Below are 71651 nucleotides of genomic sequence, written 5' to 3'. Positions count from 1 at the left end.
AATGGAAACATCCCAGCTACATGCCCTCAAGATGAGTTGCATTTCAAGTTAACTAGGGAAGGTCAATGATGGAATAAGAAGTCTTCTGTTCTGTCAATTGTGTGTTTCACCATTGAGCTGCAGAGCTTCCTCTTAACACAAAATCTAAATTTGCACATTGTGTTAAGGCATAACTTATCTAAACATGGTTTCCACACTCGGCCAAACCAAATATGGGAAATGCACAGCAGGTCAACTGAATCTAATTCTCTGATTAACATGCCAAATATGACAATTTAGGGTTAGGGTTAGGTGTGTGAACCAAATCTTTCTTTAGACCACTATTTCTCTACCTTGCCAATTTGAAGAGGTGTGAACTTCAACTTCCTAAATTTTAGGAGTTGACATCCACACGTCTTCCAGCTTGACAAGGCCGAGAAACACTGCATTAGACTCTCAATTAATAGGAAACATTTGTTTACCTGTCCACAGCAATGGCAGTAAGTGTGAAAACAGAGACATAGACGGTCATGGGCTGCATCAGGAACACAAAGTAACACAGGAACTTCCCAAAGATCCACCCCTTGGGGTTAAAAGCATATGCAAGGGTAAAGGGGATGCAGGTTGCGCACATCAACATATCTGAGAAGGCCAGGTTCCCAATGAAGAAGTTGGTGACATTGTGCATTTTCTTGGTCTTGCAGATGACGTAAAGAAGAAGATAGTTGCCAAAGATGCCAACAAGCACCACCAAGGTGTAGCAGGGGATGATCAGAGGTTTGAAAGACTGGATCAGCTGCACACTAGTAAACTGGGAGCTGAAATTGGAGTTGTTCCTTAATGCTACCCCAGAGGTGCTGCCATTAAAGAAGCCAGTATTCCAATGGCTGGTGGCTTCCATGAGTCAACCACAACACAAGGATTTAACCATACGTAGAATAGACAATTTTGTTTTTACTTTGAGCTCCACCTCACATTGTCTCAGCAAGTAGTTGACCTTCTTGGGGATCAAAAGCTAAGCAGGATTGGTTCTGCTTCAGATATGAATGGGCTGTAGACCACACTAAGATGCTGAGAAAATAATATTCCAGGAGAAGGTAACAGCAGTCCACTTTTCCACTGTTGCCCAGAATATTATATAGGTGTGTCCTAAAAGCCACCCAAAGTCATGCTCAACGTGGATGGTGGAGTAGCTTTAGCATTGTTTTACACCAGTCAGATAGAATAAACAAGATATACAGTATATTAAATACTGGGTTTAACTTGGTTCAGTTATCTATATTTCAGAAAGTTCCTTCTGTCCTGATGCACTTCCATATTCATGGGCCATCTTTTGAAGGACTTGTGTTTGAAGCCGCCACCGTAGGACTGAGGGGAATTGTTTTCAAAGGCCATGAGTTTGAGTCCTTTCAGCTCATTAGGCTTCTCTGCCTTTTGATGCTTTCCACATTTTCCTCCGAGTTGCTTCTGTAGCTCCTCCGTAACTTTGCTCTTTCATCTCAAGATCACAACCTCCTTGTTTACTTTTTCAAGGGAAGGAGTTTGCTGCAAGGGTATCTGAAAACAGCAATTTAAAAAGAAGAAGAAAAAAGGGAGGGAGAGGCATAGAATGACAGGGAGTTGGTAAACAGCTTTCCCTAAAGACTGACAAACTGAAAAATACGTTAGCAACATGATGGAACCCAAACTGTGCTGATCGGAGCTTACATAACTGTGTGGCAAAATGATGGTGGCGTGAAATATTCAGCAATAAATAACTAAATAAAACGCTTTTCCAAAAATAGGAGAAAGGAAAATAGGTTAGGAAGGTGTGTTGGATATGTTCACAGCCTTGAGTCATTTGTAAAAAAACAATGAAGGCAAGATGCAAATAAATGCAGGCGACATGGTGGCTCGTTTGTTATGATGCTAGGTTTGTTGGCTGGAAAGCCAGCAGCCCAGGTTCAAGACTCAAGTGCCACACAATGGGGTGAGCTCCAGTCCTTGCCACACTCCTGCCAACCTAGCTGTTTGAAAGCATGCAAATGCAAGTAGATAAATAGGCACCAGTTTGGTGGGAAGGTAAGAGTGGTGGACACATGGCCATGAAAATATCTCAAACAGCACAGCCCAATGGCCCTGAAACAGAGATGAGCACTGTCTCCTATAGTCGGCAAAGACTAGTGGAGTCAAATTTGCAGGGATTCTCTCCCCCCCTTCTGTCTCTGTCTCTGTCTCTCTCTGTCTCTCTCTCTCTCTCTCTCTCTGTGTGTGTATGTGTGTCTCTCTCTCTCTGTCTCCGTCTCTCTCTCTCTCTCTCTCTCTCTCTCTGTGTGTGTGTGTGTATGTGTGTGTGTCTCTCTCTCTCTCTGTCTCTCTCTCTCCATGCACACACACATACATACATTTTTTTTTAAATTTAAGATACTATCTCCAACTTTCCCAATATTTGTTGTTAACAAATGAACCATAAAACTAAGAGCTTTTTCCCCCTGCCTGTGTAATATCTGGCACATATGGAAAGAGAGAATGTTGCCAATTTTTAGTTATGAAGTACAAAATGTACTCCACCCTGGGCTGTTATTAACCCTGGTCACAAATCCATCTGGAATTCTGTAGCAGATGGAGATGATTCAGAGAGATTCTGCAGCTCACGGAGCTACTGATCCAGGATCTCCATAGAGGACGGGTGTCAAACTCACGGCATCATGTGTGATGTTTCACAATGTTTTCCCCATTCATGGAGCTGCGGTGGGCGTGGCCTGTGCATGACGCATCTGGTCCGCGGGCCGCCAGTTTGACATCTCTACTTTAGAGTTTCGTGAGCATTTCAGAGCATTAGAAATCCAAACAGTGATCAAATCCCAGGCTGTTGTTTGTTTAATCTTGGCTAGTGGAATCAATTGCTAACTTTACATGGAAGCTAGGTCAAAATCAATCAAGTCCACCTCATTTAGCATTTGGGGCAAATGAGATCAATTTGTTTGCAAAATCCCTATGAGTTAAATTGTGCTCTTCATACATGACAGACACCGGCTGGGGAGGTCAAGAAGGAAAAGGGGATGAATGAATGCAGCTTCTATTCGCATGAACATCCAATTAAAGTGTTTAAAGGGGATGCTAAGTGTTCCTATAATGGTTGGTTCTCAGCTCTGCTTTTGATTTTTGTTAATTTTGTTTCATCCAAGCACAAGTGTTGGAAGAACGTTGGCAGAGCCATCAAGTTCTTTTTTCTAAAATCAGTTTTTTTTGTTCCTGTTCAACTCTTGTTTGTTTCAGTGATAGGAAATCCACATAAAGGAATGCAATTAGACATAAGCGCTGGGTACGGAACAATAAGGTAAAATTATACTGCATGTCTTTCTTTATGAAATTCATGTGTTTCCTCCATCTGCTCAGACTCTAGGAAATGTAGAGATAATGATGACAAACCTATGGACATCTCATTTTGCCTGACAGCAGCTGCTTAAGGCTGGCCAAGTATTTCAGATTGAAGATTGTATTTTTTTTTTCCTTTGAATGATCTGCTGGAGTTTTCTTTCCAAAATGTAGGATTTAGGATATTTAAATTAAACATTATATTTAAAATAGATCAACATGCTACAGTTTTATTATTCCCTCTGCATTCAGAAATGTTCTTATGACTTTCCAATTTTTAAAAAAAGTAGTATTTTTTTCAATCTTGGCAACTTTAAGCTGTGTGGACTTCAACTCCCAGAATTCCAAGTATGGCAACTGGGGAATTCTGGAAGTTAAGATTCAGAATAATTTGTGGGTTAGTCACCATAGGATCTGCAGCCCAAGATCTACACCACAGAATGAATGGGAAGGCTGCTGAACTGAATGATCCCCTTTGTCAATTGTTAATGAAATAAAACACATTGTCATCTTAGTGTCCATTTTAAGTCCACGGAAGTTGACCATCTAAAATTCTCTAACAATACACTGTAGATGTAAACATCTCTTTTCTAGGTTTGTATTGTCATCTTTTGTTTACCTAGGCAAGGGGGACTGATATCACTTAATCATGCAATGTTCAAAACATTGGGGTCATATGAATGTATGAAATGTATGTAAGTTTTGGCTTATTTTATAAAATAGGATTTCAACCTTAGTGGAGAATTCCAGGAAGAAGGTGATTGAAAGAACATACAAAAATGTTAATTACATGTGTGAGCTATCACTAAAAGGTAATATGTTTTTTCCCCTGATAAATGACATGGATTTCTTTCCTGGCTATAAATCCTATAAAATATAAAAGAGTGACTGGGATGGTGCAGCTATTAAGAATTAGCATTTTTGAAGCTTAACCCTTACCAAGAATGCATAGTAGATACACTCCCTGAGCTCAATAAATTAAATTCTAAGTAAATATACTTGCATTAAAGGCTGAAGTTCTTTTACTCAAAAGTAAGCCCTACTGTTTTAATTGAGATTCCCTTTCTGCCCAGGCAAAACTCCTAAAAATGCTCCAATAGCTTTAAAAGCAGCATGCTAGCAAAAATCTTGCTTTTAGCTTATGGTCCTTCTCCCTCTTTCCTTCTCTCTCTCTTTTTGAAATAATGCTGTTTCTGGATCATGTTTCAGAAACAAAATGCTAAAAGAAGAAATATTCTCCTGCAAAAACTGACTCAAAATCTTCACCACCCTTTGAAATAGATTGCCTTTTACTTAGTACTTGGCTAACAAGCTGATCGACATATAAATCAAGGAGATGTTCACTGACCTGTATAATCATTCAGGATGGGAAGCAAACTGATAATGTCACGAGCAAAGGATCGGAGTAACAGAAGATGTGCATATCAGGAAGAGAGAGAGAACGTGCACGTTGCATCCTGAGATACTATTTTCCAACTATGTACATTTCAGCTTAGTAGCTGAAGTTCTACGATAGCTTTCAGCTTGCTACTACCCTCTGGTGGCTACTCTTGTTTTAACTTATTTCCAGCAGAATTGTGTTAACTTGTTGCAACAAAAATAACAGAGACCTGGTTCATATATAACTCATTAGTTATGGCCATGCAACCGCAGCCTATTCATAAATTAATTTTTTGTCTGTGCATGAAAGAATATTTTTTTCTATTTTCGTTTGGCTTGGTTTTGGTCACCATTCTTATATAGGACAACCATATCTGAGGTGCAAACTCTGGATAACCAGGAGAGGACCAGAAAGGCAGAGGGGAAACGTTAAATCTTTGCTGCCATCTATTGGTTGGTAATATTTCTGCAGTCCTAATATTGTAGCTGTGTCCTTGGTGTATTTTAAATCTGGGGATCAATTGAGATCTTAGGAGATCACTCTTAGGTTTGGAGGGAAATGCAATTAGATGGTTTCACCATCTAGGCAGAATGAGGAGTGAACAACAAAACAGATATCTGAAGGACGAAAAAGAAATGAGTTGACACCAAGGTTAAGGAAATTGTGATTATGGGATCCTGGAAAAGAGAGATGAGACATTTTGAAGTACCAAAGTGAATGTATAAAGCAGTGTGTGGATATGACAAAATAAATAATGGTTTGTAAGGAAAGAAAGTGGTAAACAAGGAGAGTGAATGGTGTTGGGGTAAACTTGTTTCATCCATACTTTAATTTTTTTTTTCCTATCTCAGTTCTTTAATTTCTAGGCTTCCTATTTCTTATCCTTTTCTACTCTTGCTTAATGAGTTGGCCCTGAAAGGAATGGCTTAATACATGCATACAGAAGGTATGTAGTATATGGTGCTACATATTATGGACAACCATCTATTCTCTAAAGATATAACACATTAACCTAACCGTCATGTTAAGCCATAATACTATATACTTGAATGCAAAAGTTACACATACTCACACGCTGTGTTTTGTCTGTCAAGGTTTAGCATTTACCTTATTGTCTGAACAGAGCCCAGTTGCAAGAGTGTGATAATTAATCAATTTTTTCAGTTAATGTTTACCCTATTTTGATTTCCAATGCACCCTATCCACTTTTCAGCACAACGTTAAACATTGGATTACAATTTTGGACTGTTCAGTAAGCCAAAATATGCTTGTTTTTCATTGGTTAAGGAAACAAAGCATTTGGGATTTGTAGAGCATGGCTTATTTAGCCATGGCGATTTTCCTCCACAAATTGTGGTAAATGAAACGATGGGAAAGAGCTAGCTTTGTGGCAGCTGAAAGATAAACACATTTAGCGTAAATAAACTCGGATGGATTGGAGCCGACTGTTGCATGGAATTACAAGTGAACATGTCTAATGGCTTTAAATTGGGACTTAGTCATGCTTAGAAGCATGGAACCAATCCTTTCCTTGAAAGGATTGAAAGTCTTTAAAGCAGAGCCCTGATGTGCAAGCAGATGTTGTAAAGAAAGCAGGGAACAAAGACGAGTGAATGGAAACAGCGAAGGGGAGAGGTAGAATTACTGAGTGTGAGTGTTAGGTAAGCTCCCCGTTAGGAGAGCGAGTGCGCAGAGAAGCGTAATGAGAGTGGTGTGGAAGAACACACAAACCAACATACAGAGACACTGCAGTTTAAATAGGTTTTTACTTTCATGGAAAATAGAGGTATTCAGAGTTCAATTTACACACGGTTCAGTCAGTTATCCATCGAACACAGTCCAGTATCATATAATCAGTTCAGCACACAAAGTCGATAACAGTAGCAAAACTCACAGTAACTTACGATACATCTAACAAGCAGTATTCACCGATCAGCATCTAACAAAACAGAGAGCTAACAGTCTTTCTGGCTCCATCTTATGGCTGCTTGAGGTAACAGCAACCAATCACATTATAGCAGTACTTAAAGCTACAATACTACCATCATGGTTTATATATTGCTGACCCAACTGTTAGCTTATATTTCTAACAGTGAGCATCGTTGTGTCTGTGTATCTTTTTTCTAAGGACTTGCGCCCTACATCTGATAAAGCAGGATGTCACAAAAGGTCAAGGAGGACTTGTTCTTTAATGTGCCACAAGATGTTTTGCTACAAAGGTTATGGAAATTGCCCTTTTGGAAATGGCCAAGGGAACTCCACCACTAGAAGATGATTACAGAAAAGCAATTCCAGTATCTCAAGAGTCAAATAATAATTTTACAAACTGCCAAATGCATCCCTCTCAGTTCTAATTCTGAAGGAGCTTTGTGTTCATTAGGTTTAGATTATTCTTCATCTTTTAGTGAGGCTACCATCTGATTTTCAGACAGATTTTTCCAGACAAGTAGTACTTCTTGTTCTAAACAGATGCTCATCGTAAGTGATACATACATACGAAAGTGGTCTGAGGACCATGAATCTCAGCGGAATCACACAGTGATTCAGTGGACTTTGGCTGTAGGAAAGCAAAACAAGACTAGAGGAACACTTGAAATGTGTGTTTATCACTCTAGTTTTTCTTAACCTTGACTTTGTACTCAGTGGACCAAGGCTGAAGACTCTGACTTTCCCATGTGTTAAAATAGCTGTCAAGACTGCTGGTGCATTTAATTATGCAACATGTTTCCCGAGACTTTTCATGTGTGCCAATGCTTGAGAGATGCTGTTTATTTGGAATAATTTAATGAAGTGGCTCATTTTCGTTAAGCCCTCCCGCTTCCTTTTTCCTGTAAAGTTCTTCAGCATGGTATCTGTTATTAAGAATGCATCCTTCCTTCTTCATCCCAATGGACTGTGCTACCGTTTTCAAGTAGCAGTTGCGTATTCATGCTAGCAAAAAGGACTTGCAGCATAATGTGAGAATATCACACGTGTGCTACAAGAAACCACTTCATGTAAGGTAGTGGGTTCAGATACTTCATCAAATCTTAATGTGATGGTTTCGATTTGGGCTTGGTGGGATGTGTGAATGGAACAGTAAAAAAAGATGGCCTGTGCTTAGGACAGTAAACCACCATTTAATTCTGCAATTAAACTGTGGACAGTTATAATTTGATGTCATGTAAAAATGGGGATGCGTGGTTTGTGATTTCCTGATTTACTCCTGATGTGTTCTAGTTCTTATTTAAGTCAATAGCCATTTCTAAGGGAGGAATGAAACAGCAAAGGGACTGATTTCAGGCTAACTGGTAGTGGAAATTGAGCCTGGGTTGCCGAACCGGTAGTGATGACTGGCTGGCCACGTCCCCGAACCAGCCCGCTCGGACGCTTGCCCTGCCTCGCCTTTGCCACGTGGATCCACAGAACTACCTCCTCCTGCCTACATACAGGTAAGCAGCATTCATGCTAGCCCAGCCCCCCCTTCCCACTGGCTGCAGCCTGGGCCTGGGCCTGCAGCCTGGGCCTACCCCCCCTTCCCGCTGGGTGCAGCCTGGGCCCCGCCTGCTTAACTGGGTGGACAGCTGAGAAAGCGGCGAGCGAGTGGGTGGGTGGCTGGGATTGCCTGCATCAAACAAACAAAAGGTTAAATAGTTCTGTAACCCCCATAGCTATTTAGCAGTAGTTATTTTATCTCAGATGCATACAGGTTTTTCTCGTTTAACAACCACTTAGCAAATGTTTGAAGTTATGAGACACTCCCAAAAAAGGTACTTGCATGGCTCAGATTTGAAGTTCCAACTTCAAACTCTCATAGGATTGCATTTTGGGTGCTGAGCAACCACCCTTCATTTATGGCTGTTTTCAGTTCCTGTGTTCACATGACCATAATTTATTTTATTTTTATTTTTATTTTTATTTTTATTTATGTGTGTGTGTGTGTGTGTGTGTGTGTGTGTGTTTGTGTTACAACCCCTGGTATGCCCAAATATGGGAGGGAGCTCACTCCTCCCTCTTTCTGTCCTTTCGGCTCATCACAGAAAACCATCCAGGCAGAAACCCATATTTTTATTTTTAATGTTGCCTTTTTTATATTTGTGTTGTATTTGTGCTGATAAAATAAAGGGAGACTAGTATAGATCCATTTCGAGCTATTTAGCTCTCATCAGCTAGCCATACCCTTACTGGGATTCGAACCTGGGCTGTATGTATGTATGTATGTATGTGTGTGTGTGTGTGTATATATATATATATATATACACACACACATATATACACATACACACACATATCACACATATATACACATACACACACATATACACATACACACACACACATACTGGTTTTGTTGTATTCGGGTGTTTTCCCGATATATATATTATCCCAACATTCATGTTTACCTTTGGTTTTGGGCAAAAAACACCCATTGCTGACAATTGGTTTGCTTAATGACTGTGGTATTAATTAATGACTGCAGCATTTGCTTAAAAACCAACACACACACACAAATGAGAACATTGGATTGGTCATGTGACCACTTGATTTAACAATTGTAAGTCCAGGCTCAATTATGTTTGTAAATCAAGGGCTACCGTGTATGCAATTTGCAAATAAGTAGGGTTTTTTCCCCCCTCCGAACTGTGTTTCTTTTGAACTTGAAGCTGCCTTCAAGCATGTGAGTTCCAGTGCAGAAACATTTATATAATCAGAAAAGGCAGATTCAATATGGCTTGATCCCTTCCCCTTTCATTTGTTTCCTTTCTCAAACGGTACAAAGCTGGATTGTAAAGCTAATTTTAAATGGGAAGCAATCCGAAGAAGCGAATGAGTTACTTCGATGCTCCACCATATCTATAGCCTTGGACTTTGTTTCTTCCTTTTTGTAATAGAAGAAGGACTACCGGAAACCGATGGTTTAAGCTTACGAAATTTGTCAAACTGAATATACTTTCGAGTTTGGATGGAATGCTACGTCCAGGAAGAAAGATTCACAAAATCTTAATGATTTTCTACCCACCTGCTGTTGGGTACAATAATGACTGTCAATTGTGCTCAGTTATTAACATCCCAGATTTCCTGCTGTTGAAACAGTAGAACAAATTTTTACCTCTTAATGGGATTTTATCTGGGAGATGGCTGAGAGCTGCAGGGGGAACCATAAGGAGAACTTGCTGGGGCCAAAGGAGCGCTTCACAGATGGGACTCCTTATATCAGCATTCGTCATCACTTAAAGAATTCATGGCTACATTGGGGGGGGGGGGGGAGCAGATCTGTTCTGGTGCCCTGAGCTTGCATGCAAAAGTCACTCTCTGTGACAAACAGCACAACTGGTGGATCAAAGTGGTGTCTTGTAACAAGGCTAGCAGGTTACATCAGTATGAGGGCAAGGAAGAGTGGGATTTTGTTTAAAAAAAAACCCTCCATGTTATGATCACTAGAGGGCAACAGAGAGCTTATCGTATCTCTGTGCTTCCATCTAGTGGTTGGGCTAGATGTATGCCTAGAAGCTACACTATATGGCCAAAAGTATTCGCTCAGCCATGCAAATAATCAGAATCAGGTGTTCCAGTCACTTCCATGGCCACAGGTGTATAAAATCAAGTACCTAGGCATGCAGACTGTTTGTGCAAACATTTGTGAAAGAATGGGTCGCTCTCAGGAGCTCAGTGAATTCCAGCGTGGAACTGTGATAGGATGCCACCTGTGCAACAAATCCAGTTGTGACATTTCCTCACTCCTAAATATTCCACTGTCAACTGCCAGCTGTATTATAAGAACGCGGAAGTGTTTGGGAACGACAGCAACTCAGCCACGAAGTGGTAGGCCACATAAACTCGTCCAACATCAGGGTGTGACCTCACAAATGCGCTTTTGGAAGAATGGACAAAAATTCCCATCAACACACTCCTGAACCTTGTGGACAGCCTTCCCAGAAGAGTTGAAGCTGTTATAGCTGCAAAGGGTGGACTGATGTCATATTGAACCCTGTGGATTAGGAATGGGATGTCACTTACAGTAAGTTCATATGCAAGTAAAGACAGGTGAGTGAATAATTTTGGCAATATAGTGTATCTTCAACCATCACCTGCAAACAAGTTCTTGGTGTCCTTTTTTTAAAAATGGAAGACCCAGAAGAAGGCCCTCTATATATGTTGTCTTAGAGATAGCTGTCTTAACAAAATGAATACCCCTGGAGAGAATAAGATTGTGGAATAATTGTTTTCAATCAGGAAGGGGCCATTTTTTGAACTTCAGTACTTCAGTCAGGAGTCTTTTACTTTTTATTAATTGCAAAAACAGATTGGCTTTGGGGGATATTCCCATGTACATTCAGTAGAACACTATACTTAGAATACTTATTATAACTGTAGGTAGGAACTGCTTGAAGAGGAAAAGAGAAATGCAACATGTCTATGAAGAGTCTCAGTCAACTAGATCGTGGTTTCCCCAAAGGTGCTTCTCTTTTCCAGGAGGCCACTGGACTTTCTATGTTTTTTTCTTTTGAAGACATTTTGCTTTTCATCTGAGAAGCTTCTTCAGCTCGGACAGGATAATGGGCAATGGAAAGATTTGTACTCCTTGCAGACAGCTGGTCATTTTCAGCTTTTTAGAGGGTGATTGAAGCACTTGGGGGTCTATCTGTCGGTAATTTATTCCTCTGGAAATCCATTCCTACTCCCACACCATTCATTGTTCCAAAGGCTCTTTTTCAAAAGGCAGCTGGGCTTTCGTGGTTTTTCCTTGAAGACATTTCACTTTTTAAAAAAAAAGAATTTTTATTCTTTTTTAAAACAAACATAGGCAAACAAGACACAAAACATAAAACCATCTTTCATTACACATAGCGTGCCGATTGGTTGCAAAGTTTTTGTGCATCCTTTCCATAGTCATCACTTGCAAGTTATATAAAAACACACGTTATCCAAGACGACGTTTCACTTCTAATCCAAGAAGCTTTGTCAGTTCTGAGCTGAAGAAAGTTCTTCAATGAGAAACGAAACGTCTTCAAGGAAAAAAACAAGGTCCGGTTGCCTTTTGAAAGAAGCTTCTTGGAAGAGAAGTGGAAAGGAAAACCAAAGTCCAGTTGCCTTTTGAAAAAGTACCTTTGGGAGAAATTCATGAAATAAATGTAATAAACAGAGAAATAAAGGGGGGTGGAGCAAGATAGAGTGGAAGCTGGTGTAGATGCCGCCTAACTCCAATGAAATTCCATCTTAGTGATCAAGGCATGGAACAGAAATGTACGTGGGCATCAGATGATGAGAAGTAGAAATGTCATCATCAACATCTCTTCTCAATGTCTGCATGCCAAGTTAAATGGGATCTGTGAATAGTATCTTAGAGGCAGAAGAAAAAATAGGGGTTTGTGAGAAGGAGACAAATAGATTTTATTTAATTTCATTCCTCTGGAAAGTAGTTAAAAAGACTGACCCAGAAATTCTGGAGGATCAAAAGAGGGGATATTACTTTCCCAGCATTTGTTGCAGATTTATTTTTTTTAAAGAGATAAGGCAGAAAGATAGTATCAAGAAGAAAGGCCAAAAATACCAGATGTATTCCATTAAGAAATTTAAGCTATGTCTCCTACAAGCTCAATTGTGTGGGACTTAATGTAGTTTTCTTGGCAACAGGAGGAAAATGGTTTGCCAAGTCCTTCATGTAGGGGGTTTTTTTTTTTTACTATTCAGTCTAGCCTACAATCCTTGTATCCTATCATCCAAGAACCCCACTTCTTGGAGTTTGACTAGATGCAACTGTTAGGCTAAAGACACTGTTTATAGGAGATGACCTCATAAGCCATTAGTCCCTGCATGCCTGCAAGAGATCAAAGTCCAACCCAACTTGAATGCCTCTCTTATATCCCGCTCATTTCACTTAACCTCCAGTTGGTCAGATTCTTGTAGGGAGCTTAAGCTTGCAATAATCTTTGTACTCTTTTGAACTGCCTAAATCTCCTGATTTTTCTGGTGCCTGATCTTATTCTGCAATGTTTGTCCACATACAATGGGACAATGTATATCCAAAAGTTTCCAAGTATTAATCAGATCTCTACTTCTGCTAAACTCTTATTTTTGAGATCGGATAAAGTGATGTAGATGCTGCCACCTAGCTGGGCATTAAGGCATTTAACCAAAACCAAATTCCATTTTGTAGGGAAAGTGACTTGGAGGCATGTTCGGAATGATCGGTGTGAAAACACTGGGAAGAGGAACGAGATGCAAATTAATTTGAAAAATAGCAGTCCCATCGGGTGTCACAAGCTTTCCAAATGCACATTTGATTTGCATTTTTGGTGGTGCTAATTTGGATAGTGCTCTCTTGAATACTCTAGAGAGACTTTCTGCATTCCCTTGAATACGTTTGATACATATTCAATATTATTTATGCAGCATAGATAATGCTGTAAGTTGGCTATGATCCATCAGTTACTTGATGTGGATATTTCAATGTTCTGCTCACAGTCTTCATCTTACACTGGCACCACTCTGCCTAGTTCTGGCAGTGTCACAGCATCTGCAAGGACATCTCCAAGTTGCCTACTTATCCTTACGCTTAGGCAATCCTGGGAGATAAAGCCCACTTAGAAGTCATAGAATAATAGAGTTGAAGGGACCTTGTTGATCATCTACTCCAACCCTCTGCTCAAACAGGACATGCTATGCCATTCTGGACAGGTGGCTGTCCAATGTCTTCTTGAAAATGTCCAGTGATGGAGCACCTACACCTTCATATTTGAATACCCCAGGTAAGGGAAGGCTGCTGGCAGCAACACTTCCCTGTCAGCCAAGGTGGGCCATAAATTTCAATTTTAATTTCAATTTCAATTTATTTGTGCTTCTAGACCGCCCCCTCTCCCAGAAGGGACTCGGGGCGGTGTACAGTCCATAGAGAATATCACAAAAATACAATAAAAAATTAAATATGTACAGTTTGGAGGAGGTTAAAATGCAATTAAAAGAACTGTACAAAGCTAAATAAATATAATTTTTTTAAAATCCCTAAAACAGACACAACAGATTAAAAAACCCTAAGATAACCAGATAATAATACATTTGCCAGGAGGGACAGTTGTAATTATGCCAGGCCTGCTAATCGGAACAGGTGAGTCTTCAATTTTTGCCGGAAGGAGCGGAGGTCAGAAGTGGTTCTAATGTCGGGGGGGAGGTCATTCCAGAGGGTTGGGCCCATCACAGAGAAGGCCCTACTCCTTGGTGTCGCCCGTTGGCATTGCCTAGTGGACGGCACCAGGAGAAGTCCCTCCCTGTGTGAGCGAATTGGCCGCAGGGATGTATGTGGGAGGATGCGATCCCGCAAGTAACTAGGTCCCGTGCCATGGAGCGCTTTAAAGATGGTAATCAGCACCTTGAAACGCACCCGAAAAACCACAGGTAGCCAGTGCAGCTCGCGCAGGAGAGGTGTTACGTGGGAGTACCTCGTACTCCCCATCACAGCCCGCGCGGCTGCGTTCTGAACCAACTGCAGTCTCCGGGCGCGTCCCAAGGGCAGCCCCATGTAGAGAGCGTTGCAGTAATCCAGGCGGGACGTCACCAGCGCATGAGTGACCGTGCTTAAGGCATCCCAGTCCAGTAGGGGGCGCAATTGGCGCACCAGGCGAACCTGGTGGAACGCCCCCCTCGCCACGGCTGCCACATGGTCATCCATTGACAGCCGGGCATCAAGGAGGACGCCCAAATTGTGCGCCCGTTCCACAGGGGGCAATTGTTCGCCCCCTATGGCCAGCGATGGCCAGCGATAAAAGTGCTGATCAGACTAAATAAATCAAGACTGCACTAAGGGAAATAAAAGAAAACATCCATTTGTGAATAGCACTTGAAACAATCTATTGCCCCTTGGGGGACAGCAGAATGGAAAGATGTCTTTATTGGATTAGCTGCTGCTCTTCTTACTAGATGAATGGGGAGAATGCCAATCTCTCAGTGAGATTACTGCTTCAGGATTAGAGTATTGGCTTTCCACCAGGGGTGGTTTCCTGCCAGTTCTAACCTCTTCTACAGAAGAGGTTCCACAAATCTACAGTGCCATTTAGAACCGGTTCCAGCTCCCGCCCCCTGCCCATCCGCCCATCATCAAGATGAAGAGCGAGGGGAGTAATTCTGGGAGTTGAAGTCCACAAATCTTAAAGCTGTCAAGTTTGAACAACCCTGGGGGGTTTTTTCTAAAGGGTTAGGGGTGCAAGGGTCTTGTAACTTGACAGCTTTAAGACTTGCATGCTTCAAATGCCGGAGTTTCTGAGCCAACATTTTGGTTGCTAAGCAAGAGCGTTGTTAAGTGAGTTTCACCACATTTTACAAGTTGGCCACGCCCACCCGGTCACATGGCTGTTATTGTTATTGTCCTATTAATTGGGTTTGTTTTTTGGATATGTATCTAATTTCTTTTTAACTTTCGTGATATGTGTTTTTTAATGTTGTACGCCGCCCTGAGTCCTTTGGGAGAAGGGCGGCATATAAAGCCAATAAAACAAACGAACAAACAAACAAGCCACTCCCACCCGGTCACATGGCCAGCAAGCCACTCCCACAAAGCAGGCCACACCTACAGAAGAGGTTCTAAAAAACTTTGAAACCCACCACTGCTTTCCACGCATGCCAACCCATTTCTATATTGCTATCAAGAAAATTTTGACACTAAGGTCGAGCTAGGCTTTAAAAAGCCTTTACCCTTTTTTATAATTTTGAAGAGACAGAACTGAACTAGGTATGCAAATAATAGGACTGGTGATAGGCAGATTTTTGCATTTAGAGTGTGTTTTTGAATACGTTGCCCCAGCTATAGCTTTGCTTAATTAATCTCATTGTGAACACAATGGCCATTACCTAACAAATTTGTTATGGCATTAATGAATCCCTTAATGGACATACAAAGGCTCTTCCCTCTTAGGTTTGCAATTATCCCTATTTTCAGTGGACTGTGATGGATTCTGCAAAATGCACTGTGAGGTTCTCATCTTTCCTACAACGTTTTCTGGAGGAAAGACAGTGTGATCTTGAAGCCATGTTTTTCAGAGTTAATTTCTTTGTTATTTGTGTGGTCTATCTACAGTATTTGCAAAATGATTACTCCTCCCAGAGTCAACATAGCCAAGAGTTGTTCCACATGACATATCAAGATTCCCACTACTGAAACACAATGAGCAACCAGCTAAGATGATAGATGTCACAGGGGAGTAACAGAAGTGTCTTCATTATGGCCATTCCTTTTCTGCTTAGGGACATAGACATGTTCCCTTCAGTCTGTCCATCATCTTCTAGGCTAAAAGTTCCTACTTGGTCAATAGTCTTGAAGCTTCTGGTCCAAGTAAGTTCTGCTCTGTTTCAGTTGAATAGATGTTTCAGTTCAGTTCAGAGGTTTCTCCTTAGTTCTAGGTTGCTTCTCTCATTGAAGAGTTTGCGACAATGGATGAAAACTAGTCAAGTAGAGAAGCAAACTAGAACTAAGGAGAAACGTCCTTTGAACAATTAACCAGTGGAACGGCTTACCTTCAGGAGTTGTGGATGTTCCATCACTGGAGGCTTTTAAGAAGAGACTGGACAGCCACTTGTCTGGTCTCCTTCATGAGCAGGGGGTTGGCCTAAAAGATCTCCAAGGTCACTTCCAATTTCTATTCTTCTCTATTGTGCATTCTATCTACAGTGTTGATTTATGGCTTATCTTTGCAAGTTGGTTTAAGGCTTAACTTTGACCACTGTGGTTTGTTTAAGAAGTCATAACATAATGCATTTAGCCATTGGGAATATACACCTGTGACAACGGTGGGTTTCAAAAAAATTTAGAACCTCTTCTGTAGGTGTTGGCCTGCTTTGTGGGAGTGGTTTGGCGGCCATGTGACTGAGTAGGAGTGGCTTGACAATCATGTGATCAGGCAGGCATGGCCAACTTGTAAAATGTGGTGAAACTCACTTAACAACACTCTTGCTTAGCAACCAAAATGTTGGCTCAGGAACTCTGGCATTTGAAGCACGCAAGTCTTAAAGCTGTCAAGTTACAAGACCTTGCATCCCTAATCCTTTAGAAAAAAAAACCCAGGGGTGTTCGAGCTTGACAGCTTTAAGACTTGTGGACTTCAGCTCCCAGAATTCCCCCTCTCGCTCTTCATCTTGATGATGTGCGGACGGGCGGGGGGGGGGAGCTGGAATCGGTTCTAAATGGCACTGTAGATTTGTGGAACCTCTTCTATAGAAGAGGTTAGAACTGGCAGGAACCCACCCCTGACCTGTGAGCACCACTCTTGCAATAATGTTTGAAACAAGCTATGCATTTTTAAAGGCTGCATTTTTGGAAATTTTTAAGAGGCTGTACTTTCGATCACATCTAGCTGGATATTTTCATCCATGAGTGTTAATGATCTGGGGGTGGGGAGAAGAGAAAATGGAGCCATAATGAGCAAAATCCTGTTTTCTTTTCTTATTTTTGTCTTCTGATACTAAGATCTGCATATGTTTGCCATATTGGATATTATCAAGGGCAATTTTAATAAAGTTTTAGCAGCTGTGTTCCATATAATTTTGCTGTTGAGCTGTGAAGAAACTATATTTTTTGTACTAAGCAAAAAAAAAATCAACTCCAGGCATAATTGCAAATTATGTCTAATTGCATTTCCATTCAATGAAGGATGAATAAAGTATGCAAATTAAATACCTTATCTAATTTGCTGTCATTTTGATACTGCCTATCTTCAGAATGAGGCAAATATTAAAAAATAAAGGTTTCAAAAATAGTGTTTTTTATTGCTACTGAAAAGAGAAGAAGATACGACATTAAGGAAATTAATTGTCAGATACACAACGATGACAACTGTGGAGGCTTGTACTAGGAAAGTATCCAAATCAGGTCTTGAAGATTTCTGGGTTTATTATTTTTAACTTGCTTGCTTTCATATTTACAGCTTGCTTAGAGAGTCAAACCCCCGTTTTTTTCAAAAGGCACCTGGAAGCAAAAGTGGAATGTCATTCCACCAACTGCACAACATAGGATGCCAATGCCTTCAAGTCTCACTCAATTTTTTTACCTATCACAAAATTGTGGAAGTGGTTTGCAACTGCATTCTCCCAAGATGTTTTTTGCGCAACTCTCCAATAGTCCCAAAGGTGCTTTTCCAGAAAGCAACTGGACTTTCTTGGGGTTTTTTTCCTTGAAAACATTTTACTTCTCATCCAAGAAGATCTTCAGTTCTCCAGTAGCAAAAAGTTCATTGCAATGTTTACTGCCAGGATCCCTGTGTGCTAAGTAGTAACTTGTCAAATTGCTAGTTCCCAAATAAGCCATGATGGATGAATTTATACAACTTGCCCAACCAGAAATATGTCTTCTTATAGTGAGAATGAAAGAAGGTATTTCTGAAACAAACAAAACGTTACAAAGTTATGATATTTATGTAGTTGCTTACAAAGCACATATAAAACCCTCTCGTAATGGAAGTTGGGTATGACCTTGGGGGATGAAGGGAAGATATGCAATCTGAGAAGAGAGGCAGGAAGCCTTAATGACTTAACCATCAGAAGAACTTAGGAAGACCACCTTAATGGAAGTTTGTTCTTTCAGACTTGCAACATTCTGTTAATGTAGCCTTACAATAAAGTTGAATTCGTTCATCTAGTTGTGTTTCTTGTCCAGAGGTCTGACAATGTTTTAGATTTATGAAGACAAGTTTTGATGTCTATTTGGTTGCAGAGGGAATAACAGAACTCAGTCTCTTTGCTTTTTGGTTTACTGGTTCCCAGCTCCCGCTTAAAATAAATAAGGAGAAATGTAACAAACTATTTTTCCTTTATTTGGTTGGCAAAATATGCATATTGCTTTACTCTCCTGAGAATGTTCTGTACTCTCTGCGTAGGAAAGGATGTTCCTTAGAACAACACATCTAATTTGTTCCATAAAGGTTTGTCAGTTCTTTTCCTTGAAAAACTAAAAATAAACTATCTAACTAGCTATTAATCCATACGTGATTGTTAAAACATGTATATTTTTCTTTTTTCAGTTGAACCTTTAATACTTCTCATTTATTGCCATCGCTTTCATGAGTGGTTCCTTGGACATCTCATGCTTCCTGCTTTAGTGAATTCCAGTCCTCTGCTGTTTGTTTCTCTTTTGTTGATTAACCTTCTGGGTGTCTGCATCAGAGACAACCCAGTGTAGTTACCATAGAAACCAGTGAGTTAACCCATCCTAGCACACATCACCAACAGATTCAAAGAAGTCCTAAAAACAAGAACAAAAAACACAAACCAAATCACAACACAAACCAATCACAACTCCAAATCAGTCTAAGGGACAAGAAATCCCAGCTGGAAACTGAGGCCTGTTTCAGATATTTTGGGGGATTGCAATCCCCAAATATCTGGAAAGCACCAGATTGGAGAATGCTGCTCTAATCTAAACCCACTCTCTCTCTCGTATACACATATCGTACTATATCTGACAGAAAGCTTATGGGGGCAATCTGAATTCCAATGGAAACTTCTTTCAACCAACCTTTAGAAGAAGGTGGATATATTTTAAGTGACTGTAACCAGATTACTCAATTCCAGATTCTGCCCTTCTTTGTGTTGGAGGTTGTGTATCAGTTGTGGGTTTCAAATTTTTTTAGAACCTCTTATGTAGGTGTGGCCTGCTTTGTAGGAGTGGCTTGCCAGCCATGTGACTGAGTAGGACAATCATGTGACCAGGCAGGCGTGGCAAACTTGTAAAATGTGGTGAAACTCACTTAATAACGCTCTTGCTTAGCAACCAAAATGTTGGCTCAGGAACTCTGACATTTGAAGCATGCAAGGCTTAAAGCTGTCAAGTTACAAGACCCTTGCACCCCTAACCCTTTAGGAAAAAAAAACCCAGGGGTGTTCAAACTTGACAGCTTTAAGATTTGTGGACTTCAACTCCCAGAATTCCTCCTCTCGCTCTTCATCTTGATGATGTGCGGACGGGCGGGGGGAGGGAGCTGGAACCGGTTCTAAACGGCACTGTAGATTTGTGGAACCTCTTCTATAGAACTGGCAGGAACCCACCCCTGTTGTGTATGTATTAGTATTTTTGGGAAAAGGTATCTGTCCTAAGCAGTGATTAGTGCAGTAGGTTTTCTACCTATAACTGAAAGGAGATTGATTTACAGGACACATAGTGTAGAGTGAGACAAAGTCTAGCACCTAGCTAACTCTGTCCTACCAGAAGTACAGTCAGAGAGCATTTACTCCATATATATGAGCCTGAGAAGAAAGCAGTTTCTCAGACAAAGAGTATACAGCAGTTATATGCCAGGAAAAGTAAGTGTTGATGTCTTTCCAAAGGAGCTCTCTACTTCACAAAGATTCATGCCAGAGGTCATTTTAATGATTACTGAATACATAGATTCAACATCTAGAAACTGGAGATCATGATTATGAACAGTTTTGAGAAACAAACATACATTGACCAGATCAAGTATTTCTAAAATACAGTTTTACTAGAGATCACTCTTAATTTAAGGAGAATCTGATAAATCTATAGAACTCTTCTCAGGTTCTTGGTCATCCATTATGCAGAGCTGGTTGGGATTTTGACAGGTGGTGACCAAGATGGCTTCGTGGATGCTTTGGGCTACATACTCCAAATTCCTGGAGTTTATGCTGCAAATGTTCATCTGCCCATTGGAAAGAAGGTAGATATGCTTGTGCTTCTCTAGGAACTCCACTTGGGAGGCTGGCAAAGAAAAAGAAATGCTTTACTTTGATGGATCTTCAGCTAACAAGAACATTTTAGCTTAAATAGGAACAATATGTCCAGCTGGTTTGTATGAATTTCTGTGAATTTTATGCCAGAAGACTGGCAAACATCTAGGAAACCTATCCATGGAGATTCTCAGTCATCCAGCCATGATTGTCCCAAAGGTGCTTTTTTCAAAAGGCAACTCGACTTTCTTGGGTTTTTTTTTTTTTTTGAAGACATTCTGCTTCTCATCCAAGAAGCTTCTTCAGCTCTGGATGGTGGGAAATGGAAGGGTTTATAGTCCTTGCAGACAGCCAGTCATTGAGAGAGAGACATTGAGGCCACTTGGAGATTCATCTATGCCGGAGTGGTACAAATGGATGTGGAACCTTCTTGGAACTGCTGAAAGGACAGTGTTGTAGACTGGAGATAGATAATGCTGTATCCCTCCCCGTCTGTTGAGAGAGGGCTGTTCAATTTTGACATTGATGGCCTCTTTCACCCAACAGCCCTCTCTGTCCAAAATGTGGACTTTGCTGTCTTCAGAAGAATGGCCATTGTCTTTTAAATGCAGATGGACTGCTGAATCCTGTCCCTTATCATAGACTTATCCAAGTGGCCTCAATGACTCTCTAAAAAGAATGCAAATGACCAGCTATCTCCAAGGAATATAAATCCTTCCATTCTCCACCATCCAGTCAGAGCTGACGAAGCCTCTTGGATGAGAAGTGAAATGTCTTCAAAGAAAAACAAGGAAGTCCAATTGCCTTTTGAAAAAAAGCACCTTTGGGACAGCTAGGAAACCTCCCTTTAATGGAGGAGGAAAGGCATTTTGATCTCCGGGGGCAACTCTTCAGCCCACATCCCAAGCCCTCTCCAGACAGCTACCAAAATCAGCCAGACATTTCCAAAATTCAGAGGGGGAAAACACAAGAAAACTAATAAAAACCTACAATGGGTATAACATACTTTATAGAAAGACTTCCATTTGTATTCCAAAATAGCAATGAAAGCAATAAAAGAGGATTGCCTTCAGAACAGAGCTACATTCATAGCTCAGTCTTTTGCATGATTCGTCTGCCCTCTGTGGATTTTGCTTTCTGCATTCAACCCATTCCTGGCTATTCAAAGGTTGCCCATTCCTGGATCAATATCGGCATTGCCAGATTTGGGCAGCAGAAACCTGAAACCTGAAGCAGAAACCATGTCTTCAGACAATAGGTATGGGAACCTCCAATGGTCATTTAATTTTTGTAGCCAAAATGTAATATGAATAAATTAAATGCATACATTTACTTAGAGGGTCCTTGGATTATTTGTCTTTCCCCATCACTCTCTGGATGCAACCAACCATCGTAGAGCTAATTAACTGAGAGTAATTACACCTTAACCACATGGAAATATGTGGAACTCTATTTGCTTCTAAAAAAAACCTTTTGATTTTTTTTGATACCTGGTTAATAAATGTTATTAAAAAAATAAATGTTATTAATTTTTGACGCAGAGCTTCAGTTTAGAAATATGAGTCAAAGTTGAGCTGATAGGATTCTCAGATCGGATCAACCTTGTTAATCAAACTGAAAAGTCGCACGAAACTGCATGGTATCTCTTTTCAAATCAATCTGACAATTTGGAAGGGATGTTGCAAATGTGCAATAGCTGATTTTTTTTTCAGATCAAATTGTTCAGAATCAAAAATTTCAAATTATCATCAGTCCTTGAACTGAAGGATTGAATCAATGATCAGTACAGAATCCAAGGTTTTTATTGGATCAACATTGATTTTCCAAAACTCCACGGAAGATATTTATAGTTTGGACCGAGAAATAGGGAGTGGCCCAAACTTACCCAATGTCTCCCAAGGGCAGCTCTCCTATCACTAACTCCTACTGAGTTTATCATGAAGGAGTTGCATAGTTTCGATATACTTCTGATGCAGAAATGAAAAAAGAAGCCATATAGCAGTTAATGTTTTGTCAATCAGTGGTTAGGAAGATCTATCCTGGGTTTGTCAACAACTATTTATTGAATACTTACAATTCAATCCAATAAAGCTGTAGACTCCCAACTGCCTTGTAAGATGCTCCCAGGAACCTGGTGTTCCCAGAATCCGCAACTTCTCTTTCAACTTTTCCCTAATCAACATAATCCTCTTTACTAGTGTCTGAAGACTTTGTTTCCTAAGAAGGTTGGAGTTCAGAAAAAACAAAAGAAACCCATGGTTTGCAAACCAATCATGTCTATTTGGAACGGATCAAAAGTTTTATCTCTTATTACAGCAATTAGTTAACATAACAAAGCTGGGAAGAGTCTGTTCTTGCCAAAAAAAAAAAAGAGGACAGAACCTCCATCTGAAAGATGACTTTATTGCCTTTTTTCTTTGTCTACCCTCCTACCGAACAAATAGTTTACAACTTAAAGTATATTCTTGGATACTTTACTATAGCAGATGGATCATCACAGTCCCAAGGTGGTAATACAGAGAGCAGATCTCATGGCTAATATAAATTCAGATTGTCTGGTTACATGCCTTCCTTCTTACCATTCATAGAAATGATCAGGACTGGTCAGTACCATTGTGATCACCCGTGCCCCTAAGCTGGTGGGTCCAAACCATGTCACGGCTATTAGCTGAGCCAACTGTGAGTAGATTCGGATCAGGGTTTGATTGTCTGTTGTCACCACAATGAGGTTCCCCACTCGTTCATCTGCATGATAGAGCCAAGAAGATACAACACTGCAGTATTTAGTGTATTGTAGTTGAGTCAGTATTTCTTTGAAACTAGCTGTCTCTAAATATTCCTTCCTCCCCTAAACCTCTTAATATTAGGGTTCTTGCCATTTCATCAAATACAGAAATTATACAGAAATTATACTAATACAGATATTATAATACAGACGTGATTCTGATCCACTCTCTGTAGAGTTCACCGATTACTAAAAGAAGAGTTCCCCATGAACTTCATTTTAGGGATGGGGCCTTGGAGAGGAGTTTATCTTTCTTTGAGGGTAATATATTGTCCCAATCAGAAACAGAATCCACATCAGGAGGAGAACTGTTTTCTCTTCTTTCTTCCTCACCTCACAAACGCCAGGAAAAGCAGAGTTGGATTACTCTTGCCAGAGATGTGAACTGATGTTCAAGAAAGATTTTTTGAATTAGTCTAGGATCTGTCTAATTTCAAGGATGAAAGTGGTCTAGCCACCCAACATTGATGGATTTAATGTTGGATAGGCTAGACCACTTTCATCCTTGAAATTAGACAGATAGGTAGGATGACTCAGTGTCTAGCAAGGTGACTTCATGAGACCTACTGATACTAGGGATGACAGATGAACTTCTAGTTGTAAGACCTTCTGCAGAAGCTGTGGACTTTCAGAAAGAGACTGGACAAGCATTTGATTGAAATGGTATAGGGTCTCCTGCTCAAGCAGGTGGTTGGACTAGAAGACCTCTAAGGTCCCTTCCAACTCTATTATTCTATGTTCCTCCTTTCCTCCAATGCTTTTTGATAGGCATGCATTTTTATCCTTAACACAACAGAAGTTGAACCTGTTTAAGGGAGAGGAGCAAGAATATGTGCTCCAAATCAAGGATTGCCTGATCTCCAGGAAATGATGTGACAACAAGAACAGCTTCAAATTATTTAATTGCTGCCTGGCTGTTGCTGTGGCTACCTCTCTTTGCATCTAAGTCCTTGTTGGATTCTTTCGCTGGACAGCTTCCTCCCTACTTCAGCCTTTTTGCTTAGGACTCATTCTTTTTATGATGGACAGCTCCTCTGTTTTCCTGTTACAAGGAGGAATTGAGCCAAATAGCTTGGAAGATTAAAAAAAATAGTTTAATGTGAATAAAGAAGGCTTTATTATTGTTCAGCCCTTTTCATTTGCTATGTTGCCCACTGAGGGGAAAATTGATATAGTGATATAAGAATTGGGTAATGTCCAAAAAGACATGGATTCAAATAGCTCTTTGAAAACAATGCTTTGAATATGCTGAAGCCACCCTATACCCAGATTGGTGAAGTACTAGGAGTGATGCACAAGTCCTATTTTTTTTAAAAAAATCAATAATTTCTGGTCTAAGAACTGAGCCATTGACACTTGAGTTTGTGACATGCCCACAAGCTTTCCAAATCTATTAAGTAACATGAGTTGTTTGGCATCACAAAGCAATTTTGCAGAGCTCAATATATGACACATTAGAATGGCATCCATAGCTCACAGTCTTGTCTTTATCTTTGGATAAAACTATCCAAACCATAAATAACATAGTCACTGAGCATCAATGTATCAAAGGAAAGCCTGTAATTATTGTCCAAAAGGGAATAGATAAACTCTAAGGTGAACTTTTCAGTCTTGAAAATTCAAGAACATAATTTTCTTTTTCTTGTATTCAGAGACCCCTAGTGTTTGGGCATACATGTTGTTTGATATCTTTTTGGAGAGCATTTGTTTTAAGAACTAGAATGCATATGAACTTAGATTAATTATGCATTGATGTTCAATTATTTCCATTGCTACTTTGACAGAAAAGATCATATCTTATATGCAGACCTCTGTTTTCAATCTTCATGCCCTCAAATTCAATCTTTATATTTCCTTAAGTGAAAGAGAGCAGATGATGATAACTTGATGACTCTTCTTGAAATTTTGGAGAACTATTGTTAGTCAGGTAGTAATTTTGAGATCTATCAGGATCTGTAAAAGTGAGCCTTTGAGATTGTACAAGTTCTGATTAAAGTGGATGATAATGACAAATGTGTCATGCAGAAAATTTTCTGCACTCATGCAGAAAATGTAGAGAGTTGATAGCAAATACAGAAATGGCTTTGCAGGTAATCTTGATGAAAACCAGTGCAACTGGATATCTGTGCACTGTTGGGAACAAACTTGGAAATGCAATCCAAATGTTTGCCTGGTAAACATGTTTAGCCACTGAGAAAACAATCCTCCCTATCTGGGTTGCAAATACCTATGCACCGAGGTACATAATGATGGATTTGCAGATGGTTACTATTTCAAAGAAGAGAACACAAATTATGACTGGCTGCTTCATGGGTATATACCATTTCTAGAATCAAAACTAGGAATCTTCTAATGGAAAGAAACAAAAGGGCATCCAACTTCTTCATGTAGTCAAGAAAAGATAGTTGGTGCAGGTGATATAACAATGGCAGTATCATTTAGGTTTCAATACCACCCCAAAGTGTTTTACAGCATTTTCTGTGCTGTTTACAAGTTGGCATATTGCTCCAAAGCCAACAGCAAAGCCATGTTTTAAGGCACACGTACTTCCAATTTGTGCAGAGATTCACAAATGACATTTAGGTGGTCCCAGTTCCCAGATGTGTGGCAAAGAGGATTGAGAATGCAAACGCTTACCATATAAGCCAAAGTTTTTAGAAAAGGACTGAGCACATAACAGCTCAAAACCTTTGTTTACAAAGAGACGTACTGCCCAGGCATCTCTGTCCAGGTCTCCTGAAGCCAATCCTTGAGCTGAGACATCAAAAAAGGGGAAAAGGTGCCTCCTCTGGGGAAACAATGGAAAAAAAGAAGGGAAAGACAGCAGATGTCTTCTTATAAATATAGTTCGTTTGTTATGGTGAATGCATGTAATAGTACAATTTGGCATCAATGTCACCTTATGTTTAGCTTAGAAATTGCTCTTCACAGAGACTATGGAACTTTTGCAAGCAAGACAGACGAGATTATAGCCTTTATATCAAGTACAAAAATTATGTGGGCTGTCAGAAGGAAAAAGGTACATCTAACATTCATTTTGACAATCCCCAGTGTGTATGTCAAGTCTTGCAGGCTAGTAATTTTGGATGGGCATTGTCTAAAAACAATGCAGGAATAATGCCTGAGAATTGACACAGAGGCAACTTAACCGTCTCCATTCAAAGGAAAATAAACCCAGTCACTTTGTTCTAGAATATCTCAATCATTGGAAATGAGAGAAAGATGTTTTGCAGATAGGTAGTTTTCAACTTATGAGCCATTGTGTAGAGATCGTTTGAAATTAGGGTGAACCATCCAAAAAGCACTCATGACCCAGGTCTGAAATTCTGCTGGCGACACATCCATATGGACATGTGACTACATTTTGGGCAGTCAGCAACTAGCCTGTACTTATGGCCATTTACAGCATCCTGTGGTCATGTCATCATGGTTTATAATAAATGTGCTGAAAACTAATGTTTCCTTCTGGTTTTCGGCAAAAAATATCCCATAGCAAACGATGGTTTAACTTAATGTATATGATGATCACTTAGCGACCACAGAGTTCTCTTTCATGACTAATTAGGACCCTAGTGGGCAGGCTCCATTGTGGTCATCAGTTGATGACTACCTGTAGTATCTATTGTTCTGACTCAGGTTCAGTGCATTCATATTTTCTATGGAAATAATTCAATTATAATTTGAAGGCTGGTCATAGAAAAGAATCATTGCTTTTGCCATGCCACACACCTTTTTACTTTCAGAATATGTAGGAGGAATTAAATTGGAAGGGTTCTTAAACTTCAGAGATCTTGCAGTTCAGCCTAAGCTAACTCATTGTGGGTCAAGAGAAGGGTTCTAGATGGATGCATCACTTTTGCAAGATATAATGTAGTCTCTCTCTCTACATGTTGTGACATCTCTGGTCATCCTTCTCCCGATGTCCTCACTTGCCTTCATCATTGATGCAACTCTTCTCCATTCAGAGGGCTTCAAGCCAATTTCTTCAGGAGCATGCAGGCATATAATGGAGCCTTCTGGGGCATTCTGCAAGGACATTCAATACAATAGCTATCACTTTTGATGGGCAAGGATTTGGGGAGTAGGGCAGAAGGCTTAAAAGACACAACTGGGGGCAAAAAGAGATAGACCTACCAATGGGTTATTTACTGTAATTACTAACAGTTTTGGAAACAGCACAGATGATTCTAAGATGCTAGAAACAGTATACAAAGCAGGGGTGGGTTCCTGCCAGTTCTCACATCTTCTATAGAAGAGGTTGCACAAATCTACAGTGCCGTTTAGAACCGGTTCCAGCTCCCTCCCCCCCACCGGTCCGCACATCATCAAGATGAAGAACGAGAGGAGGAATTCTGGGAGTTGAAGTCCACAAGTCTTAAAGCTGTCAAGTTTGAACACCCCTGGGTTTTTTTTCTAAAGGGTTAAGGGTGCAAGGGTCTTTTAACTTGACAGCTTTAAGACTTGCACACTTCAATGCCAAAGTTTCTGAGCCAACATTTTGGTTGCTAAGCCAGAGTGTTGTTAAGTGAGTTTCATCACATTTTACAAGTTGGTCACGCCCACCCAATCACATGACTGCCAAGCCACTCCCACCCAGTCACATGGCTGGCAAGCCACTCCCACGGAGTCGCATGGCCAGCAAACCACTCCCACAAAGCAGGCCAGACCTACAGGTTCTAAAAAAAATTTGAAACCCACCACTGATACACAGGTATCTGCCTTCATGATGCGTAAGAGCATGGGGCAAAATTATAGATCCGTGATAGGGGATATATTCATTTTTTCTTCTGAAAGGTCTCCTAAATTCATATCCATGCCTATCCTATTAAAGTGTTGGAAGATGGAGAAGTAGTTAATCTTTTTTGCTCTTATCAGCTGAACTGGGGAAATTGTCAAATAATGTAATGTGATATAGGTCAACTTCCCACATTCCTAAAACCATGACTATGCTTTGAAAGTCATTGTTTTCTTCTTCTTCTTTTTGTAGAGGAGAAGAACACTCAGAGCCTGGGGGCTGAATTCAGCGGGTCATCAGCCTAGAGTCAATTAGAGTTAGTTCTCACAAATGGCCTAAATCCAACCCATCTTCACTTGACTCTTATCTCCTGCCCACTTAGTGCTGAATGATAATTGACTAGATTCTTGCGAGCAATAAATCTTAACGGCAACTTAACATATAGTCCTGATCCTTTGCACATGTCACAATGCCCCTGAGCCCAATGCTCTAACCACTACCCCAGATGTTTATAGGGATGTTGCTCTAACTAAGCATAGAAATTGTTGCTTTCTGGTACCTGCAGTTCTGTCACAAACAACTCTACGTCAACCAACAGCTTGATGGGATCCCAGTAACGGTAAGAACGAATGTCTGCAAAGCCAGCAACTTGGAATATGCAACCAAGAGTGTCTGAAAAATATAGGGATACCCATGAGACCATTTTGTGCCACATTATTAGGCAACGAAAACGAAATGCACAGGTACAGTATAGGTGGTACCTTGCTCAATAGTAGTAACTGTGAAAGGGATCTTGGAGTCCTGGTGGACAACCATTTAAATATGAGCCAGCAGTGTGCAGCAGCTGCCAAAAAAGCCAACACAGTTCTAGGCTGCATCAACAGAGGGATAGAATCAAGATCACGTGAAGTGTTAATACCACTTTATAATGCCTTGGTAAGGCCACACTTGGAATACTGCATTCAGTTTTGGTCACCACGATGTAAAAAAGATGTGGAGACTCTAGAAAGAGTGCAGAGAAGAGCAACAAAGATGATTAGGGGACTGGAGGATAAAACATATGAAGAACGGTTGCAGGAACTGGGTATGTCTAGTTTAATGAAAAGAAGGACTAGGGGAGACATGATTGCAGTCTTCCAATATCTCAGGGGTTGCCAAAAAGAAGAGGGAGTCAAACTATTCTCCAAAGCACCTGAGGGTAGAACAAGAAGCAATGGGTGGAAACTATTGAAGGAGAGAAGCAACTTAGAAGTGAGGAGAAACTTCCTGACAGTTAGAACAATTAATCAGTGGAACAGCTTGCCTCCAGCAGTTGTGAATGCCCCAAAACTGGAAGTCTTTAAGAAGATGTTGGATAGCTATTTGTCTGAAATGGTATAGAGTTTCCTGCCTAGGCAGGGGGTTGAACTAGAAGACCTCCAAGGTCCCTTCCAACTCTGCTATTGTATTGTATTGTATTGTATTGTATTGTATTGTATTGTATTGTATTGTATTGTATTGTATTGTATTACTTTTAATTTGGGCAGAACAATGTGCTGATAATAAATTATGAGATGTGACTCATAATTCAGTGATTGAGTGTATGATTTATCTTCAGAGGTCTAAAATCCAATATTCAATTAAAAGTAATCAGGTAGCTCCATTTAAGTCTATTGAGATCTACTTCATAGGAAAGATGAAAACATTTCACTAAATGAATCAAGGGTGGATAGTAGCTTTGTTATTTTGTTGTTCATGAAATTGGATATGGTTTGTTTTGTTTCCCAGGCTAGGGACAGGTGACAGGTGTGTTCTCAATCTCAATGTCCTAAAACACTAAATCAGTGCATGCATGATTTAATTACTACATCACTACAGGAAACATTTTATTGTTATTAGAGTTGTCTTTTGAAGCCCTCCTGATCAATCCAAGTCTCATTCATATGTAGATCTACACAGATACATCATTAATCAGATGCTTAAAGTGGTTTCTGCTATATTCTGAGCTCTAGATGGGAGATGAAAGTAACCACATAACCTTCCAACTTCTTGATTTGTTCTTGTTGTGTCTGATTTTCCTTCCCAGCAATATTTCCAATGGCTTTAAGTTTCAATTGTAGGACTAGGCCAAACCATAGGGATGAAAAAAGATATATTAGCTACCCAGTTGTGGTTCACCAATATAGATAATTGCTGGAGTTGAATTGTAGGGTCGGTACCAACGGTGCAAAAATTCAGCTCCAATCCACATAGCACCTGTCCCTCCGATCGTGTGAATACCACCTGCCTGTTTAGAGAAAATCAAGAAATATTTTTTTTATTAACTAATCATGTAGAAATGTCAGCTCAACGTTTCAAAAAATTAATTTTCATAGCCAGTGTTTTTCAACCTCAACAATTTCAAGATGCATGAGCTTCAGGTCCCAAAATTCCCCAGAAAGTATATTATGCAAACTCAACTAATGATGATTTGTTTAATAAGCCATTGTTAAATAGACCACTGCTTCGAACCAAAGATGAATGCAGGCAGAAAGTATGAAAGACAGAAGAAGAATTTAGCTACCCTCTTTCAACAGGCAACCTAAAAATTGATTCTGGACCAATAAGTATTGGGTTAGTGTCGATGACTGCAAGATTGAAGCATCTCTTCTTCCTTTCATTGGAGGAAGGGTTCTCACATTTGGGCCAAATCACAGTTTTCTTTGACAAGAGCAACTATGCAGGGCAGAGAGCTGTTTAATTTTTTCATGATTATATGCAAGCTGCTAATGGCCTTAAACATTCATTCCTCTCATGCCATGGCAACAAAATAAGCTGTCATAATTAAAAAGAAAAAGCGCCATTATTTCCAACAGGGACTCCAAACAAGCTTTTGAAGGTAATCAATAAGGAAAAATATATATTTGTTCCTTCCATATCTCTGTCTCCTAGGCATATAAATATCCCCATACCCTGTTGTCTAAAAAAGCCTGATTGTTCTTGCCAATAACCAGTTCCATGGCTGTTTTGGTGAACTCCACGATGCCCAGTTCTCTGATGTATTCATGATCCAAGGTGGGATCTTCAGGGATTTTCAACAGAATCTTTTGCACAACTGGTGGGATCCAGGTCTCATCAACATTATCAGTGTGGCATCCTGGGAAAAGCAACAGAGCTGGCCTGAGACATAACTACCAATGCTTCAGGGATGAAAACAGTGGCAGTCAACGTGCCGTTACTTTCATTATAAGCATCACTGCCTGAGCCTTTTGAACTTCATAGAACGAGGCTGCCAAGCTCAATTTCATCGAGGACTGCATCAGCATTATGGTTGCCCTCAAATGGGCCAGTAACCAGGTGACTGTGACTAGGTGGGCATGGCTGGGTGGGCATGGCTGGCTCGAAGCCGCTCGCTAGGTGTGGCTGACTTTGGACAGCTGGGATGGAATGGAATAAGTTGCACCATCTAACTCGTCATGGGGACAATTCGATGCCCCACAAGCTCCTCACCTCCCCAAACTGCTGGTAGCACACACACACACACACACACACACACACACACACACACACACCTCATTCCAAGTTTGGGGACTCCTTGGGGAGAGGGTCTTCTCTCCAAGCCTATGTATGATTGGCAGTTTGTAAGCCCAGATGTGGATAAAAGTCTCCAAGAATGGAGTGGGGTGGGGGGGGAGGGCGTGCATATGCACGTGTGTATGCACAGCACGCCAAAGAAGACATTCTTCCCATAATCCCAGACATCGTTGAAATTTCCCTGTTCAGTGTCCCTTCCCAGTAAAGCAGGAAGCAGAGGACAATGCTGCTGCGTGTGGAAGCGTGGAGGAGAACATTTGCAGGAAGCAGTTCCTCCGAGTCCAACTTCTGCCCTGACAGATCTCTGGAGAGCGAGAGGAGGAGGCAGCGGGGCAGCGGTCCCTGTTCCTGCACGAGGAAGGCTCAAAAGGGAATTGCCATTTCCAGTCATGTGTGATAACAATGCTGGCTGGTGGGGGCAGACTTCCCTCACGCGACTCCAGTGGTGGGTTCCGGCAGCTGCTACTGCCAGTTTGCTCAGAGGTGTGTCACGCGCACATGCGCAGTACAACTAAAATTGCTCTGCACATGAGCAGAAGCAAAAAACAAGATGGCGGTGTCTATGGCGCCGCCGGGAGAACCGGTTCGGTGGCATGGCAGTCCTGGGTCGCTGCCTGTTCCAGCAACCCAGGCTGCCAAGATACTACCGGTTCGGCTGAACCTGTCCAAACTGGTAAGAACTCACCACTGTGCAACTCCCTCTCCACCCCCTGCACCCGCTCCTCCTCTCCAGTGATCTGTCAAGGCAGAAGTTGGACTCAAAGGAAACTGCTTCCTGCAAACTTTCTCCTCAATGTTTCCACATGCAGCAGTGTCTTTCTGTGTCTCTGTGAGGGGCCAGACAAAGCTGGAAGGAGGATCTGGAGGTCCCCAGTGGAGGAAGGCGAGACTAGGGTGACTGCCAAAGCCTAGTCCACTAGAGAAGCGTGCAGGGCCTGCCGTCCCCAGTGACAGTCTTGCCCTGCTTGCCAACTGTTTTCCGTACTTCCCTTTCACCCAGAGCGAGCACCCGAACAGGCCATGTTGGGATGGGGCCAAGGTGGCAGGGGCTAGACCCTCGCTATCTCCAGGGCAGCCCCATGGGCTAGATTTAGCCACATTGGGGGGCAGATCTGGCCCATGGGCTTGTGTTTGATATGTCTGCCATAGAATAACATCTGTCTCCCTGCCCCTGAAGATTCATAACAAGGATGAAAATGGTAGTGTGATGTCGCCTGATGGTCATTAAGTGGAAATGCCATTACAGGAAGTACGCTGTGTAAAAATAGAGAAATCTCTCCTCTTCAAGTCATGCAAAACCCCTGCATATGATACATTAACATCTGTATCTCTCTGAAAGCTGAAGGGAAAGCGGATTGAATCCACCTAACCATTCTCTGAACACAGGCAGTCCTTGATTTGGCAATAGCACTTATACTGCTTCGCCGTGCTTTTACAGCCCTCCCTAAGCGGTTTACAGAGTCAGCCCATTGCCCCCAACAATCTGGGTCCTCATTTTACCCACCTCGGAGGGACAGAAGGCTGAGTCAACCTTGAGCCCGGTGAGATTCAAACTGCCAAGTTGCAGGCAGATGGCAGTCAGCAGAAGTAACCTGTAGTACTGCACTCTAACCACTGAGCTATTGCAGCTTAGAACCGTAATTGAGTTCAGAATTCGAGTTGTAAGCAGGTGACCGTGGCTGATTTTGGAACCCTTTTTGCACCAGTTTAAACACCAGTTTCCAGCAAAAGAAATATATTGTGGTTATGTAGTAACAGGATGCTGAAAAAGGCCATAAATTCAGACTAGTTGCCAAGCACCCACAATGCAACCATGTGACCATATTGGGGGAGATGGCAGTTAGAACTTTGAATCTGGATCATAAATTAAAGACGGCTGTAACATTGGATGGTAGCTACAGATAGTGAGGACTATTTGTAGCTACACAGCATAGGATAAAGGTTCTTCCCTAGTTTATATAGACCCTGGACTTTTAACACAAAAGGGGACCTCCTTTTCATGGAGAATTTTTTTAAAATTTAAATTTAGATATTGACCATAATGTTCAAAATAAAAAATATATACTAATCTCATGTGATCACCAAATGGGCCTTTTCCATTGAATGACCTTCCTACAGACATCTATCTCATACCTACATTATGGTCTCTCATTTTGCTATTTCTGTTAGCGCTTCATATTTTTCATTTTACTCTGTGTTGGTTTTATGTGATTTTCTTCGTTGCATTTGATGATGTATGTTGCAGGGACTACAGTTCAACATTGTCCCCATATCTTCATGCCTCCTGTTCTATCCTAAAGACTAAACATTCATCGGCTACTCATTGCGATTCTGAAAGACTGCCATTCTCACAAGATTCCCCAGGGAAACAACTGTAACCGTTTAGAGATTTTTTAAAAAAAAGTGAAATAGAACATAGAACATAAAATAACACGGGTTGGAAGGAAACATGGAGATATTCTGGTCCAACCCTCTGTCGAGCAGAACACCTTATACTAATTGGAACAAATGGTTATCCAATCTCTTCTTGAAAACGTCCAGTAATGAAGCAACCACAACTTCTTTAGGCAAGCCACCCCGATTGTTCTCAGAGTCAGGAAATTTCTCCTTAATTCTAGGTTGGATCTCGTCAAAGGTCTAATAATTTCCCACCCATTATGTCCTGCTCTCAGGCTCTTTGAAGAAATGTCCACAACATGGTTTAAAGAAACTCGATCTTATCATCAAAGTTTGTTGTGGATTATAAATCCTAGTAAATGTGAATCAACGTTGAGCCTTGGCAATTACTTTGACTTTTGGAGGTAGTTTGTCTTTGCCTTCTTCTTCCTAAGATAAAATGATTGTTCCAAGGTCACTCCGCTGGCTTTGTGCCTAAGGCAGAATTACGATCTCCTGTTCTCCCAATCACCAGAGAACCAAAATAGAGCTGCTTCAGATATGGACAGTACACTAAACCACAAACCTTAGTTACTGTGGTATCTAATAGGGCAGCATATACATGTTTGTCAATAGAGATTTCTTTCAAAATTGATATTCCGTATGAACGGGGCTCTTCGTATCTGAGAAAGAATTGGTTTACCTGCATGGCCAAGGCACACTTTTTGGGGTGAGGGATCTTCCCTGTAGACATCTAAGGGAAAGTCTACTGCCGTGGCCAAGGGAACATCCAAGAAGACAGAAAGAGTTGTCATAGCAGAGTTTTAGCTAAGACAAAAAACGATTTTTCAGACAGACTCTTGTTCTGTTGGAAACCTGGTCTACCAAGTTCTAGTACAGCTTGCAGAGTTTCTAAGGCAACTGTTTCCTGGGAAACCAAACATATTTGCCCTTCAACATTCTGAACTACGTAAAAGATAATGCATCAGATGGTTATCAGTCATGCTATCCTGCAAAAATGAACATATATTTGCTCATCTGGTTGACTGGCAGAGACCATGTGTCCACTCCTAATTCCACATATATCACCACACTAGCTTTAGATTTAGGCCTTGTTCACAAATTGTGTCCAACCGTAACATGGTTTAATTGGTTTTTGGTACAGCAACTGGTATGAGCCCAACTGATATATTTTGGAAGACATGTCTTTAAGCTCCATCTCCTTTGGTGACCTTCTCAAAACTGACACATTGAGGAGCTACTAGGATTCCAACCGCACAAATTCTCAAAGCTGCTGACTCCAAATTTTGGAAGAGGAGGAATCCAAGACATAGTTACCTAGCACTCTGCTTACAAGAGGCCTATAATTAGCCAATGACAGACAAACTTCCACAATTGTTGATAGATGTTTTGTAGTACAAATTCAGGTGAGCCCTATCCAAAGCATTCGCAAGCAGCAATGAAGCTACAGACACCTTACCAAAATCAAAATATAGAACACTACATTAGATTGGTCTATCGGACTCTCGTGCTCTAAACCAGCTCTTGTTCATAATATATTGCCGCTAATGCATATGGATTTAATGTTAGATGGGGATTATTTATTCACAATGAAACTAAAATTTTATTGTTTCTTGCTTCTGTAATCAGGTGGCCAGCACCAACTTAAATACCAAGAGGAAAGAGATGCTTTTAGAAGTATTTAGTAGGTTACATGGGAACAGAACTTTAGGCTTTAAATTCAACAGGGTTCTTAATCCACTAGGAACACTAACAAGGAAAATTTCCCTTTGGATCTAAGTGAAAGACGTTTAATTATCATTTTTAATTACCTAATTCTAATTCTATTTTTAATAGAACCTCAGGTTGTGCATTCCTGGGATAAACGTAGCTTGGGATGAGAAATAATGAAGATGCTGGGGAAAAAATAGAAGGAAGAATAGACAAACGAAGAGGTAGAAGAAAGATTAGTTGACAGCTTTTTTTTCTTAAATGGTACTTTGGTCCTATTGGCACAAAGTCTGGGAAGAAGTATTTCAACTTATTCCAAGAAGAGAGAAGGAAGGAAGGAAGGAAGGAAGGAAGGAAGGAAGGAAGGAAGGAAGGAAGGAAGGAAGGAAGGAAGGTAGGTAGGTTTTCTCTGACAGTTTCCAACATTGTGTATTGACCTCTAGCTAGCATTAAAGATACCATGCTAAAATCTGTGTGGCTCTTGTCCAATTCAATGAGCTGGACAACTGGAGTTCTAGGAGTCCTGCCTGAGAATGTGGCAGCCCTTTATTTAAAGTATATCATATAGTATATCCTATCCAAATATTAGATCTGCGCTTAGGATCTCTCCAGACCAATAGCACAGGGGGAGCATAGGTAATTGACAAGGATATAATCATGGACTGATTTTTTTTTAAAAAAATCATAAGGCACCTTTTATTTCGGTTACAAACATTTTCCTTCAATTCACCCAGAAAGTAATCTAAAGTAACTTAGGCTGGTCCTTTGTATCTTGAGTATGTCCTGCTGTGGTTAGGCTTGTCCTACCCATTTTGCCAAGTGGGGCCCTAGACTTCTACCCCATCAGAACCTACTGTAGATGATGAATATGGGCAGAGAAAACTCTACCCAGTTCCATGGCATGCTTGCTTGCATCTAATAAATAACATTGGCTTGAGTCACTATCAAAAAATAGTCACTGGTGATATCTTTAGCATCTGCCTTTCCCAAACCACCCATCCAAAAAGGAGACCATGGCAGACCCACAAGCAAACAATTGCTTTTACTGCAATACATTTTTAATCAGGCTTCTTTAGAATAATCCATTGGCAGGAACCAATCCAAACTCGATTCTTTGGCAGGTCTCCTTCAGATAATACTTGCTGCAGCTAGGAAATTTGATTTGATGTCTCTTCCTAAGGAGAAGAAATCCAAAGGTCACTCATACAACCCATATCATAGGATTGTTGTTGTGGAGAAAATAAAAGGAGGATCAATAATTAGGCATCTTTGGTGCCTTGAGTTATTGATAAAAATAATAAAGGCAATATGAAAATAAATAAATCAGGGCTAGAACTCACAGCATCCCAGATTCTAGCATGAGGCCTTAACACTACATCAAACGGGCTTCTCAGTTAGGATGTTGACTATGTCCAAATGGAACCTCATGGTCTGTAGAAAGAACCTTCCTTTTCCATCTCAAAGAAGACAGCCAAGGAAAAATCACACTCTACCAGAGGGAAATCTGGAATTTTAAGAACTAATCTTGAGAATTTGTTTCCTTGGTCATAGAATCATTGCTATGGTGAACATGGCTTATCCATTTTTATATTACATTGCCCCTATCTCCCCTAGGTTGCTTTCTCCTAAAACCAATCTACTAATCTTGGTTTTTTCCTAAGTGTTTTAACACTTTAGCGATGCTATTGAAAACCACCCACCAGTTTTATTTATTAAGAAAGTCTATGGAACTTATACAACATCTACAGACCTTCTTGGAAATAAGGAGGACGCTGAACACTGATTCATTATCTCTCAACAAGCTAGCTTCACCATTATTTTTAACTGTAAACACATTTAAAAAACAAAACTAAAACAAACTAAAGCCAGAAGAAACAGGGAAGCTTATGAGTTCTGTGGTCATCATATTGTCTAGAACAGACACAAACTCCTGTCCTTTCCTTTCAACTAGCATATGGGGAATTACATGTACTTTTTCTGTCTCCTGATTAGCAATCAGTATGTAAGATGCTCTATCTTGCTGTTTGCAATGACATCATTACAGTTTAGTATCTTTGAAACTCAATAGCATCCTAAGGCCAATTAGAGAGACTGTGGTGATGAGCCCTTTATGCAGAACGAGAGCAATTAAGCATCAGGACGCAAACATTAATATAATCAAAGGGAAATAATTTATTTATTCAGAAAATGTATACATAACAACCTATCTTAAACACAAGTAGTCCTTGACTTACGACCACAATTGAGAGCCCAAATTTTCTCTTGTTAAGCAAGACATTTGTTAAGTGAGTTTTGCTACATTTTACAACCTTTCATGCCTCCGTTGTTAAGTGAATTATGACAGTTGATAAGTTAGTGACCCAGATATTAAGTAAATCTGATTTCCCCATTGACTTTGCTTGTTATAAGATCACAATAAGTGATCACATGATCTTGGGGAAGAGCAACGGTCACAAATATGAACCAGTTGCCAAACATCTGCATTTTGATCGCGTGATCATGGGGATGCTGGAAAGGTCATAAGTCATCTTTGTTGCTGAAACTTTGAACGTTCACCAAACAAACTGTTGTAAGTCAAGGACTACCTGTACAGGTCATAACTCTGGACTGGGAACCATGCAGGTGGAGAGATTTTAGATAAAATTTTTTTTGAAGGTGGTAGAAAAGTCTGGGAAAGTAAGAAACTTAGCACAACTGAACTTTTATCAATCCATCCACCCTGACTATAGAAAACCCTTTCACCCATAAAATCGACCTAACTCACAGCTGGCATCTCCGGACTTGGTATTTCTTCGTCCTCAAAGTTGTCCTCGTCAACATCGGCATCTTCTGGCATGTCATCATCCATCGGCTCGTAGTCGGAGTCATCTTCCACTTGCAGGAAAGAATTGCAAGGCAGTACTAAAAATAACATCCACCACCACTGGGCCCCTTTGAAGAGCATCCCCTCCTGTCCCTTTAAGCACCCAAAAACGCTCTGGTCCACCAGCAAGAGACGCCTGAAAGCTGCTTGCCTAGCGGTGCACTTAAGGAGGTAGCTGGTAAACCTTCCTTTGTTCACTGTTAGCTCAGCCACCGTCCTCAGCACCAACAAGAGTTCTGTGACAGTTAAAATGAATCCATGGGGGGGGGGGGGGGGAAGCAGCAGAATGGAAGCCAGAGCAGCGTGTGATGTCACAAAGGCAGCTAAAGCTGGGGTTGTTGTTGTTTTTTTTAAATGCTGGGAGGAAAGCAGAGAATAACAGAATAATTGAGTTGGAAGGGACCTTGGAGGTCTTCTAGTCCAACCCCCTGCTGAAACAGGAGACCCAACACAGTTCATGGCTGCCCAGTCCCTTCTTAAAAGCCTCCAGTGATGGGGAACCCACAACTTCTGAAGGCAAGCTGTTCCGTTGGTTAATTGTTCTCACTTTTAGGAAATTTCCCCTTATTTCTAGGTTGCTTCTCTTCTTGATTAGTTTTGCCTTTCGGTGCTTTGGAGAATACTTTGACTGCCTCTTCTTTGCGGCAGCTCCTCAAATATTGGAACGCTGCTATCATGTCACCCCTGGTCCTTCCTTTCATTAGACTAGACATACCAAATTCCTGCAATCGCTCTGCATATGTTTTTAGCCTCCGGGCCCCTAATAAATGGTTGTCCAATCTCTTCTTAAAAACCTCTAGTTGGAGCATCTAAAACTTTTGGAGGCAAGTCAAAGCTTGTAGTTATTGGCCAAATAACTCTGACTGAATCAGGTTCGCTCTGCCTCAATATATTTCATTGGGTTCTGCTTCATAGGAGCAGTCTCAGGCTTTAGACACTGAAGCCCAAGAGTAAACCTGTAGAGAGGTATCAAGGTTCATGAACTTGAATTTCAAATTATTTATTTTGGATTCACATGTAAAGGGTTGTTCAGTCTGCCTTTCTAATCCACTCTTGGTTTCATTCCTCATAGCAAGACCTCTCAACACCGTAGTAGCTTCGATCATCCCTTTTATTCTGTTTTTAATACACGAACTGTCTTTACCTAGAAATATTTCTAGTTGACCAAATATTAAATAAATTTAATAAACATTAAATAAAGTACATTCATAGATAAAAATGCAAGAATTTTAGTCTTTTTTTTTCTTTTCTTTTTAAGGCACTTTTTAAATTGTCTTTTTTGTTGTGTGTCTTTTTCTTCTTTTGCTTTTTAAAACATTTTGGCATTTTGTATTTTAACCTCCTTTGAATAAACTAAAAATTTCAGATAAAAATGAAAGAGTATATTTTGCTTTATAGATAAGATCGTATAAAGATTCCTGACTTGTTCTTCTATACCAATGTGGAAAGGTGCTATTAATATGTTTTTTTTTTATTATTAGCCACTAAGAACAAAATCATGGAGATATCTAAAATGAGGATCAAAGTAAAGTTAGAAAAATTTACATATAAATTGAAACCAGTTGAAGATGAGAAAGGTTATTGATTTCTGTATGGTATGATATTATAAAGCACAAATGTGTGGGTATTATTTGCTTGTAAAATGTTAAATTATTTGATCCTCTTAAATATTACAGTTTGTGCAGCTGTTAACATTTAACAACTCCAAATCTGAGCGTGAAGTCATTTTCCTTAGCAAGAAAAGACATTAAGTTTCAATATCTTTTTGATTATTGGTTTAATTATTGAATAGAAAGTTTAAAAATGGTTCATAAAGTAGATAAAGAATAAAACATTGCACTTCCCTGAAGAAGGGAGGGGAAAAAAGCAACAGATGCTTGCAAGAAAGTAAGTTAAATGATGATTTTTCCCCCATATCCTAAAACCCAATTAGCTGAATAAATTAGACCACACAGGGGGTGTGTGTGTGTGTGTGTCTTTAACCATTCCTTTCATACTCATAAATTCAGCATGCCTGTATTTGTCTGTTGCAGTTAGGATGAAGAAACAGCTTACGAAGAGTTTTTAAGAAAAAAAAAACACCCCAAACTTTGGAAAAGATTAGACACCTCTTCTTCTCCTGTGCTTCAATTGATCATCTCTCCCTCACCAAAAACCTTTGATTTCTTTTTTTAAAAGAAAGCAAACATCTAGACTGTGATATTTTACAACCCAATTATCATTAATAACACATCATAGAATACATGCCAGTCTTTCTCAATTTGTGACTAGACCAAAACATCAACAATAACTTTCTTGGGATGATGGGATTAAGGGCTTGTTCCACTTGAGCGGCATTAGGTTGGAAAAGGTTGATATGTATGGTCTTTAAAAGCCATCATAGATTCATATATTAGTTATGTCAATCATACTTAGTTTTCCCATTCCATTCTTACATTGGTATCTGGAGGCTGAATGCAGCTCTTGCCAATGTTGCATTGAGCAATAATTCATTGACAACAAAAATTGCATGGACTAATCCAGCTGTCATGGTGTTTTAGCTACTGCTACATATACGCTCTGAAGATACAAAACGTATTCTACCCATATCTTGTATATTTTTACATGAAATAAGAAAATCTATCACTTCCTAGTTGTTATCTAGGTATACAGATTCATTCATCTACATCTCCTGGTAGTTTGACAAATAGATTTTTACATACAGACTCCAGGTCACATCTCCTGATCTAATTAGCTACTCACTACTTCCCAGTCTCTTCTCATACGTGCATTTAAGAGACATGGCTTCTACTTACAGATCAGGTGCTGCCCGTTGAGATATACTGGACCTGACCCCGATTTTAGGATAAAAGAAACTGGGGGAAGCAATTCAAAGCCATCAAGACACACCTGTTATATAAAAAACAGATAACGTGCTTCAGAATGCTGCTCTTATCATTCTCCTACAGTATACACTATATTGCCAAAAGTATTCGCTCACCCATCCAAATAATCAGAATCAGGTGTTCCAATCACTTCTATGGCCACAGGTGTATAAAATCAAGTACCTAGGCATACAGACTGTTTTTACACACATTTGTGAAAGAAGGGGTCGCTCTCAGGAGCTCAGTGAATTCCAGCGTGGAACTGGGATAGGATGCCACCTGTGCAACAAATCCAGTCGTGAAATTTCCTCGCTCCTAAATATTCCACAGTCAACTGTCAGCTGTATTATAAGAACGTGGAAGTGTTTGGGAACGACAGCAACTCAGCCACGAAGTGGTAGGCCACGTAAACTCGTCCAACATCAGTGTGTGACCTCACAAATGCGCTTCTGGAAGAATGGTCAAAAATTCCCATAAACACACTCCTGAACCTTGTGGACAGTCTTCCCAGAAGAGTTGAAGCTGTTATAGCAGCCAAGGGTGGACCGACGTCATATTGGACCCTATGGATTAGGAATGGGATGTCACTTACAGTAGGTTCATATGCGAGTAAAGGCAGGTGAGCGAATACTTTTGGCAATATAGTGTATGTAGGATGGTGATGAATATATTGTATGTATATTGATTATATTACATTGTTGTTTGTATGTACACTGGAGGCAAATTCCTTGTGTGTCCAATGTCACTTTGTCAATAAAGTGATCTGTTCTGCTGTCTCTTGTTCTGTTTTATCCTGTTCTATTTTCTATTTCATTCTATTTATGCCACATCATGTCATGCCACAGCATCTTTTCTGTTTTGCTCTTTGCTATTCTACTCTGTGCTATTCTATACTGCACTGCATACTACACTACACTACTCTACACTACTAGCTGGGACATGTCCAAATAACTTTTCATCAGGTGTTGCCTAGTGACTAGTCGATAGCTCCCTAATGCACTTTAAGATAGGTGTGCCTAGAAAACTACCTCTCCAAAGCATGTCCAAATTGTTGGCTAGGAAGACATCTGAACCATTTGTGAAGTATGCACAGATATAAATTAAATTAAAATAGCATAATACATTCATTCCCCTATGCATTACCATTGGCAAGACAGAATGTTTCAGCGATACAATGGGCACTAGCTGGGGGACACTGGCCATGTTTCTGGACTCAACAGCCACCACGTGAGTCTCATCATCAGCATCTTCCCCCAGGGACACCTAGGTGGTAAGAAAGAAAAAAACAGCCCTTTCTGAGCATTTACGTAGCAGCTTTTATAGACCTTCGTACAGGACTTGGACCGGTGCCTTCACAAACCTTCCTGAATGTCACTGTCTACCATATGTAGAACGGGGAGCATTTTGAAAAAGAGAAGCATTAGGGCATTGGGGGGGGAGGCCCACAAACATTGTTGGACTACATTTCCCATCATTTTTGGCAGTTGGCTATGTTGGCTGGGGAGGGTAGGAATTGGTATCTATGAAAATTGAGAAGGACATGCATTCCCCAACATTAGTTGGTGAAAAGTAATACTTTCCAGAAAAATATGAAGAACTCTGATTAAGAGGTTGCAACAATATTTGGAAAGTTACTATTGGAAATCTTGATGCTCTCCAAGTTTTGTTGTTTGCTTGCAGCCGTTTTATTGTCTGCACACAGGTAGTTCTCAACTTGCAACAGTTCATTTAGTGATCGTTCGAAGTTACGACCGCACTGAAAAAGTGACTTATGACCATTTCCCACACTTACGACCATTGCAGCATCCCCTCGGTCACGTGATTCACCTTCAGATGCTTGACAATTGACTTACATTTATGACGGTTGCAATGCCCCAGAGTCATGCGATCCCTTTTGCAACCTTCTGACAAGTAAGGATTCATTTAACAATCGCATTACTAATTTAAGAGCTGCAGTGATTCATTTAACAACTGTGGCAAGAAAAGCCATAAAATGGAGCAAAACTGACTTAACAAATTTCTCACTGAACAGCATAAATGTTGGACTTAATTGGGGTCATACGTTGAGGACTACCTGCATAAACTGGGGAAAAAACCCACGGTCACTAAATGTCTGGGTAGATTGTCAGTCATCCAAGTCCTAGCTGTCCCAAAAGCTGTCAAAAACTTTTATTTTTCCTTGAAGTCCTTTCTCTTCTCATCCAAGCAGCTTTTTCAGTTCTTTTCAAAAAGCACCTTTGGGACAACCAGGATCTGGATGACTGAGAATCTCCACAGACATTCAAGAAGCTTCACTGGTTTGGTTTTCACAAGGTGTTGGTTACTATCTTCAAAGTGCTCTATGGCATGGGACCTAGTTACCTGCGGGACCGCATCTCACCTCACACATCTCTATGACCTATCCGCTCTCACAGGGAGGGACTCCTCCATGTGCCATCCGCCAAGCAGTGCCAGCGGGTGACGCCTAGGAGTAGAGCCTTCTCCGTGATGGGCCCAACCCTCTGGAATGACCTCCCTCCCGATATTAGAACTACTAATGACCTCCGCTCCTTCTGACAGAAGCTCAAGACTCACCTGTTCCGACTAGCTGGCTTAGCCGATTGACAGTTCCATCTTCCACCTCCTGGCAAACATTTTATTGGGGAATTTTTTAAGGGAATTTTAATTGTATTTGTATTTTAACTAAGAATTGTACAGTATATTTTTTACCTCCTCCGTCTACGTCTACGTCTATGTCTATGTTCATGTCTATGTATTTGTATATGGTTTTAACATGACTGTACACCGCCCCGAGTCCTGCCTAGGAAAGGGTGCGGTCTAGAAATAAAAGATTATTATTATTATTATTATTATTATTATTATTATTATTATTGTTGTTGACAGGATGGTTGGGCAATGAAGATAATAGTTCTGACAGGTTGGGGGGAGGGGAGTTGGAAGGATCATATTTATTTGCAGTCATCTGGTCTTACTATACTTCTTGAGAGCTCTTCAGGCCACTTGGGGGTTTATCTGATCCCACACTAACCAGCACTGATGACATTAGCTAGATGGGTAATTGAAATGGCTGCTGGCAAACACCCAATCCCAGAGAGCACCAAGTTCAAGCCTGACCTACACAGATTCTCTTCAATTGAAACTTACCGTCCTCAAATATACCAAGTGTTCTAATAAGTCATCATCATCTTTCACTACGCATCTCCGGTTGGTGTCATTCAATTCACAACCTATACAGAGACATCATTAAACCATACTGAAAATAGAAAAGGATAACATGTACCGAAAGATACATTTACCTGGGCTAAGCTAAGAATGTATTTTGCATGTTTTCCTGAGGTTTTGTTTTGTTTTTTTACTCAAGCTGATGGATTCTCCCTCTCTTCCCCCTTCCCCAAAAATGAAGAGGGGAAAAAATTACAAAACCCTTCCTTTTGAGAGATGGAGTTTTGCTACCCATCTTAGTTAAGAGATGACTGTACAATCAGTAACTGTAAAATCTCTCTCCAATATTCTGCAAATATAGTTAGGATAATTCACGAAGGTAAGTGTTAAATAAGAAATGATATCAAATTATATTTGGGTCTGTGGAAATACCATCCCAAGGAAATATAAACTGAGGCCGGAAAGAGACACTTACAATAATAGAAAAGAAAGAGAGAAAAGAGGAGAACACGAAAGGAAGACGGGGGAAAGAAGAAAGAAGTAAGGAGAGGAGGATGGAAGGGAGAGGAAGAGAAGGAGAGAAGGTAGGAAGGGGAAGAGGAAGAGGAGGAGCGGGAGAAAGGCAAGGGAAGAAGGAAGGAGAAGGAGAGGAAGCAGGAAGAAAGTAGAGAAGGGAGGGAGAGAGAAAAGAGAGGGAAAATGAGGTGGTTTTACAACAGGAAGAGGGGATGGTAAATAAAGCAACGCAAATTGTATATTATAACCCATTAAATGAAATATTAAATGTATAAGAATTGTAAATGTGTAGAAGAATAACAACTATGTGATTGTATACTTAAAATGCTATGTAAGAGAATAAAAAATAAAAAGAAATTCTCAAAAAAAAAGTTGGCTACCAATAATCTCAATTAATTTTTAAAAAACTCCAAGCTTTAATAATAAAAGGATGTTCATTTTACTAGCCCCCAACACATCCTACCCCATAAGAGAGAGACATGATTTCCTTCAGCAGAAGATGAATTTGAGGAACGCGAGGACATCTTGTTTAGGCGACTCTGGAATACAAAGGGAAACAACCTCAAGGAAGAAGAGGAGAAGATCTGAAAATATCAGAATATGATAACGTCAAAACTCCAGGAGAATTTAAGGAAGTCCCAACATATCTGGTGGTAAGGTGACCAACTTTTTTACAATGAAAAGGAGGACAAAACACGTTCTATTGTCCAAAATGCTAAGGTGACCAACTTTTTTACAATGAAAAGGAGGACAAATAAATTGGAAAAAATATATCGTAAATAAAAGAAATATTTTATTCATTGCAACAATCATACACTAAAATATGATATATGCATAATAAAAACATTTGCAACATTTTATATTGTAATTATGCTTACATGCCTGTTAATTATTATTTAAATGAGTACTTTTCCATTGAATTAATATTTTTTGTCAATGTATCATCTTCTAACAATATATTGGAAATATCTGAACAAGAAATATCCTTCATATTGAATTTTACGGCAAGTGCTGCAGCTAGAGTATCAACATTCAATCTCGATTTCTCACTTGTCGAAAAATCATTGGCAATTGAAAAAAACTCTTTCAACTGCTGCATTAGTTCCAGGGCAGCACAACGTAAATTGAACAAGTATAAATAAATGTTCACATGGAATATGTTCATTTTTGAAATGGCTGAAAATATCCACCCATCTTTTATCAATTTCAACATGTTGATTTTCCCATTGTATTATTTTTTTCAGAATTTAAATATACATTCAGTCTTCTAATTTCTTCAAAGAGACAATTGTCGTCTATTTTAATGTCTAGCATTTCTTTAGATAAAAATTCAACACAAGATTCAATATCTGTTCAATATACTTGCGATGAGGTAAAAAAAACACCATTAAAAACTGTTTAATAAAATACGTCACATAACGCGCAACAGATTAGCCTTCAAATATCAAAAAGGAGGACATGTAGGAGGACACTTTTCAAGGGAGGACAGAACTTACAAAAGAAGGACTGTCCTCCCTAAAGGAGGACGGTTGGTCACCTTACTGGTGGGAAACAGGTTGAATAATGCTACCAACCTTTGGCACTATTCATTCCTCAAGCTCTTTGGGGTAAATAACAGCATATACAGAGGTTGAAGACTTTGATTGAAGTGCCTCTTCAAAATGCTTTGATGTTTGAGAAAAGTAGGTCTCAGGTTTGCTCCAAAGCCCTACTCACCAAAGTGGCATTGAGATAGACCAGGGGTGTCCAAACTTGGGAACTTTAAGACATGTGGACTTCAACTCCCAGAATTCCCCAGCCAGCATGGCTGGGGAATTCTGGGAGTTGAAGTCCACATGTCTTAAAGTTCCCAAGTTTGGACACCCCTGAGATAGACTGACCCTCACCCGAAGCACCCAGAAGAGAGAGGGCCTCATCAAAGCAACATCGCTTTGCATATCTGTAGCACGTATTTCCAATGTATTATGCAGATTCATTCCATGTCCAGGGCTGCTTATTCTTCTTGCAGAATAATAGCTGCATTATCATATCGGCTTCGCACACTGCACTCAAAAACATTATCAGATGTAAATTCTAGTCCACTTACAGTGGGGACTGAGCCCCCTGGTGGTCCATTAATGCCATTGCCAACTTCTATTTGCAAACAGCTTATGTTGTTCAAAAGTGGACTTTCCTAGGATAGTTTCTGTAGCTGCGAGAGAGAATGCCCGGCTCACCGTCTTCCCCTTGGGGGTGGATGGCATGGCTCTGTAAAAGGATTATTATGCAGAATTGACTTGGCAGAAGATATGCCAGCAAGGGAAAGCCGGTGAGCGTTTTTGCAATTTACTTTTTGGTTTGGTTTTGTGGTGTGAAATTGAGCGCTGATTCTCCCTGTTACCGCCTAATAGCTACCCAATGATTCTTGGCCAGCAAGTAGCAAGCTGTAATTGCAAATCTGCAGCACTGGCTGAGAGCTGGCAATTAAAGACCCGGTATGCAGTGGCTTCATTTCTTTTGTGAAATTGGAGAGGTTGGGTGAAGGAAAGTGATCTGAGGGCAATGAGCCATGTTTCATTTAACCTGGCTCATAAATAAGCCACTCATAGGTGCATTATCATATTGGATTAAAGCAGAAACCGTTCTCTGCTACCACAATGAATGGATTCAAATGGTTTCTAAGCCAGAATCAGAAAACCACGTTATATCAGTATGAATTCAGTCTTTGACTCTACCACTTTGAACTTAGATGTTTGCTTACTTCCTTGCTAATTTATAAGCGGACCTTACATACCAGAGGAATATAGAAACTAAATACTTGCATTTGCTACCTTAAAAGTAGCGTATACCTTAAAAGCCTATTGTAAGGATCACAACTGTTTACAGTTGATTAGTAGCTGCATTCAGACAAAACGCAGACCATCTCCCGTTTTAACTTTGGTTAAAGAAGACAAAGTTGTGCAGAACCAATCCAGTTCATCTATTTAATCTATATAAATATAAGTATATATTTAAATATAAATCTATATAAATAAATATATATTAATCTATATAAATATAAGTATATATTTATATATATAAATATATATAAGTTCATCTATATAAGATGATTAGGGGACTGGAGACTAAAACCTATGAAGAACGGTTGCAGGAACTGGGTATGTTTAGCTTAAGAGAAAGAAGGACTAGGGGAGACATGATAGCAGTGCTCCAATATCTCAGCGGTTGCCACAAAGAAGAGGGAGTCAAGCTATTCTCCAAGGCACCTGAGGACAGAACAAGAAGCAATGGGTGGAAACTAATCAAGGAGAGAAGCAACTTAGAACTGAGGAGAAATTTCCTGACAGTGAGAAGAATTAATCAGTGGAACAGAAGTTGCCTCCAGAAGTTGTGAATGCCCCCAACACTGGAAGTCTTTAAGAAGATGTTGGATAGCCATTTGTCTGGAACAGTATAGGGTTTCCTGCCTAGGCAGGGGGTTGGACTAGAAGACCTCCAAGGTCCCTTCCAACTCTACTATTGTATTGTATTGTATTGTATTTAAGAATTGGTTTGTTACCTATTCATACTACAAGAAGTCTTCAACCTATGACCATGATTGAGCCCAAAATGTATGTTGTTAAGTGAGAAATTTGTTGTTTTGTCCCATTTTATGACTTTTCTGGCCACTTTTGTTAAGTGAATCCCTGCAGTTCTTAAATGAATAACACAGTCATTAAGTGAACCTGGTTTTCCCAGTTGACTTTGCTGGTCAGAAGGTCACCAAAGGGGATCAGATAACTCGTGACACTGCAACCATTATAAATGAGAGTGGATTGTCAAGCATCCGAATGTAAAACCTGAGGATGCTACAATGGTCATAAGTGTGAAAAATACTTTTTTCAGTGCCATTGTAACTTTGAATGGTCAAAATATGAACTGTTGTAAGTCAAGCACGACCTGTATGCTGTTAAGCATGGTACTAAATTCACCCATTTTGTGGGTTCTCAAAATACATTGAACTATGAATCAAATAACCGAGTACTTAGCACATGCTAAGACACACAATCACACACTGAAACAAAATTAGCACTAATCTAGCGCAACATATTGTCCAAATGCTGCCTACTGGATCCTCATTTGATCTACCAAAGCATATTATGTGACTCCGGTGCTGGGTTGATTCAGTAATTAACTAATCAAATAATCCAATACAATGCATTGCAAGGCTATAGTCAGTGAGTAGTAATGCCAAGAATAGGAGTGTCTTAAAGTGCCTAGACATATACTTAATATTCGAACAACCAATATGCCACTACCATATTTTGACATAGAGAGGGTATCATAGTTACTGGCAATAAAGTTTTCACCTTATTTTTTTTAGTAGCACTCAGATTTCACAGCACGTTATTGTCTAAACCGCTTTTCAAGGGAGGAGGGAAAAAAAAACTTTTTAAAGAAGACTGCAGCAAAAGTGCAAACAACTCTCTGTATTTTGCATGACAACCCACAACTAAAGCTTAATGTATTCAACTCCTCTAGAGTCACGCCACACAGTGAACTATGAACTGTGAAAAAACTGGGTTTGTCCAACATAAACCAATTGGAAATGTTCAATATGGGTTCAGTATGTCATATGAATACAGCTGAGGCCAAGCAAAATACTACAGAAAGTTATTTAAGGTCCAGGGTAGGTAGTGCAGAAAAATAAGACATTTGTAAACCTAAACAAGCATAGGTTTAGGATGCTAATGGCATGTATACTCTCACTCTTAACATATACAGCCCATGAATTGCTAAACAATTGCTAAACACAAATATAACCATAGTTCTTCACCAAATTGTGCATTGAATATATATCCCTAGTATTATCTCATAGAATAACTTCTTTGGAAGGGATAGATGCACAACACAAACCAAGCTACAACAAAGATGCACCCAGTATTTTAGAAAACCACACACTTAGCAATAGATCAGCCATAGCAAGCTACTTACAGAATTAATAGAGCATTAAAAACTTGGAAAGTTTTGTGTAAAACTGCTTTTATGCTCCACCTTTTATCCATTCTAAGATGTGGAGCCACACCCCATGTATTATGGGCCTGTAGCTTTAAATCCCCCCCCCCAGTTGTGTAACTTTACTTTCTGCTTTTTACACAGAATCAGTAGCATGAATGAAACTGTCTGATTAAAATTTGCTTGGTTTACAAGTTAATCTCTGTTTGCCAGCCTTTGGCCCGATTGGTGCCAGGATGAGCTTCATTTGCTTGCTATTTCAGGCAAGTTTCTATGTGCTGAGCTGGAAAGCTCTGATTTCCCAGGTGCTATTAAACTGCCGTTCCCAGGAGCCTCAACCACCTGAGTGACTTTGTGCCAACCATTTTTTTTCACCCCTAGAAAGAAGGTAATGGCAAACTAGTTCTGAAAAACCTTTCAAGAAAACTAGATGGAATTGTTCAGGCAGTCTCCAGAAACTGAACCCAATTGAATGGAAAGGGGAAAAAAATACTAGTGGCTCTCTGATTATTAATGAACTACAATTCCCAACAACTCTCACTATAGTTCATTCTGGCTGGGGTGCTGAGAATTATAGTTCAACAGCAGTTGCAAGGTCAAGGGTTATTAAAAAGCAAATGTCCCACCACTCTTCACATTCTTGGGTTTGCAGAAGGAGCACACAATAACTTTATTTCTGGTAACTATGATAACCAATTTCGTTGTATTTAAGTACAATGGCAATAAAGATTATACATACCCCTTCTATGTCAAAATATGGTAATGGCATATTAATATGTAGTGTTAATAGTACATTAATTAATATTAGTAATAATAGCAATATGAATTTTACTGATTGCTAATTACTAATTTTACTAATAATAATTAATAGTAGTATTAATAGTAAAATAGTAAGTATATGTCTAGGCACTTTCTTCCAGTAACATGAATGACAAACTCGGTCCAGCAGGGGGCAGCAGGAGACAACTTGTAATTTAGTCTTCAAGCTAGAGCAATTTTTCCAATTAAAGTAAAACGAATAGAGCAAATCTTTGTTTTTATGCTTGGGACAAAACGAAAAGAAACCAGTTCTGATCTTATAAATGAGGCAGAAATAGAAAAAAATGTGTTCCAATTACAGAATTTAATGCTGACAAGAAATTAATTCGCTTTGTCAGATGTGGGCAACCAACTGAAGCTTTGAATGTCAGCAGTAAATCTAGCTTGTCAGATTTCATCAGCACTTAAGAAAAGGGTATAATCATTTGAAGGGCTGCATGTCATGGATTGTCCATGTTGTTACATTGTCCATTTTGTCCATGATGCTACCAAAAGTCTTTGCCCTACTACGCTTGCTTTTAAAGTGCTTCAGGAGTTTCCTTTGGCTACGAAGTTTGCAAACGTCTGAAGATGCAGCCCTATACATTGGTCTGCTGAGATTCTCAGCCATCCAGATCATGGTTGTCTCAAAGGTGTTTTTTTCAAAAGGTAATTGGATTTTCTTGGTTTTTCCTTGAAGACGTGTTGTTTCTCCTCCAAGAAGCTTCTTCAGTCCACCCAGCCTTCAGTGCCTCCTTTGAAAACAAAGACAAAACAGGTGAAAAAAATATATGACCTGTTCTGTCCACTATTGGAGACTGCCACAGTCCTCAATTTGCTGCCCAACCCAGTTCCATGTAATGAAAAGGGAAGGAGCTGGAATATAGCTGGTAGTTCTCCATTTGTACTGCTCATCTCTACAACTTTCATAAGCATAATCATATCTGAGCTATTTTGGTCTTATTACACAATAGCGTTCTCTAATTCACGGGTATCAAACTTATCGCGTCACGTTGCCGTCATGTGATGTTTTGTGACATTTTCCCCCTTTGCGGAGCTGCGGTGGGCGTGGTCTGTGCGGGACACATCCCACCCGCAGGCTGCCAGTTTAGCACCCTTGCTCTAGTTAAATGCCTTCTGGACATTTTGGATTACATTCCATGTTGGCTAGAGATGCGTCATGGTGGATAAATAAACCAGGACCATTTGCAAGGCTGCACCTGCATTTTTGTAAAAAAAAAAATGGCTTAATCCATAACATTAAGGTGACCAACTTTTTTACAATGAAAAGGAGGACAAATAAATTGGGGAAAAAATATCGTAAATAAAAGAAATATTTTATTCATTGCAACAATAATACACTAAAATATGATATATGCATAATAAAAACATTTGTAACATTTTATATTGTAATTATGCTTACATGCCTGTTAATTATTATTTAAATGAGTACTTTTCCATTGAATTAATATTTTTTGTCAATGTATCATCTTCTAACAATATATTGGAAATATCTGAACAAGAAATATCCTTCATATTGAATTTTACGGCAAGTGCTGCAGCTAGAGTATCAACATTCAATCTCAATCTCAGTCTACTGCGTGTGTATGTGCCGTGTCGTGTTTCGGTAAGAAGTAAACAAAGCCACTTGCACGCGACGCTCTCTCTCAAGGTCTCCCATGCGGAGCGCATGCGTCTCACAATCGCATCTTATACCGCACTATACCGAGCATGGACGAATTGTCATGTCAAATACAAATACGTCACATAACGCGCAACAGATTAGTCTTCAAATATCGAAAAGGAGGACATGTAGGACACTTTTCGAGGGAGGACAAAACTTACAAAAGAAGGACTGTCCTCCCTAAAGGAGGGCGGTTGGTCACCTTAATAACATGGTTTAGTTGGTTTTGGCTTAGTGTTTTATCTGAGACCACGAATGGTGCTCCATAACTAAAAGCTTATGCCCAAGCATATTGTGTGAACTCAGCCACGATGATGTCAAAGTTGTACAAGTTTTGGGCAATGAATAAAACAAGCCAACATCTGGGTTTTATACTTGCTAAGACCTCATTAACCACAGTTGGCTGAGTTTAAAAAACCAAAGGCAACTTCATACCATCCAAATAATGGCTTGCTATAAATCAAAGAGTTTGAACCTACTTCTGAAATTCTATTTTCAGAGTTTGACATCACTGAACCTTGGTTGAGACCAATGTCTTCAACAGGTAGAATATTGCCAATGAACCAGCCTCAAGGCAATGAAATTTTCACCCATTGGATCATCACGATGGGCACTTATTAAATCAGGGGGGAACAAGGGGGGCTACCTAAGATATACACAGAATATCCTGGGTAATTGTTTCCCAGATGTATAAACATATGAACATTTAAAAATGGAGAAGGAAGGAAATGGGGGGAAAGGATGGGGAGCTCTACTTTGGCTGGCTTCAAAGTTCTGGCTTTTGAGGTGGATAATCCATACCGGAAACAGAAGTGTTGTCTGGAGGATTTGTGGCATCTTCACTTGGCAAAGACTGTATTTGACACCTTCTGCACTTAGGAGCATGTGTGTGCAAACCATTGTTTAAAGGAGAATATTTGTACTTCAAATGAGGGGTACCTGGTGCTTTCTGAGCTTGATGGCTTTCTCGCAAGAAAGCCACCAAGCTCAGAGTGCACAAAGGATCTTTCAACCTATTTCAATGAAGTAGCACTGTTGGTTGGCCAGCAATGCATTGTCCGTTGAACAACAGGCAAGCGAATATCCCAGTGGCATGAACCTGCAGACGTTTGTGGGGATCTAAATCCAACTACTAATGATGAGAGATCAATTTAAAAAACTTCAAGGTGCACTACATGAGTTGAATTTCTGCCAGACATATATGGTGAAGCAGCAATTTGCCATATTCTTTTGTGCCTGTGTTTGATTTCAGGAAGGGAAGAACTCTTACAAGAAGAGAGATGCTTCTGGATTCTTGTTAAGCCATATCAAAGGCAATCTTGAAAAAAAACATTCCCCTTTTTTATTACCACCAAAGTAGAAAAAGAAGGAGAGGTGTAGCCTCAGGTTTCAGACTTCATCATCCTGGTTAAATATCTAGCGTCTCCAGGTAGGAGTAGAAAAGGAAATCTGCATGGAATCCTGGAACAAACCTCCTCACTTGAATTTCCCATCATACGTACCTTGATGTTGACCCCTTGACTAGAGCCAGCGATGAACAAATGGCTCCTCATCTCTGCCTCATTTATATCCCTCCTCTCACAGAGATGCAACTGTTCTCAAGAATGTCCTCAACCATTTTTAACCCTCTTAAATCCTGTAGCTAGTTGAACCGAAGAAGCTTCTTGGATGAGAAGTGAAACATTTTCAAAGAAAAAAAAAACCCCAAGGAATTCCAGTTGCCTTTTGGAAAAAGCTACTTTGAGATAATTTGAGGATGCCAATCCTATTTTGCTGTGCTTGATTCCAAGAAAATATTAAAGAGTGTGCATTCTGAAATGCCTGAATCAATTTCATACTTGTCAAGCATCTAATCGTGTAGTGGTTTACTGTTGACTACTAACAAAGGGCTTATACACTTCAGTGACAGATCCACCTTAAAGTCTGGCAGGGACTCTGAATGCACAGGAGAGGGCAGGGATAGGTTACCGGAAGACTTCTAAGAACTGGTAACTAGCACAGGATTGGCATATTATAAACAGTAAGCACTGAAAATTGAGGAAATTCAAAATACTGTAATACTTCTGCCCCGCCCTCCCTCTATCAACACATCCACCTCTGTGATATCTATCTTGTTCAATTCTTCTAAAGTGACGGCAGTAGATCCCAACTGGAAACAGGAAAAAGAGCTGAAGTGGGACTAAAAGTTGCTGCTTCTTTTTTTTTCCCCTTCGGAAGAACCAGAGATGTTCAGAATAATGTGAAATCAGTGAGTATTATCTGAGAAACCAAACAGGCTTTAGCCAAAAATTAGGAGGCGAGTCCACCACAGCAGAGATCTGGTTGCTCTGAAAGGAAAGGAGAAATAATGAAATAATTTGTATGTAGGGTGGGAAAAAATTGCCATTGACTAACCATTTTATCAAGGGCTGAAAGGCCTCAAACACACCAATTTAGTCCCCCAGCGATAAACAATCCCAAGATTAAATTTCATGAAGGCAAACATGCACACAGGTCAGGAATCAATCAGAAAGTGTGCAAAACTGGTTCTTCCGAACTTCTTGGGAGATGACGGAAACAAAGTGGAGACTTGTTTTCTCCCTTTCACAAGCGAGTGAATCAAGCCAAAAACAGCAATTGAAGAAGCGACCCACACTTGACTTAAACTTATTCTGGCTAAATGTTGACATACCTGTGGAGACATAGAAACGGGCAGCCAACAAAGGAAGGAGAAATCCAACCTCCAAAGGCTCATGCCAAAACAGCACAAGTCAACAGAAGCCTCCGCCACAAAGTGGGGAAGTGCACTGTAGTTCTAGACACAAGAGAAGGCTACTTCTTAAAACAGGACACTCAGGTGAATCCAACAAGTGGAATCTGAGCCTTTTATTTATTCATTAAGGACCAATAAAGGCTAAATATCCAGGAAGGGCCTATTACTTTCTATTCCAAACTCTGCACCTGCAGTTACAAAAGGGAAAAGAAGAACAGTTAATCCAGCCTCAATCTCTCCCCAGCCTTTATTTGCTTATTCTCATTTATATTCTGTCGTTCGATTAAACATTGTTATTATTTAAGATTAATAAAAAAGTAAGCCAGTTTGGGTAGTGGTTAAGGCATCAGCCTAGAAACCAGCAGTCAGAGTTCTACTTCTGCCTTAGGCACGAAGACAGCTGGGTGACCTTGGAACGGGCCTTCTCTCTCAGCTGTAGGAAGAAGGTAACTGCTGCTAAAATCTTGCCTAGGAAACCGCAGGGAATAATCCAGGCAGCTCTAGGAGTCAACACTGATTCGAAGGCATTCACACATGCACACATACACACATTTGAACCAGGGGTGGGTTCCTACATGAACCGGTTCACTCTCTTGCATGTTTTGCACTTGCGATGGTTGCTTTGCTCGCTCGTGCACCGGCCACGCGTTGCTTGTGCATGCGCAGTTCGCTGTTAGCAGTTGTGCACATGCACGAAGGCCGTTAAAAGCTAATAAACAAGATGGCAACAATGGCAACGGAGACCAGGGAACCGGTTCAGGGGCGTGGCCAGCCTGGGTCGCTGCCGGTTCTGATTACCATTACCGGTTGAGCCAAACCAGGAGCAACCCACCTCTGATTTGAACTAAAACTGAAAAGCAAAACAAAAAGCGAAACATTCAATATATCATAAAGATGTCTTAAAAACTCCTTAGAGTAGCAGCAGCAGCAGCAACAAAGAACTGGCTACAGAGGATTGCCTTGGCTATTTTCAGAAAATTAAAACAAAAAATCTACTCACTAGATAGTCAGAAGTGGCAAGGAAGTAGATACAGATGAGTGAGTGAAAGTGACATATGTGAATCCTCTGCTTCTTTTCCGAACCTAACACAGAAAGTGGGCTGTGAGATAAAGATATCAGACTCCAGAATGCTGTGTAAAATAAAGCTTTTGGATTTAGGAGGACAGTAGAACCTGGCTTTTTAAGGAAGCTTTGGGAAGGCATCTGTTATATATTGGGAGGCTCAATTCTGTGTTATGTTTGCATTTGCATTTGTCTCTGCTCTGTCTGCCTGCCTGCCTGCCTGCCTGCCTGCCTGCCTGCCTGCCTGCCTCTCTATCTATCTATCTATCTATCTATCTATCTATCTATCTATCTATCTATCTATCTATCTATCATCTATCTATCTATCTATCATCTATCTATCTATCTATCTATCTATCTATCTATCTATCTATCTATCTATCATCTATCTATCATCTATCATCTATCTATCTATCTATCTATCATCTATCTATCTATCTATCTATCTATCTATCTATCTCTTTCTCTATCATCTCTTTACCATCTCTTTATTCCTGTTAAAAAAAAGGAATGTGAACTGTTCAAAGCGCCCCCCCCCCTTCTCCGGAAAGTCTAATAAATAAATTTTAAAAGAAACAAATTTATTTCTCTTCTGCCAGTTCCTTGTAAGCTAGGGAGACAATCAGAGCAGTAATTTTTCTGTGCTTGTTAAGAAATCTTATTTAATCCTTTCTCTCTTGCATGTTTTCTAGTTGGAAAAGCTCCTTCCTGGCTCCCTTCCCACCGTTAAAAAAGAAAAAGAAATTATGGGATACTTTTTTTTCTGAGCAGAGACAGGCAGTTGGAGAGGACAGAACTTTCTGTGGAACCAATGCTAGAAAGGGAAGCAATTAAGCAATCCTCTCTACTTTCCTCTCTCCTCAGGTTATTTTTTTTTCCATCTGGGCAGGCAGGTTTGCCAAGCATGAGTGTTGAGACTTAGTAAATCAATTAGTAAAATTCCTAAGAGAAGGGACACTTTGAGGGATTGCCTTTGGAAAGACAAATAATGGCAAAGCCAGGTAATTCCTCTTGGAAGCGCATTTCACGATTCTGGGTCTATGTGAGAGAAGATTTGGCTTCTTGAGGAAATGTATTTAGGTTAGGTCTGATCATTTGATCATGATACATTTTAGGGTATTCCATAAAAGAATGCTTATGCATATGTGGACTAACCCTGATACCATTTTGTCTGGGCGACGCACCCTGGATGGTGTGTGGTCAACCATCCACTCTGGAAGGAGACGCCCTTCTCAGCTGTTTTGATAGGGATAGGATCCTCAATGAACAAAATTGTCATTCCCAAGTATAGAAGAGCTTTTTCACTAAAGTCACTAAATTAACAGTTGTAAGCCCAGCTACCTCTCCCTGGTGTTCACGGACTCCCATATTTCTCGCTGGGAGAAAGAGCTGCTGAAGAAACTTCATCTGCTAGGTTTCACAGAGGATGCCTTGGGAAACTACAACCTCAAGGATGCCCAATTTAGGATAGTCCAACGGCTTGTGGACATTGATTTACAATATCTACGAGCCAGAGCCAATAAAACTTGCTCCCCCCTGACTCTCAACCAAGTTAACAACTATGGATTGAGGATGGCTTCCTATTTTTATACCCTAACCATTCCCAAGTACAGAAGAGCTTTTTCCCTAGCTCGCTTCAATGTCCTGCCCTCAGCACTTCTGGATGGTCGTTACAAGAGGCTCCCGATTAACGAGCGGCTGTGCCCTTGTGACAGAGCCGAGGTTGAGACAGCGGAGCATGTCCTTCTATTTTGTCCTATGTATAGCGCGGACAGATCTAGGTTACTGTCTCTTCCTGAAATCGTCCCTTCTGGACCTGATGGCTGTGATTTGTTTGTGCGTTGCCTTGGGGATGTCTCCTCGTACATCACCTCTCAGGTTTCCAGGTTTTTCTTGAGAGCTGTGACCATTAGAGGAGAGAGCTGTAACCTCCCTTAGTTGGGCTTTTGGCGACTGGCTGCTGTGTCTCTTTTGTAGTGGTCGTGTTTTGGTCTGTGACTGTAAATAAACTATTATTATTGGTTTTTTAAATTGTCATTTTTCCCCCTACTAGATACCTACCCTAGAAAGGGCAACTTGGAGAGATCTCTCTTGTCCTTGGAAAAAGAAGTAGATGGATAATCCTCTTGCTTCTAATCATCTGAAGGTGTCTCCCAAACACTGAGTTGGTGTATCATCCATTCATTCTTAAGGTGGCACATCATAATGATGGGGGGGGGGGGGAATTCTCATCTGTATCCAGCTGCCGTGCGATGAGAAGCAGCAATAACCTCGAGGAACAGGAGGAAGATCTGCATCCAGGACCACAGTCAGAGGAAAGAAATATGAGTCCAAACCAAATTGTAACTTGGAGAAAAAGTTTCAATCTTGACCCTCCCTACTTTCATGAAAAATAAAGGAAGGGGGGGAGCTTACTCAGATCTTCAAGTTTCTGTTACTGTAATCTTGTAATAAAAGTTGTTTTAGCATCGCTCTTGGCTTCCTAGTCTAAGGATTGTCATTCTGTGGCATCTGTCACTGTTGACTAGTGCGCCACTTGCTGCACTGGTTTCCCCTTCGGGCCCTCAAATTATCTCCTGTCAATTGTCACCAGCCCAGAAAATCCAAGGCAGCAGAAATGGGTGACTCTCATTCCCACCTTCTTCCTGTCTCCTTTGTCTACACTACTGAGGCATGTCCCAAGTTTAAATAATGTAAAAGAAGGGAAGAAGCAGGCTCAGGTAGAAAGGGGGCAGACCCACTCATGATTGAAACTACCTTGGATCTGTGGATCATGTAGAACCAGAAAACTGAAACTGAGGAGTTTGCCCAAGAACTCCTCAGTTTCAGTTTTCTGGTTCTACATGATCCACAGATCCAAGGAGATTCTTACAAGTAGTCCTCGTTTAATGATTGTCTTCTACTTTTTGCAGTTATGATGATGATGAAAAAGTAACTTTGTGACCAAGCCTTACATTTATGATCTTCACAGGTCCATAAAGCGGAGGAAAGCTGAAGAAAGATCATAAGCACTGTTGTGGCAACTGCTTCCTTAATGACCAAAGTGGCAGTTCCAATGGTGGTCAACGAATGAGGACTATCTGTTCTTCAAGAAGTGGTGGGTTGAAATTGACAATAGGAGGGAAAGCATTACCCTCATTATTTTCATGGACACTGTAGTGTGGTAAGGTGCAAGCCGACTCCTTCCTCCTTCATAGATAAAAGAGGGGAGGTCTGTTGTCTTCTCCTCACTTATTGGAAGCCTAGGGAGAAGTGGGGGCCAAAAGCAGAAAGGATAGAAAGAAAAATTGAATATGGAAGGAAACAAAATGTAGGGGAGGGTCATGAGCCGCGGTGGTGTAGTGGTTAGAGTGCAGTACTTCAGGCTACTTCTGCCGATCACCAGCTGCCAGCAATTTGGCAGATCAAATCTCACCAGGCTCAAGGTTGACTCAGCCTTCCATCCTTCCGAGGTGAGTAAAATGAGGACCCAGATTGTTGGGGGCAAGAGGCTGACTCTGTAAACCTCTTAGAGAGGGCTATAAAAGCACTAGGAAGTGGTATATAAGTCTAAGTGCTATTGCTGAGAAAAGCTGGCCAATGAGCAGAGAAGCAGGTCCATCTAGCCTAACATTTCCCAAGGGCATCACACTCGTTAGGATGCTCTTATTTTATCTTCAAAGTGTGATAAAGCATAACAAATGTTAAATATTGACATCAAGTCCATCAAGGAAGCTGGAATAAGGGTAAGATTCTACTTTAAGATCAGAAGAGCCAATAATACCTTCATGAATCCTGAGGTAGGGGGAAGGCAAGGGTGCTGTCTTGGGGACAAGGGAATTGGTGCTGTCACAGGAAAAGTGTGCTAGGGTCAAATGTAAGTAGACACCAAGCTTAGTGTCCTTTTCTAAAAGCCTTGCGTTTGTGGTCCAAGTCAGCTGCTGATCTCTGAAACTCCTTACGCCTTGAACAGGCTCTAAGTCCTCCTCTTTTCCTGCAAGGCATCAATGGTTATTAGTCACAGCTGACTGTGTCCTAGGTGGGCTGCACATCTCCACCTCCACTTCGTGCTCTCTTCCATTTCCAATTGGCCAGCATAGGTTCAGATCATGCCGATCCTTTCCTGAACTGACCACAAGCAGGATTTATCACTTGTGAAGGAAGCTGTGGCTCTCTAAATGATGCCAAATCTTGATTCGTAGCAGCTGCAGCCAGCATGGCCAATGATGTTGAATGATGAGAGTTGTTCAAGAACATCTGAACGGTCAAAGTAGCCCCATCTCTGTCTCTATGTGCGTAATAAGACTCTCCCATAGATGTCAACTGTGCATTGGCTAAAAACGAGGTGGGTGGGCTAATAAGGACCTCAGCAGATGGAGGGCAAAGCTTTCCATATATGTTTCAGAAAGCTTCTTCCTGGGAGTGGTCCTCATGAGTTCCAAGGACCGGAACTATGGCTTTAGTAGAGCCATGACTGGCTCACACTTAAGGAGATATTCAGATCTCAGACTGTTTAAAAACTCTTGAACTGTCTGGGACCGGAACCCCTTCAAGATGAATGAGAATGGAATTGCAAACTATCCCCTGAACTGGATCCAAACACCAATGGACTCCATATGAGACCTGTGCTTGTTGAAACACTTTAACAAGACTCATCCAGATCTAGAAGTCAGCATTTTCTGCCAGTGGAAGATTCTGAACTGTTGCTTAAAGTCAGCATTGTTCAGGCAATAGAAAAAGCCACAAGCAATCATGATGTTCTTTTTCTATCCTAAATAGGGTAAGAAGAACCTGGCACAGACCATTTAGAAAGGAGGTTGGGGGGGGGGGACTGAATTGTATAAGAGGGACCAGGAGAACTTCAGGCCAAAGTGATGATGCTATTCTTCTACATTCCAAATATGGCAGCTGGATCTTGGGAGCATAAGCAAGATTACCCGGATAAACTTTAGAGATAACATTCTTGGTATAAGTATGGAAACAGAAAGCTGCCTTGATGTTTTCAGTGTAGATGCTGCCTCTGTGTTTTATGGAGAGGATGAGATATTGTGGAGAAGAAATGTTTTGTGTATTCCAACACTCTCATGGAGTAACCAAACATCACACTAAGTATGTAAGCTTACAGTGGCATTCAAATTTGTCAGACTCCAGCTTTTTTAAAAAAGACATTTTTTTTCCCAGTCTGCCTGGCTTTTTTTAAGTTGTTCCATTTTTGCTTCTCCCTCCCCATCTGTTATCAGCTGGATTTCTGGAAAAAAAAATGAGAGAAAGATTAGCTCCAATTTTCTTTGATGTGCATGGTTAAAGTGGTGACTAGAATAATTCATTCTGATTATTCATCTTTTTTATGGAAACCAGGAAAATCTATTATTTCAGGCAGATGCTCTCAGTAGATTAAAAAGAGGCAGCGGTTGAATCAAAGACATGGTGTTTTAAAGAACAGATTCATTAAACCAGCAGGATCTTTTTTTCTCAGTTCTGCAGAAGCCTGGAAAAAGAAGTGCTTGCTTTAACAAATAGCACCCCCCTACAAAGTCTTATCACTTTCTCCTACCACCATTTTCAAAGTGTACACAACTCTCCTATTTGAGCTTGCAAGATACTTCTACTCATTTGTAAAAGATAAATTTGAGTTAAAGAATTCTAAGATGAACCCAATAGGTTTGTTTGTTTGTTTGTTTGTTTTGGTGAGAGGGGGCTTTCAAACCAGACCACCGATGACAAAATATGGACATTATGGCAATCCAAAACTCCTAATAGCTAATATAATTGGAGAAGCATCAGGATAATACAATCACAATGTCTAGTCTAACTTGGCAGTCCCAAAGATATATTGCAATCCAAGCTCAATGTTAAGCAGTTGTTCATCTGCATTTAACAAGGTAAAGAAGTCTAATCTGGAAGCTACAGAATATGGGTGATTTGAGGTCAAGCTTAACTGCTTCAGTTCCCGGGGATCAGCCAAGAATTTTAGGTACCAAATTATACCCAAGAACTTAACTTGGCATGTTTTGAGAATGAAGATATTAGCTTGTTTATCTCACTAAAACACACTGAGAATTTCTAGTTTTATCCTTAGAATCAGAAGTTGGTTCCTACCAGTTTGGACCAGTTCAGCCGAGTAGGTAGTAACTCGGCCGGCCACATCCCCGAACTGGTTCTATCAACGGCGCCATAGGCACCGCCATCTTGTTTTCTGCTTCTGCGCAGAAGCAATTTTTTTACTACTGTGCATGCGTGCATCAAGCACACACATGCGCAAAGCTAACCGGCAGTAACAGAAGCCAGAACCCACCCCTGTTTAGAATGTGGGGATTATCTGCCTGAAATGCTTTTCTTCAAACAGTTTGATCCTGACCACCATCCTAGCCACATTTCCCATCCTCCTTTTTTCCATGTTTCTCTTCTTCCTATGCCTTTATTGTTGCTGCTGCTGCTGCTGCTTGAGTACTGTTACGTTTATGAAGACATCTGGTTTAACTTCGGTGGTCATTGTTTTTGGCAGAACCTGATCATGGTTGGTTTCATGACCTTCTCCAATCTCCTCTCCCAATCCCCTTGTCCCAATCTTTTTCTTCAGGGAGGAAAAAAAATGAGATCTGAAAAGTATCTCAGCCTTTTATTACACCAGTAGGAAATGCTTGATTATGTTTGTCTTGGGTGTGGGGGTCACTTGTAGCTCATAAGAGCAGGGGACAAATTTTCCATACCTGCCATTCAGTGCTGGGCATTTCCAGATAATGCCCTTTAAGTGGCTTTGGAATGCTATTTTCAACAAATGTACACCAGACATAGGGTACTTGTCTTAAAATATATGTGTTAGCACATTTGCTAAAGGTACAGCAGATGATTTTCGATTCTAGAGAAAATACTTTGAGAATTAATAGAGAATCTATGTTGTCTGCCCAAATTCCCAATTCAGTACCTGCCCTTCATTTGAACCCTCAAGAAATCTTGCAATGAAGTGATACGCAATATGTAAGATTGGCCTAGATGGATAGACCCGGAAGAAGACACTGCTTTGTAGTTAGAATTCACACACCATGCACCATGCACACAACCGCCATTGTGGCATGAAATGAAATGCTACACGTAACTAATCTTACCACAATTATAGTTTTAATAAAACTTGAACTGGGGAAATGGACAATTTTGAATAAAATCCCCCATCAACCTTGAATAGAGCAGAGATGTACATTTAAGAAGGAAATGCAAAACTGATACAATTTGTGCACGCTTGAATTCCCTTTATAAAGGTCCTTGATGGAACCAAACCATATAAAAACACTTGGAAGGGCTTAGTGAGGAGGAGAAAGGATGAAGGATGGTCAGAAAGCTGCCTTCAGATGCAGACCATGGAGCATCATTTGTGCCGCATTAGGTCAGGCAGGTCACTCCTGGCTGGGGATGATGGGCTTGTGTAGCTGAAGAAGCTAGGAAAGAACATTTACCAGATCCCTCTCCCCCATCTAGTCCAGTCTGTTCTACTTTTTTGGATTTTACTTTTAGTCTCTAAGCAGGAGAAGCCAAGGAAGAAAAACATAGAAGCTTCTGCAGACAAAAAGGCTCTGCCACCCTTTGTTAAGATCCCATTAAACTTTTAGCCTTAGTTTAGCATGTCTGAATTCAGCCACAACAAATCATGGCTTATCAGACAAACCATGGTTCAGTAAACCACCATTTAATGTAATGTGCAAATCTAGTCAATGTGGGCAGTGCAAATTCTTATTATCCAAACCATTTTTAAATGGATTTTCATTTGAAAATCCATTTTATCTTTGTTTTAGCTAATTGAATGCCTCCAGGAGTGAGTTTGAAATGTTACATATTTGACTTCTAAATCATTTAATTAAGAATTAGGCTTCCTCTGGTGCAGACTTTTTCATTTTAGTTGTCATTCTCTTTCCACATCTCTTAGACAAAGGTAGATCCTTAAGTATCCAAAACAGTAGCCAAAATCTGCACTTAAATAAATAGGTTTCAGGGGTGGAGCACCAAATTTTGCACACAAAAAAAAAACCCAAAAGAAATCTTTAAAGGTTCTGTTAAAGGCAATGAATATTTTCTGAAAAAATGCACTCCGGGTTGAGAATGTCTAATAGTGTTGGTACTGATCAAGGAGATGTATAATAACATCTCTTTTATGTATTTTATGTATAAAGGATGGCTGAATACCATAATAAGGCTTATACAAAACATCCATCATGAAGGACATTTTTGCATTTATTCCAATTCTACTAGTGAAATTGGTAAATCATATTTTACTTTACTGTGCAGCCTGGTTTGAAACTATTTGCTGACTTCTCCACTGAAATTTCCAGGACTGTAGCAAAGTTTTGGTCAATTGCAATTGCAGTTAGTCGATTCCAGGTTTGCCGTTAAGAGTGCCAACCTTCTAAATCCTTTCTCTTTATTTTTATTCTATTTTGATAGAGGGTTGCTAGAATTTCATCCCTACTCTCTTTCTGTAAACAGCTTATTCTTCTGAACTGTTGTATTGGATCCTTGGCTATTAATTCATCAAGCAAGTAAAAGGATAAGCAATGACAGTGGGATGCTAATTGAATGCTAAGGAAGGCAAATCAGAAAAATTAAAGGAATAGACCGAATACGAGAACACTTAGACTGCAACAGTTTAAGGCAACTTCAGCCACCACTTTCTGCTACACATAAAATAAAAGCAGACAGACACACATTTTACCTTCCACTCAATGACCAACATTTGCCCATTCAAGGCAAAATGCAAGGAGTATGTTGGCTACTAGGGCTAAGCAGCTGCTGCCTTTGAGAAACACCGTAGTAGCAGACAGACTTGCTGTGAACAGAAGCTGCCAGAGAAACTTGGATTTTCTTCTTCCCAATCTGGTTTGGCGGTGAAGGAAGATGGAAAAGCAGCCAAGGCTGACAGCTGTGGTAGGTCACTTCTCCATCTCCCCTCAGTGGAGTGGAGGAACAGTGCAACTAGTTATCTGTATCTAAGGCAGAGATGTGCCAAGCTATTCTTCCTTCCAGAAAGATACAGATCCCAAACATCCCTGTGGGACACTCTGTTATAATCAGTCTTCCCCAACCTGCTACCCACAATGCTGCTAGGTTGCTGGGAATTTCACCAACTGCACGACCGTGTCTCTGGAGAAGGTTCTTCACCGAAATTAATGGGGGGGGGGGAGAGTGTTTCCTAAAATGGGGTATGAGAAAGGTAAATGTTGATAGCACACTGCCTTCTACACCCCATGCTATTGGAGGTTTTGCCTTTGGAAAGAAAAAGGGATGTTGGGAGTCCAGTGTATGAATTGTGCACTAAGACTTGATCCTATCATCTACCTTGACATTTGTCACTTGGCAGGAGGTTTACAGCTGCTAGTAATAAAATAAATACAAATACAATATATTCCTCCCTTCCTCTTCTGATAAGGTTTTCCTTTCAAGACTCAGTCTGTTAAATGAATGGATTGTTTTTAAAGGGCAGGGTCACTGGCAATGCAGCCCAATAGTAACAACAAGAACTAACAACAAGAACTTTACATACATCTGAATCCTGGAGGGTAGCAGTTGCAGAAGGCTGAGGTATGACAACCTTCATGTCTGCTGCCATCTGCCTCCCCCAACCTATTCCAGCCATTCCCCCAACTTGTAGGAGAAGAGACGACAGAGCTTGGGGTCGGAGTTAAGTGCTTCATCAGCTTAGAGTCATTACATTCCCACAAATAATACAAGTCCAAGCCCTCTTGAATTCCATTGACCCTCATCTGGTGCCAATTTAGTACTGAACTCTAGTTGACTAGATTCCTGTGTATAGGCTTGAGCAACAAATCCTCTGAAGTGCAAGTCCTGATCCTTTGTGCCTGGCACAACTCTCCCTTATGCCAGCCTTCATGTCTGCTGCCCTCTGCCTCCCTCAACCCACTCCAGTTGTTCCCCCAACTCTCCCTTTCTCTTCCGCTCCCCTGCTCCACCAAAATGATCACCACCCAAGGGGAGCCGAATTGATCTTTCGATTGGATATGGTACTTAGCAGGTTAAGCCAAACTCCAGTACTTAAATTAAAAACAAATGTCACTGCAACACATAAGAAAAGACAAGTGTGTCATCCTTTAACATTCTCCACACATCAGAAATACTGCCTGACAAGAGCAACCTTCAAGCTAGAGCAATATGATGCCCCTATGTTTTATGGATGGGATATTTGGATTCTGAATTGTTGGGATATTTTTCCTGAAGAAGCCACAAAGAGGGATGGCCGTTTCTGGAGATGGGCTTCTTAACTCCTCAGTATTTCACTTGGAAAAGGAGAAACTAAAAAAGGAACTCCTGCTCAGTGTCTGAAAGCTATCAGTCCATTTCTGAAAAGGAAATCAAATAGAGTTTGCAGCTGCAATAGAGACACAGTAATGAAAGCTACTATATAGTGGGTTAGATTTTCCGTCTAAGCCAGCCTCATCGGCACTGACTGTTCATGGTCAAAAGGAAAGATTTCCTAGTGTTGTCATAACTCTTATATAAAAATAAAACAAAAACCTGACTACATAGCAGCGAAGAGTTGAGGTTTCTGCATCTCTTTTCAGCTTCTAATAGACATCCGGAATTTTGCAGCCCAGTTCTGATAACTTTAGGATGTCCCATCCCCTGTCTCTTGATTCTGGCTCCAGCATACAAGGTATATTTTGCACCTGAGTTATAACCAGCTCTGTTCACAGCCCAGTAACTGAAATAGCTACCACAGGTTTCATTGGCCATTACTACAGTACATCCCTTTGAACACACTTACTAGAGAGCAAGTCTCAGTGAAAATAGTTAAAACTTTGCTTCCAAAGCAAACAAGTGAAGGATTCTGATAGGCAATATTTTCCACAATCCTTCCAATTTCTTTGTAGCACATTAGAGAAGAAATGTAGACCCTTCCAGAAAACAATTTTGGACTCTTCCTGTCGTCCCCCCCCTCCCCCCAGATGCTCTAGATCACTCTCTAGTCAGGTCTCTTTCTACCCCCACTACCATTCCCAACACCTACTCTTCCAGCTGTGGACACAAAGTGATCTGGGTGCCTTGGAGCTGGGCTTCCCCCAGAGGACGCTGTATACAACTGTGCCCATTGCTGGGCAGATACAAATGCTTTGTTTCCTCGGTCCTGTTACTGGAGCCACTGCTAGTGCTACCAGTGGCCAAGTCCTCTTCTTCCTCCTCTTCTTCATCCTCTCTGGAAACTGTAGCAATGGACTTGCTCTCCCCAGAGCTGAAGGCACAGAGGCATCTCTGCAGATCCTTGGAGAAAGCATGAAACTGGGAGTCAGATCTCCTTGGCCAACTCAAGAGTTTTTTGAAGGCACACCTGAAGTCAGGACTGCGGCAGTAGATGATGGGGTTGAAAGCTGAGTTGACATAGCCCAGCCAGTTGAAGAAGCGAAAAAGTGGATCAGGGACGAAGGATCTTGCAAAGACCTTGATGATGTTGGCCACAAAGAAGGGCAACCAACAGAGAGTGAAGACACCAATGATGATGCCCAAAGTCTTCAGGGCTTTGTGCTCTTTGATGGCAAGCAGGAGACGGGAGGGCCTCCTTCGGCGGAAGCCCTTGGATGCATCCTGAAGGAACCTCCCCTTGTCCTTTTCAATGACATGAAGTTGCCTGGTAGCGATGGCAAAGACCCGGGCATAGACAAAAATCATGACCAACAGAGGCACGTAGAAAGAGATGATGGAAGACAAGATGGCATAGGGCATGTTGGTAACAAAGTCACAGCATAGAGGATCCTTGTAACAGCGCAGGGCTTCCACATCCGCCCCATCCCTCCACCAGTGGTTCATGATGGGCAAGAAGGAGATGAAGGCAGCCACGGCCCACACCAGGCACACCACTCCCCGCGCTCGGCTTTTGGTCATCCGCATCTCATACTTCAGCGGGGCTGTGATAGCCAAGTATCGGTCCACCGCAATGACACACAGGGTCTCGATGCTGGCCGTCACACACAGCACATCCAGCGAGGTCCACAGCTCACAGACAGTAGTGCCATACAACCAATGGCCGCTCAGGACCAGGGTGGCCCCTGGAGGCACCACCAAAAGCCCCATGATGAGGTCAGCGCAGGCTAGGGAAGTGATGAAGATGTTGGTCATGGTCTGCAGGCGGGGGGTCTTAGCAATGGCCACCACCACCAGCAGGTTGCCGGCGACCGTCACCAGTACAGCCAGGCTGAGGGCAGCTCCGAGCGCCCCCTGCCGGCTGAGGCTGCTTTCGCTCCCAGTGCAATTGGTGCCGTTGCCCCCCGAAGCCGCTTGCTCCGCCGCCCCCGGCCACGTCCCGTTGGGGGGCCACGGGGGAGCCATGGCAGAAAGGGCAGGCGGGGAGGGGAACGAACCTGGCTTGCCGCTCTCTCTGGAAGCCCGGAGTCCTCCAAAGCAGCTCTCCCCGGGAGACGAGGCGGGAGTGCGCTCTGCAGGCGCGCGGGACCCCCGGCCGCCGCTTAAGGCTCCGCCGCCCAGCCCATGCTCGGGGGAAGACTGAAGGCGCCTCGGAGGGGCAGAGCCGCCCTCCCCTCGGTGGGCACTGCTCGGAGGAGGAGTTCTTAAAGACGCAGGACCCAGAGGCGGGACGCGGGCGTTGGTCTCGGGCTCTCCCGAGCCTCTGTCCTCCCCTCCGCAGCAGGAAAGGCGCTCGCTCTACCGCCTGGCAAGAGCTTTTGGCTCGCTTCGTGCAAAGCCTCTTTCAGCCCCGGCGAAAATGGTCCCGTCTCGTCCCGACCCTTCCCAATCTGCAGAACTCTTCTTCTTCTCTCTTCCCTTGGCACTAAAGGTGGAGGCTCACTCTTTGGAGCCATTAAAGCGGGAAGGTCCAATGGCCGAATTAAGTTACGCCTCGCTTTAGCCTCCCCAGCCCCTCTCTACCCCCGCGCTTCCAAAGCAATGCCATTGGCGGTGGTCGTCCCTTTCTTCGGCCATCCCCGGCGACCGTCCTCGGTTCCTAGGCTCCCTGACCCCTTTCCAAGGTCGAGGGTGGCGGGAGCGGGTGGAAATCAGCCAAATCATCTCCCCGAGCCCTGAAAATGTCGTTTTATACTCATGGGTCTCTTGGGCGCCCACTGATCGCTACGCCAGCCTTGCACGACAGCAGTTCCCATCAAGGGCCAGGCGAGCTGGGGATGAAGGGGGAAGGGTTGAAGCTCGGCCGCCCTCGCGGTCTCTCCTCCGCTCCCTTTTGGCGTGGTAGCCCAACACATTTAGGGTTGGGTGTGGGGAGCATGGCATTGACTGAAGGGGTGTGTGTCCTTCCGTACCAGGGCCCCTTACCGTTTGCCCCTCGGTGGCATTAAGGGCTGGGGTGTAAACAGGTCGTCCCCGCAGAACTTCCGACTTGAAGCCCACCGGCTTCCCCAGCTCAAAGTACCGCACTGGGGAAACGTCCGACCGGCTAGGTGTCACCTCTAATTCCACGCGATCGCTCCCGTTCTGCCCCCTTCAGATCAGCTACCTTTTTCTGTCCTCCTCCCTCTCCCCACCCTCTGATAAGATCCCACCGAAACTGCAGCGGGCTTCCACCGTGGTCGCCTATCCGTGACCAAGCGAAGACGGAAAGTGGGGAGGGGGGGAATTCCTCTTTCTGGCTCTCTTTGGTCGTCCCGCATTGCCTCCCCTGGCTACTGAACTATGCCCTTGGCTGACTTTATTCAATGCTCGGAGCTTAGTCGCAGCGTCCTAACGGATCCCGAGTTTGAGAAATGTTATACGAGTTCAGCCTCTACTGCAGATTTAACTGACTTGGTTGAGCTGGCAAGCTGTTTTTCTCCCTAATCCATGCGCAAAACCCAAGCAATCGGGGGAATGACTGGGTCCACTACAGCAGTAGATGGTGAAAACACCCTGGTGAAGCTTTGCCCTGTTTCCCCTTTTCTCTTAGGGAGAGAAACCAATTTCACAGCACCGCCCCAAAGTAAGACAATCAAACTTGCGGTCACGTCCTAATGCAGCAGCAAATGCAGGTTGGTCCCTAGTCTCTAGACACAACTGGAGAAAAGACCGTTAGTTTTTGGCAGCTGTGGGGGTTTCTCCCTATCACCTCAACCTCCCCTTAAACCTGATGTTAAACTTGTGGATCCAAGGTCAGTCAGTAGTCACATCTGGCTGAGAAAAAGAGGGCTTAACCTTTTCTCCCCTCCATGGATGCACGCAACTGTCCCAGCACAGGTTCTTTCACCTCCTCATCACATTTCTTTTTTTGTGAGGAACAAGGAACCTGATCTCAGCTGGGATCAGGATGGCCGAGGACCATCTCCACGCTGGGTCCACACTTTCAAGCTGATGCTCAACCTGTCATGGTCCTGATATGTCAGGAGTGGAAATGCCAAACATTCTTTCCCAGCAAAGAAAACCTGGGCTCTCTAGTCTTCTCAAGACTAGAAGGGATCAACCTGCTCTAGAGGGGTTGGTGGGGAAGCAGTGACACCTTCACATACGTGTCTAGTATGGTCTCTGCCTGCTGACTATAGACAAAAAGAAAGATCAGGGAATTGCTAAGATTGCCTGTCCTAAAGGAAATCAACCCCGACTGTCCTTTGGAGGACAGATACTGAAGCTCGAATACTTTGGCCATCAAATGAGAAGAGAGGACTCTCTGGAAAAGACCCTCCTGCTGGGAAAGATTGGAGGCAAAAGGAGAGGATGAGATGGTTAGATAGTGTCACTGATGCAACGAACATGAGTTTGAGCAGGCTGCTGGAGACAGTGGAGGACAGAGGACCCTGGTGTGCTGTGGTCCATGGGGTGACAAAGAGTCCGGAACAACTGAACAACTGAACAACAATAACAACAACAACTTGATTTGCATAAGGAACTTGGCTCTTGCAAATTAAGATGTTTCGATGGTGGAGCCAAGGCTGATGTTTCTTCTCTTTTGTTTCATGCAGGATGAGGGTCATGGCAGGAAACATCTAGTTTAGTTGGTAAGAATGTCTACAAGTAACATGACTCAACTCCTTTTTACAAGTTTGTGAGTGCTCCTGGACAAGACCGGTTGGAAAAGGAATCATCAAATAAGGACATGAAAATAAAGGGCAGAGGCTTATTCTGAGGGATTCATGCTCTGTTGCAGGATAAGCATTCCAGGCTCTTTAGGGTATCTTTACAGAACAAATGTTATGTTCTTGGCGAATGCCAGAGCATCAGGAGGCTCCAATGTTTTTGTGACAGCAGTAGCTCGTCCCAGCTGAAGGCTAGAAAATATATTGACAATAAATATATGAATGAATGAATAAGATGCATGTCTACATGCACAGGAGGAACTTACTTGTTGGTCAAACAAAGACTTAGAAATTACTTCTTTTGCAGACTTTCTCCCCCATAACTAAAACTAGGATTCTTTGTGTCTCTCTAGTTTGGAGAAATTGAACACAAATGTTGTAACCAATGCAATGCAATGCAAGACAAACATCTACATGTTTTTTTACCCATTCTCATTAAAGTCA

At 41.2% G+C, this 71651-nt stretch overlaps 4 protein-coding genes and 1 long non-coding RNA gene across 7 annotated transcripts in view; 1 reads left to right on the top strand and 4 right to left on the bottom strand.

Annotated features, from left to right (window-relative positions):
* Positions 1–813, top strand: part of LOC309396295 — a 12789-nt gene extending 11976 nt beyond the window's left edge. Inside the window, exon 3 of the long non-coding RNA XR_014176084.1 lies at positions 684–813. This is a non-coding gene — a long non-coding RNA (uncharacterized lncRNA). The remainder of the gene's footprint in view (positions 1–683) is intronic.
* LOC309396294 (prolactin-releasing peptide receptor-like) overlaps positions 1–4802 on the bottom strand; it is a 13772-nt gene extending 8970 nt beyond the window's left edge. Inside the window, exons 1-2 of the mRNA XM_081961327.1 lie at positions 4685–4802; positions 462–1536 (exon numbers count right to left, since the gene is read on the bottom strand). Of these exons, the coding sequence (XP_081817453.1) occupies positions 462–880 (419 nt within the window). The 5' untranslated portion in view covers positions 881–1536; positions 4685–4802. The remainder of the gene's footprint in view (positions 1–461; positions 1537–4684) is intronic.
* A 15373-nt stretch (positions 4803–20175) lies between these two features.
* Positions 20176–34625, bottom strand: GOT1L1 (glutamic-oxaloacetic transaminase 1 like 1; the record flags this gene model as incomplete). Its single annotated transcript, XM_081960712.1, has 8 exons — positions 20176–20393; positions 22437–22579; positions 22942–23107; positions 25785–25935; positions 27081–27173; positions 28442–28554; positions 30845–30997; positions 34514–34625. The coding sequence occupies 8 exons, from the start codon at positions 34623–34625 to the stop codon at positions 20176–20178; spliced, it is 1149 nt and encodes a 382-aa protein (XP_081816838.1).
* A 1582-nt stretch (positions 34626–36207) lies between these two features.
* On the bottom strand, positions 36208–53970 carry LOC309395941 (nucleoplasmin-like). 3 transcript variants are annotated; one of them, XM_081960641.1, is made up of 7 exons: positions 53905–53970; positions 45410–45485; positions 44413–44495; positions 42412–42531; positions 41200–41293; positions 38306–38415; positions 36208–36716 (listed from the first exon to the last, which is right to left on the bottom strand). In XM_081960641.1, exons 1-7 carry the CDS (start codon positions 53953–53955, stop codon positions 36690–36692), a joined length of 561 nt encoding a protein of 186 aa, XP_081816767.1. In that variant the 5' UTR covers positions 53956–53970; the 3' UTR covers positions 36208–36689. The 3 variants fall into 3 exon arrangements, with proteins under 3 accessions (XP_081816767.1, XP_081816768.1, XP_081816769.1); XM_081960642.1 differs by lacking the exon at positions 53905–53970 and adding an exon at positions 49900–50020; XM_081960643.1 differs by lacking the exon at positions 53905–53970 and adding an exon at positions 47775–47849.
* Positions 53971–63293: 9323 nt separating this feature from the next.
* Positions 63294–68707, bottom strand: ADRB3 (adrenoceptor beta 3). Its single transcript, XM_081960525.1, has one exon. The coding sequence runs from the start codon at positions 68518–68520 to the stop codon at positions 67204–67206; it is 1317 nt and encodes a 438-aa protein (XP_081816651.1). The 5' UTR covers positions 68521–68707; the 3' UTR covers positions 63294–67203.
* Positions 68708–71651: the final 2944 nt, after the last annotated feature.

The sequence above is a fragment of the Natrix helvetica genome (assembly GCF_964273705.1).
Source record: "Natrix helvetica genome assembly, chromosome: 8".
NCBI classification, from domain to species: Eukaryota; Metazoa; Chordata; class Lepidosauria; order Squamata; family Natricidae; genus Natrix; species Natrix helvetica.
Note: the sequence above shows the minus strand (reverse complement) of the source record. Positions and strands in the feature narration are given on the sequence as shown.

What these genes read in the sequence shown, in the direction of transcription:
- ADRB3 (XM_081960525.1), bottom strand. Translation starts at nt 68,520, where the DNA reads ATGGCTCCCCCGTGGCCCCCCAACGGGACGTGGCCGGGGGCGGCGGAG.
- LOC309395941 (XM_081960641.1), bottom strand. Translation starts at nt 53,955, where the DNA reads ATGAGGAGCCATTTGTTCATCGCTGGCTCTAGTCAAGGGGTCAACATC. An exon ending in ACTTGGTATATTTGAGGACG is followed by an intron (nt 42,532 to 44,412) that starts GTAAGTTTCAAT and finishes CTTACCACCTAG; the next exon opens with GTGTCCCTGGGGGAAGATGC. An exon ending in AACATTCTGTCTTGCCAATG is followed by an intron (nt 41,294 to 42,411) that starts GTAATGCATAGG and finishes TTTATATAACAG; the next exon opens with GTGTGTCTTGATGGCTTTGA.